The 63,521-nt window shown below is 39.9% G+C and overlaps 1 protein-coding gene across 4 annotated transcripts; it reads left to right on the top strand.

Annotated features, from left to right (window-relative positions):
• The first annotated feature begins 8,354 nt into the window (after positions 1-8,354).
• Rab11fip2 (RAB11 family interacting protein 2) lies at positions 8,355-48,111 on the top strand. Of its 4 annotated transcripts, none has more exons than XM_028776007.1 (6): positions 8,355-9,072; positions 14,435-14,877; positions 15,805-16,273; positions 38,028-38,073; positions 43,841-44,048; positions 44,749-48,111. In XM_028776007.1, exons 1-6 carry the CDS (start codon positions 8,720-8,722, stop codon positions 44,928-44,930), a joined length of 1,701 nt encoding a protein of 566 aa, XP_028631840.1. In that variant the 5' UTR covers positions 8,355-8,719; the 3' UTR covers positions 44,931-48,111. The 4 variants fall into 4 exon arrangements, with proteins under 4 accessions (XP_028631840.1, XP_028631821.1, XP_028631830.1 ...); XM_028775997.1 differs by lacking the exons at positions 43,841-44,048; positions 44,749-48,111 and adding exons at positions 26,286-26,379; positions 27,618-27,663 and having other exon boundaries at positions 8,549-9,072; positions 38,028-38,065; XM_028775988.1 differs by having other exon boundaries at positions 43,841-48,111.
• Positions 48,112-63,521: the final 15,410 nt, after the last annotated feature.

Below are 63,521 nucleotides of genomic sequence, written 5' to 3'. Positions count from 1 at the left end.
CTCTCTCTCTCTCTCTCTCTCTCTCTCTCTCTCTCTCTCTCTCTCTCGTGTGTGTGTGTGTGGCCTCTTTCTTAAATAAAATAAAATAAAATAAATAAATAAATAAATAAATAAATAAGCCTAAGTATTGGAGACAATTTGTATCACTGACATTAATCCAGCAGAGAAATAAACCCTTGAAGATGTGACAAAGAGAGAGGATAACTGTAGTTGCCAACAGCTGAAGGGAGGGAGGGACAAGACCCATGGCCCATGTGTGCATAAACTGTCCTTTGGAACACAGACAGTTGCCCATCAGAACAAGAGAGGAGGGGCAAGGAGAATGGTGGGGTTCCCTCAGGAAATGGATGGCTATCACTGGAACACAGAAGTTGAGTTAATTTTGTAACAGATAGGATGAGAGACCACTTTATGACAACACAGAAAGCCCCAGAACCCCCTGGGCTATGGCCATCACTCCACTTTGTGATATCTCTTATCCAGAGATATGAGCTCCATATGAGCTCAGGTCACATACTCAGGTGCTAGATAAGAAATATGTAGCTGTTGCCCTACTATGTGCCAACATAATTTCCATCTTGATCCCCTGTTTTTCTTCCTAACAAGACCCAGAAAATGTCATATTAAGATACCTCTAATCATTTAGGACTTAAACTATAATTACTAATACAAATGGAGTTTCAGTTTCCTCTTCCTTATCCTCTGTGGAACAAAAACTAAGGTTCAGGTCAGGGCTCACACTGAGGGTCCAGAGAAAAGCCAAAGCAATGTCATCCTCATTGTTATCCTGATAAATGAAGTTGCAGGTAAAAGGAATCCTATCATAATCAGTCTTTGCTCCTTGATTTGTACCCCATAAATCTTTCAGGTCCCAGCCTCAAGGGTTGCCAATCTGTGGGGGTTCTTGCAGGTGTTTATGGCTAGCAGGGAAATGATCCACAAAGAGGTAAGAAGGAAAACTCAGTTTAGCTGGACTTAGTGCTAGACCAAACTTTGGGGGTCTGATGCTAGGAGTTTACTGCCAGCATATTTAAACACAGTGCAATTTGGAAAACAGTTTCCTGGTGCAGTGCAGTCTCCAGTGCACAAAGAGGCATAATGACATTGAAACTCTGCTCAAAGTATGTGTTATTTCTTCCAGGAAGATGGGTTCTAAAAATAGGCTACCCATATTAATTAAAAAGCCTAGGGAAGGATCAGACACAGTCTGTATCATACAGATAACATAGAGGTCTTTTGTGCTATTAGCCACCCCTGGCCCTGGTTGTGGTAGCTTGGGGGGAGTCCCTCGATACATATATAACCTAAGGGTCATTTAGACTACTACTAGCCACCTCTAGTCCTGGATGTGGTAGCTTGATATGGCCATACAGATGTTGCAGATTACCAAGCTTTAACCACCTCCAATTTCCAATCTTCTGGTAGGAGGCTCAGCAAGATGCCTCAGACCTCTGTCAGAACCCCCCTTGCCTTTAACCTGATAGTCTGTCACTGCAGTGCTGCTTTAAGAGAACACGGGCTGGTGGAGTTCTCAGACTTGATTCACTTTCAGGGTCCCTTCTGAAAAGCAAGATATGAAGAGAGTCTGCATTTTGATGACTACATTTATCTGGAGTCTCTATCGGTTTGCCGATTCTGCCCGGTCATTTTATCTTGTTACCTTGATCTTATTTATCAGTCTATTCTTCACCTTACAGGAGGAATCTGTCTAACCTACCTGTTTTATCCATTGCATTCTCTGCCCCACCCTTTATAAAAAGACTGGATCTTACGTCGAAGTCCAGGCTGGCCTTGAACTCACACCCTGTTTCAGCACAAGCTGAACTCAGCGTGCTTGCAGTCCTTTTGCCTTGGCCTTCACATTATTGACTGTATATACTCTGGCCATCACCTCTTTCTTATTGTCTACTTTGAAATGGGAGAGTGGGGACTGACCCTTTTGTCCGTACCAGCTTTCCATATTCTTTTCTTTTCTGAGGCTCTAAGCATAGCTCACCTTGCACTTGCCTGAAACCAGAAGGTCACGAGAGGCTGCCAATTACTAGGAATGAGAAAGGCATAAATGGCATAAGCTGTTATCAAGTCATTATCAACCTTATAACCACATGAGCTTGTTAAGGCACGTGTTTCCAAGAAGCCACCGGGTTTGCCCTTCCAGAATAAATTTAAATTTAGCCTCATTTTATAGTGTTTTCTTTGGTTTTGCAACAGACAGTTTCAGCTCATCACAGGGATTTATCTCCAGATCCACTGAATTATTTTTTTTTTCTGTAAGTGCCTTTCCTTATAAAATCCAGTAGGCTTTGATATAGTTTGAGTGATGCCAGACTAGAATTTTCTTGCTTTTAAATCTGTTCAACTCGTATCATTTTAAGCAAACATTGACTGTTGAAGAAAACGTGTGAGTACTAATGCATACACACTTGATAGATACAAACCTAAACCATGATAAAATTTCATAGTTAATAAATTCTTTTTGTTTATAAAAGACTTTTTCCATCTGGCACTGTTCTCAGCTCTGTAACAAATGTTTAATGCTGATTGAGATGGTGGATCTGCTTTGATCTCCTGAATGAAAAACCCGACAGTTTTTTTTTTTTTTTTTTTTTTTTTTTACAAAAAATGATCGGTTAGGATTTCATCTTTTTGTCATGGAAGCAGAAATGGTTAGTGAAGGCCTGGATGGTTCTTTTTCCACGGATAATGTCCATTAATACCCTTCAGTCCCTCTGTCATTTATAGATGCCAAACACCATGGATTGCTGCTTTCTGAAGAATGCCTTGGGTTGCAAATCAGTTGCTTATCTTTGTTTCTGAGCTCACACTAAAGCAGAGTTAGGACCTGGAATCACATCAAGGATGCTCAGGTAATGTCTACAGCCAATTGAGGTACAAGAGTTGTTGAAAAGATATGGAGAGCCCACTTTCCAAATGTCCTGTTACATCTTGAAGTGAACAACACTGAAGACAGTCTCATGCTTAATCTCGGCTATCTAGGTGGCTGTGATCCTTCTGATAGCTACAAAATGACTGTAGTTAAAGTTCTCGATGGTCTTTTCCTGTATTATAGCTAGTAGGTGCTTCAAAGGTGATCCGACTCAGAATGTGTAAAAAGATAAGCTTATGCCCCTAAGCTAAAATACGTTTGTTTTCAAATATTCAGATCAACTAGGTCATTGTTCAGCTTAGCTGACAATTGCTTCAGAAGAGATGGTTTAAAATCTGGCCTTGGGACAAGAAAAGTTTGACCTGTCACTCAAAATAACATCTCCTCACCCCTGGCTTTGTATAAAAATCATAAATCATATAAGGAAATCAAAAATCATATAAGAAATAAGATGAAATGCAACAGATACATTTAAAGATTCAGTAAATAGAAATTCAGACACAACATGGAGGCTGAGAAACTAAGACATTGCATATTTCTGAGAGTTAAATGTTCTAAAGATTAACCCAGAGTCTAGAAATACTGTACATTCCATGCAGATCATTAGACTTCTTTAAAAATTCAGTTTTTTATAAAGCACAAGGACAAATGAACCAATCTTTTCAAATTGTATTGTGTGTGTGTGTGTGTGTGTGTGCGCGCACTTATGTGCTATACATGTGGAGGCCAGAGGACAACTTCAGGGAGTCAGCTCTCTCCTGTCACTTTTAGTAGGTCCCAGGGGTTGAACTCAGGTCATCCAGCTCGCACAGTAACGCAGTACTCACTGAGCCACCTTGCCAGCGAGGATAATGGCTTACAGTTACTCCGATAAATAATTGTTCAGTAATAACCAGGATTCCAATCATTGCTGACCTCTATCTAAACCACATGAGAGGTAACACTCGGAAAACTGAACACTATGAGGTGGGTCATGATGAGACAGCTGAGATCAGAAGAGAGAGGACTAAGAATTCACTGTTTTTCAGCAAGTAGGATTTGAGAATCTTGAGATTAGAAGGTGTTCTCGAGGCTTAGGTGGATGATGGTTTACTGGGTCTACAGCTTGTGGGTTTGTAGGACCAGGAGTATGACTCAGCTCTTCTGACATGTTGGCTTATGAGTTTTTCTGATTGTCACTCACAAAATTCATTTTTATTAGAGAAGAGGTATTGGGGCGAGTGTGGTGGGAAGGTGGTAAAGGTGTGTCTGTTCACGAGACAGACAATCTAATTCATTCCCTGGGACCCACATGGCACTGGAAGGAAAGAATCAGCTCCTGCGAGTTGTCCCCTGACCTCCACTAGTGTGCTGTGGTATTTTCCCCATCTGATAACTAAATAACTGAATGAATATATTTTCAAAAGAGAGGTATTATTAAAAAAAATACCCCACCACTCTCTGTGCATGCTCATAAGGAGACAATTTGTACATCTACAAACCATTGTTTATGATAGCTGAAAATTGGAAACAATTTAAATGTTCCTTGGAAGGACAAAAGATCAAATGGGGTTCATTCATCTTATCCAATACCATAGAGCAGTTGTCATAAATACATTCCTGTTATATGAATTCATATGCATCTATTTGGTGGAGGGAACAAAGGTTGTCTGACATAATATTATGAGACCATAAACAAGGAATGGAAAATTTTTTACATGAAACGTCCTTATGTGCAAATGTGTGCTCGGCTCCACAAATTCTTACCCTCCCCAGCATCTCTTCATAGTTCAAAGAAGCTGCTGATAACAGAAGTTACATTGATGGCTATGAGGGAACAGTTCAGGGTTTTTCAAGCCACTTGCCCTATGTGTAATTTCTGCCAAATCTTGAGCTGTTGGTGTCGACTTCCTCAAGCAGGGCCAATTAATTAGAATTACATTTGCTTCCTTTCTCTGATCATTAATTGCTTTCATTTGGGGAGGAGAACACAGAGGACATCTTGAAATATATATTACATACATACACACATATCTATTCCTTCCAAATTAGGGGATCCATCATTAATAAATTACATAAAAAGGAAATATGCTTTAGTATATTTTCTGTACCAGATTAGATGATTAAAATGCAACTTGCTTCTTTGTGCTACAGTTGGGCTAGTTGGAATTAGGACTGGGAAGAGATGCCCTGGTGTTTGTTAGGACAGACTCTGGTTTCACAGATGGCTCAGAGAAGAAAATTTCCTTCCTAAAGATACATAGCCAGCAATACAAAAACGTAGGACTCAGACCCAGGCTTCTGGCTCAGGCTTTGCACACTACGTTGCATATTGCTTCTTGTGTATCACAAACTGAGACCTTAGAACTCCACAAGAGCGTTTGTTTAATCAGCCTAGTGATGAAAATGAAACAAAACAACCTCCCAATTCCCCTACACTAGTCCTTGCTATTCAATCTGCCAAATAATTTCTTACTTAAGGTGTATAGTATGTGTGTGTGTAGTGTGTGTTTGTGCCTGCCTGTGTGCATGTGCGTTAGTGTGTGTGTGTGTGTGTGTGTGTGTAATAATACCCGGAAGAGGTTTATGCTTCTCCATCTCCATCTGGAAAACAATTAGCACACCACCCATTACATAATGCATGCTGAAGCATTAGCACTCTGGACCCAGTGGGCTATTTAAATACTGAGACTTCATAATTGTCCTACAGGAGATCCACAAGATGTGGGCTTAGAGATGCGTATGTTCAATGGGAAAGCCTTCCAATGGGCTAAGAATGAACTCCCTTGTGGGACTGTCTTGAAAGGTGCAGTACCTGCTGTTTTTCATCTGTGGAATCTGGTGAGCCATATGCATGGTGGATAATGGTGACCACTTTAACTTTCTGGTCAAAGTTTTCTCACTGCAGCAAGTGCTTACAGTATAAAATTAGAATTCTCAAACTTCTCCTCCTATAAAATATGTCCTTTACCAAATGCCTTGTTTTTAGAATTGCACTAAAGGTTTCTGGACATATCATTACTAATAATAAAAAAAAAGAAATTTAAAAATAAGTAGCTGTCTTCAGTTTTGGGGTTGTCTGTATTCACTCATATGATCTTTCTAACTTTAGAAATAACTATGCATACACTTTAAAAGTAGTAAACATAATTTTTAAAACTTACAAAGAACTGAACATTTTAGTAGAGTGCTTTGATCTCAGGACTTATATAAATATTATTTTTCATATGAGCCAACCATATTCTTGGCTTAGCTGACATGCTTTTATAGTCTAAATGTAGTGGTGCAGTAAAAAAGAGAATCATTCTAGGAAATTACTTCTTTTTTATAATGCAATTCTAGACTTTCTTTGGCTTTTACGGTTTGTGTGTTCATTTGCTTCCCGTGAGTAAAGAGATGCTATTTTCTTATTCTGACTTAAAACTATTATCATGATTTCCTATCTTGTTACACAGCAATATTAAACAATTTTGGCTCTAGCTAGGTTTTGAGAAAACTCAAATTTAGGTGTAATAAAAGAGAGGATAGCAATCTCAATTGTCAGCTCTTGCATTTAGAGCACTTTCTGGATTATGTTGGAGCCTGTTATTTCCTTGCCGTGGACTGCTGTAGCCAACTTCCACCCTAGATATGGCTGTATTTCAACAATGAGGGAAATGATACTTGTAAACAAGTTTATAACCATTAATAAAGCTTAGCAAACACCGTAAGCTCTTTAAAAACACAATCCATTATTGTAATTGCCTGTTGTTTAATTACAACCTCTAATAGAAATGTGAAACCTTCTTTTATAAATGCAGTTTATAAAACTAGGCTTAAATTGGATTTCAAAACACTTATTTTGTTTTTCTACAAGTTCAGGTGTCAAATTATTTCTCTCTAGAGATGCTGGTGAAATTCCAACACTGTCTGCTCCAATGTACTCTTTACAGATCCCTGAAAATATTTTTCTTTAAAGTTGACAACTGCCCACTCTGGGATCCAGATGCTATGCACGCAATGTGATGGTTTTGTTCTGCGTTACACACATGGCCTTTTCAAACACTGTCTCCCAGGGATGGAAACTAAGTTTGTATAACAGAAGTTTTAAAACTTGCCCGAAAATAAGAAACACAATACCTTATGGTTTATGGCCATTTTCAGTTGGATAAAGCACATTCCTATCTATCATATTTATTCTCAAAATTAGTCCCATAAAGGGAAAAAAGTATTTAGTCAGTCAACAGATTGGTTAGCATGTCTGATTAATGCTTAGTTCTCTGAAGTCCTTCAGGGATGTCTAATCTTTTGACATTGCTTCAAGAGCTGTCAACTGTCTACAAAGTTTTCCCTGAAGAAAAGCCCAATGCAGTTAAATACTCTCATAACATTTAAGGTTATGTTTGGCCTCATTCATAGCTATTGTTGGCCGCAGGTTGGACGTCTTGCCAGGTAGTCCAAAGAACCTTAAAATTTTCCTAGGAAGACATGGACAGAAATAAAGTCAACTGAGGTAGTATGCAACTCCTAGGACCGAAAAGTAGAGCAGGAAAGGGAGACATAGTGCTTGTGTCCTCTCTAGCCATAAAGTTGGAGATTGGTTTTCTGAGTGCTCAGGGAATGCTTTTGACTTGGACGCCACACACACAATTTAGGAAGGGAAAAATGACTAAATAGTTCAGTATAATTATGGCAGCAGGCATGGGGGCCAGAACCAGGTCTGACGCCATGCCAAAGCGTCTATAATCTTTATTAAGCAAGGGTAGCTTTGGAATCTATCTGCATCCTTCGCTTTTAAAGGTCTGTGCTCAGGAGGAGGTCCCTTTAGTCAGCTGAAGGTTTCCTCTTCAAGAAGATGGAGAACGGTTGGATGAAGTCTGAATTGTCACTCAAGAAGAGTTATGTGCTCCACCACCATTTAAGAACACCAGGGCCCAGGCAGAACTGAACACACAGTTGGGACAGATTTCTGCCTTCCAAGAAGGAAACTGGTTCTCTCCCAACTGTGGGCGGTGTACACGGCCCAGTGCTGCCTCCCAGAACCCTCTGTCGGCCTCTGTGGGCTCACACTTCCATAGAGCGGAGCAACCGGCAGGCACCTACGGTCCAGGACTCGCATCCCAACCTCCGCGTCCCGATCCGCGCGCCCCGTCGTCACGGCAACCAGGGAGGCGCTGACCCCCAACCCCGCCCGGCCCCGCCCCTCGCGCAGTCCCGCTCAACATGGAGACGGCCAACCCGGAAGTGGCGCGGCCGCGGCGCGCCGGGCGCTAGGAGCCGCGGGACGCTGGCCAGGCCTCGCCCGGTACCGCCGCCCGGCCTCAGTTTGCTGCCCGCGTCCCGCATCCCTCCGGCGCCGGTCCAAGACGGCCGCTTCCTCCCCGCTCGCCCAGGCTTGCTCCACTCTCAGGGGAGGAGCCAAGGCGAAGCGAGGCCGCGCGGGCGGAGGGAGCCAGGCCCCGCGGCCGCCGACGGTTCGTATCAGCCGGGTCGGAGGAGGAGCCGGGCCGCGCGGGGCGGAGGCCGGGCCGTAGGGGCGCAGGCCCCGGGACGGCGGCGACGCGAGGCGCGGGGCTGCGCGTGGAGGCCCGGACGGCGCGGAGGTGATGTGGGCCCCTGTGCTTCTACGGAAGAAAGGGACCCCCGCAGCGGCGGAGGCTTCCCCGCCGGTCCTCCTGACATCAGCCCTTAGGGACCTCGGGGCAGCCCTGACTCCCCAGCTCGCTGAAGTGCCCTTAAGGATGCAGTGATCAGGGTACGGGGCTCTCCCCGCGGGAGGGGCGCCGCCTGCGCTTCTGAACTCTGGCAGAGGAAAAACAAAACAAAAAAACAAAAACAAAACCGAAAAACAAAACAAAACAAAACAAAACCATAATGATGCTGTCTGAGCAAGCCCAAAAGTGGTTTCCAACCCACGTGCAGGTCACAGTGCTCCAAGCTAAAGATCTGAAGCCAAAAGGCAAAAGTGGCACCAATGACACATACACCATAATTCAGTTGGGCAAAGAGAAGTATTCTACATCTGTAGCTGAGAAAACCCTGGAACCGGTGTGGAAGGAGGAGGCCTCCTTTGAGCTGCCTGGGTTGCTCATGCAGGGTAATCCGGAGAAATATATTCTTTTTCTTATAGTGATGCACAGGTCCCTGGTGGGACTGGATAAGTTTTTAGGGCAGGTGGCAATCAATCTCAATGACATCTTTGAGGACAAACAAAGAAGGAAAACAGAGTAAGTTACATAATTTATTTTGAATTTTGGGTACTTAAAGATATATGGATTTACAGTTCTTGAACATAGTGTATTTGAGGCATTGGTCTTTGGAATTGAAATAGGATCCAGTTTTAAGCACTTCTCTTTGCATGACTTTGAAGTGAAAATAGCCTTTGCTCTGAATTGTTGTTGTTGTTTTTTTAATGGTGAGATTAGTGAACCATTTTTTTTTCTCATTTCTGTGTGAGGTATCGAGCTCTTAAACAGTGGAATATTTTGCACTGGATTTTAATACTTTTTATAAGAGGCTTAGAGCATGAACTGGAAAAGCAGAAAATTAAATATATGCACCTCATTAGGTCTATGTTTGTTGAGCACTGTTAAAAGATAAATTACTAATAAAGGCTGTCAAATGAAAAGTTACTAGTTTTAGAACTCTGTATTTCAGCATTGGAAACAGTTGGCCTTTATTTTTTATTTTTTTATTTTTTTTTTGCTTCACCAGTTTTCAGGGTCAGCACTTCTTGATAGGGCAGAAAGTTGTTAAAAGAAAAAAAAAAGTTTTGGAAGTCTGCACAGACATCTTCAGTCTTGAACCCACTGACATTTTTTTCCTTTGAATTTGCAGTATAGTGGAGCTATTGTTTACTGAAGGATCAGTTGAGTAATGCTGTTGTGTTTAGACCGAATTAGCTGGTGTAAGATTGGAGACAGTGATTACAGTCTTGTGATGCAGTGATTTAATTGACTTCTTCGATGAAAACATGGCTTTTGAAATAGAACTTTCAAGCCTAAGTTAGATATACTTAATTTAAGAAATCAAAATGCAAATCAACACTAGGACGTCATGTCCTAACTTGAAACAAGTAGCATATTTGGAAAGGTAGGTCTCCTGTCCTGTCCTTTAGCTTACATTTGTGTACATGTGTTACCTTTACCTTTCATGCACAGCTTATCATGGGCCTGAAGGCTCATTGAGATGGAGATGGCTGGGGTTTATGAAAAGAGGGTTGGGGGAAGTCATCAGAGGACTACACTTTTCCCAAGTAGCTTTAAAAAAAAAAAAAAAGAACCAAACCCAGTGCTGATGTGTGTTTATCTATCTACTCTTTAGAGCACTATTTTTGCAATGATAATTTTAAGTTCACATTAATTTCTTATATTAAGTATAAATGATCTTTTCTCTGTTTCTTTCCTTGTAAAACATGCCAGCAAACTTCATTTAGTAGAATTGTTTTTGTTTTGTTTTGAATAAAGTCTTTACCTAAGATTTAGTGTATGTAAAATAAAATATTAGAAATGCAAGAAGAAAAAAATAGGTAAATATTCAATGAGGAGGTGGGGAAGGAGAAAAAGTTTAAGTTGTATATTTAATAGTTTTTTAAAATTTCCTGATACTTAGCAAATAGCATGTTCTTTCTTCTGAGGGGTTCTTCATCAGATTTAAAATGAAAAAATGAATAATAACCAAATAATTTGCTCCAAATTGTCGCTTTGAAGTGATTTAGTGTATACTCTTTAAAGTATTTTAACTGTGAGCTTTTAAGCATCTACAGTTTCAAATTTCTTACCATGCTTTAAAAAGTACTTTTAATATTAATGGTAATATATTGCAGACCACTCGAACGTAAATTCCCAAATTTAAGTAGGCCCAAGTGTAGATCCAAAGATCCTGAGAACGAAGTAGCCCTTTAAAAATTTCTTGTTTTATTTCCATCTTTGGCAGCTTTGCAGTTACAATAAACTAGACCATGAACAATACTCTAACAGTGTAGTCTGTCTATAAAATCAAGGACAGCTTTTGGAGAGGAGATGCTTTGAAATGCTATCAACAGAGTTTGCAAAGTTACTGCACACAAAGAGATTTTCATATGTTATTAAACCCTCACTGTTTTGTGCGGGTGACTAAATGGGAACTGTGTATTTGATGAGCTATCTTTATTGGTAATATTTCTAGATTTTTAATATATTTAATAGCTTCCTTTTTCCAGCCCAGCTGCACATGTGGCACAGTAAGAGACAGACTTGAGCCACCAGTGTATTAACAGAAAGGTATTTAATATGCTATGCATTGCTAGCCCTTGTCAGCATATTCCCAAGTGCGTTTCGGAAAAGTGGAATGAGTGATGAAGGCTACCAGCTGATTGAGACGTCCCATGACTGGGTGTGATGCTTTGTACTTTCTGACAGTGAAAACGACAAGTGTTTACATCTTGTCTTCCAGTTGTGTCATGAGAGGCAAAAAGTATCGTGCTTAAAACTATTAACCTATTTTTCTACTTTAAATATATATATGCATATATATATATATACATATATACATATATATATATGTGTGTATGTGTGTGTGTGTGTATTATTTTATTATTTCTTTTTAAAGGGGAGGGGGTGAGGAGACCCCAAGCCAAATCCTTTGAGCAGAAAGAGAACTTTTGCATTTGCCTTTTTTAATAGATGTCTGGGTTGGTTCTGGCATGAGATTTAAGGAAAAAACATAGTGTTTAATAATAGAATGGGAAATCATTGATGCTATTATGTAATATCCATTGATTTTTTTTAACAACCCAAGTAGGTGATGTTCTTTTTCTTTCAGTGCTCTCAAAAATTAATAATAGAGAATACAGAGTTAGATGAGACTTGCACATATGTAGATGTGTGTGAGTGTGTGTGTCTGTGTGTGGGTGTGTGTACATGCGTGCACACACACATGCGTGCATTGCACCTGCCTCCTGGCCTCTGGCCTCCTTATTGCCAGGCTTGTCCCATTTCTGACCACACAGCACCAATTGCTTGGGAATCATTCCCACATGTGTGGTAGTTTGGACATGGACTTGTGCCCACTGAAAATTGAACAGAAGCCATATACCATTTCAACCCAGCACTCCAGAGGTGGAAAAGAATCGGCATTAATCCAACAACTCCCAAGTGCTGTGTCTTCATTTGTCCCTTTGAAGCCTGGGAAAACAAACACTATTTCAGGATTCTTCAAGTTCTCATTAAGATTGGTTTCAACACAGAACAGCTAAGGTTACTTGTCAGGCTGCCTGTAAATCAGAGTGTTTTATCAGACGTCTTTGCAGGATTTTGTTTTGGTTGTTGTTTTGTTTTTATGGGGGAGGGGAGGAAAATTCATATTTTTTTACACTTTGTTTCAAATGTATTGTTGCTTTATTCTTTAAAGCTTGCATAGTTGTTTAGAGTTTCCTACTAAAAAACTAAAATGTTACAAACCACTCGTGTTTGGAGCTGAATCTTGTTGATTTTATGAAGATGGTTTACAAATAAAAAAGTGAATTTTTAGTGTAAAGCAATCTGTCCTCAAGGAGCTTGTGCTTGCTCTCGTGCGCATGCCCTCGCCCTCTGCGCGCCCCTCTCTCTCTGTCTCTGTCTCTCTGTCTCTCTGTCTCTCTCTCTCTCTCTCTCTCTCTCACACACACACACACACACACACACACACACACGTGCTTTCTGGTTAAATACAGAGTTCTGTACTGTGTGGCAGCCATGTGGCTAACCTTATTAACACATGTGCTTCATAAGTAAGGACGAGTTTGTATTTCCCTGCAGATGTTTTTCATCAGCTTTAGATGTTTTCCTCATTGGATTCCATCTGACTTGGGGAAATGGCTTGTCCTTCTCCTTGCCTCAGTTTCTTCATCACCAAAGTAAGAGTGCTGACGTACATAATTGATGTGTCCTTATTTCAAATACTGAGTTTTGGCTATCTTCATGCACTTCCATTTAGGGGACCATTGATATATCTTTGTCAAATTGGCTTCTGTCAAGTTGCTGTAAACTCTTGATGCTCTTTTTTTTTTTTTTTTTTTTGCTTGTGGGGGTTGTGTGCATTCATACAAAGAACATTTGTTCGTTTTTCATATAGCATGAGATTTTTGAATATTTCTCAGATATCACTTATCAGAAGTGTCTCTCAGGCCATTGAAGATGGCTCTGTTTTCCAGATCCGTAGGTTTATTCTGGGGTGTGTAGCTTTGCTTCATTTGGAGGTGTTCTGAGAGCTCATGTTTGTATTGTTTGGTGTTCTCCATCTCATAGTTCATTGCTGTTATTCCTCGTAATCTTTGTTAGATGTTATCATTGTATAACTTTTTCTTAGTTTAGGGTCATAAAATATGCATTCTCTCATAAAATATTCTATTCTAAGAAAATGCTTGTTTGGGCATCAGTATGATATGTCTTAATTGATTGAATCATTTCAGTTTATCAAGGAAATATGGCACCATCATGGAGCTGATATAGATTGTGCGTCAGCTTTCTGTCCTTGTGTGCCCATCCGCCCTGATGTATAGTTATAGTAAATCCAGCCATCTTTTAGCTATCCTGTTGGCAAACAAGAAGTGATGTAAAATTTGGTCATACTTGCTCTGTAGTTGAGATAACTATTTGCCCCCTACTAGATCTGTATTTAAATAACAGCCTGTCTCCATAACAGGGCTCAGACCCCATTGCTAAAGGATGTAAAAGCATGTGGCTCTGTGCTCCAGGTTCAGGTTGTGTGCCCTGTAGAGTGGCCACCTGTGACTCCATCAACTGGCGAATTTCATGTGGATAAAAATACTGTAAGCAAAACCAAAACAAGCCCTGCTTCTTATATAGTTCACTTAAAAATTGGCAGCATGATGCAAGACGTGCCTGAAAGCTGGGGTCTGGTTGTGTTTGTAAAGTCCTTTTTATTTCACAGTCAATGGCTTTCTGGCAGGAATCATTTGAGCTTTTTGTTCTTTGAAAACTATTGTTTATTACTTCTTACATTTTACATATTTTATTCAGGAAACGGGTTAGATCCATTTTATATAAATATAAGTAATGGTACTTATTTAACAAACTATGTACTATCCCCATTAGTAAAATTAATAAAATAATAAAATTCTTTTACTACTTATATAAATTATATTTTGGGATAGGGACTAAGTATTTTATTGAAATGTCATCATTATTTGTCATTTTATGCCACTCAGAAATAATTGGAAGTGATGAATGATTTTCAAAGTTTCTGGCTCAGTGTCTGAATGTTAAGCATGTCCTTAGGCTTGCCTCATATGGAAACATAATTAGCTATTGTTGATAAGAATTTTTGATGATGAATTTTGAATTATGAGGGGAAAGTTTATCTAAAACGCTTCCCATACTCTCCAAAGACTCACTCCGGTGGTGTGTGTCACTCTGCAGAAACTAGACCATTTGTTTGCTTGACTTGTTTTCTTTTTAAACAGTGAGTAAAACTAGAAACCTGTAGCTGACTGGTTTTCATTCAGTTTGTAGACAGGTGTGTGGTCACTTTATTTAAATGCTGCCTGAATATAACAATGCTTCCTGCCATTATTATTTGTTACAACCACCTTTTTTTCTTCTCTTTAAGGTGGTTTAGATTAGAATCCAAACAAGGAAAAAGAATAAAAAACAGGGGTGAGATAAAGGTCAATATTCAGTTTATGAGAAACAACATGACAGCAAGCATGTTTGACTTGTCAATGAAGGACAAGACAAGATCACCTTTTGCAAAATTGAAAGATAAGATGAAAGGGAGGAAAAGCGACGGGGCATTTTCTGATACGTCTTCTGCCATCATTCCGAGCACTCACATGCCTGATGCCAATCCTCAGTTTTCAAGTGGTGAAATGCAGATGAAATCCAAACCAAAAAAGCCTTTTCTTTTGGGTCCTCAGCGGCTCTCTTCTGCCCATTCAATGTCTGATTTAACTGGGTCCCACTTATCTTCTGAGAAGCTCAAGTCCAGCACTGTGGGTCCAACACATCTTCTCAGTCGCCAGATAGATTCCTTTGGAGTTGTTCCAGAAAGTGGTAAGTGGTACCTCATTTCCTTTCTTCCTCCCTCCTAATTTTATGTAGTGTGACTTCTAAAGAAAGAAATAAAAAGTAGTGTTTCTAAAGCCCGCCATTGACTGTTTGAGTACCTTCTAACCCCTAATTGATACATTCACTGAAGTCAAGTTTGCTTGTATCTGTATTTTTGTTGTATGTGGTAGTGAAATGAATCCTAGTCTTCTTGCACAGCCTGGCCTCTTTTTTTCTGCTGTCAATTCTCCATTTCAAAAGCTTGCAGCAAGGATTCGTTGGCAAAATGCTTGCCTTGAAAGCATGAGGATCTGAGTTCCATAGGTGCCCCAACTGCACATTCAGAGAACGAGACAGGAGTGGAGGGGGTACAGACAGGTGGATTCCCGGGCTCCCTGGCCAGTCAGCCAAGACCACTTGGCAAATTCCACACCAGTAAGAGATTCTGTCTCAAAAAACAAGATGGGTAGGGTAGTTCCTGAGGAATGCCAATGTTGGTTGACCTCTGGCCTCCACAAGTATCCACGTACACATCAAAAAGGAAAAAAAAAAGCCTGCAGCATATATTCTATTCCATCCAAGTGTTCCTAGAAAAAGTTCTATATTCAGAGGAAACTAAGTTGAATTCTAATGATGGAAAAGTTTAAGACTTTTCAGCATGATTTTGAGAGCAGGTCCTTTGGATTGATTTTATACTTTTTTCATGTGATGGTTTCTGAGTCAAGGAAGGTAGTGATATAATTGTCTAAAAATACACTATTATTAGCACATCTACTTCATAATATCCCTTACCTAATTTTAGTATTGTTTTGATTATTTTGAGTGTTAATATCTTTAGTTAATTGCTCTCATTCTGAAGCAGCAGAATGTGTCAGATAGTGTAATAGCATATGTCACCCATCACCTACTAATGGGAAAAAAAAATGTTTGTAGGAAGTCTCAAGTCTCCACACAGACGAACACTAAGCTTTGATACTTCTAAATTGAACCAACCTGGCAGCATTGTGGATGAAGGTGAACACTCTTTTGGAAGACAGAGTGACCCATTTACAAATGTGACTGCTTCATTACCCCAAAAATTTGCAACACTGCCAAGGAAGAAGAATCCATTTGAAGAAAGCAGTGAGCCATGGGACAGCAACATGAATTTGTTTTCAAAACCAATTGAAGTCAGGAAAGAAAGTAAGAGAGAGAAAAGGGAGAAGGTGAGCCTCTTTGAACGAGTGACGGGGAAGAGAGATAGCAGGAGATCTGACAAGCTGAACAATGGGGGATCTGATAGCCCATGTGACTTGAAATCACCTAGTGCTTTTAGTGAAAACCGGCAGGACTATTTTGAATATGAGTCAACCAACCCGTTTACAGCAAAATTCAGGGCTTCAACTATAATGCCATCTTCAAGGTAAGCTCACCAGGAGGAAGTGGTAAGGTGCCACTTGGGGAACCTTATACTTGAAAGTAATAAGTATTCCTTTTAGATGCATGAAATATTTTATATTCTTTTTATTTGCTTATTTTTTTACCTTTAAAAATAATTTATCATAAATCTAAACGTTGTTGGCACGTGTTCTTGGAATTAAATGTTTTACCTTGGAAGGGCGAGGGCTTCTCACCCTCTACCCTAGTCTGCTCCTACCTATGGGAGCCAGAAACCCATCGTAGCTCTTGGGGAAAACAGAATGGTGTTTGATGAGACCCAGTGAGAGTGAATAGACCATAGGTATGAATTCAAACCAGAAATATGTTTCTAGGTGCTTCCCAGGGATTAAATCACAGGCTGTTGGGAGAGTGTCAGTGAGCCAGTAGCAGTGAGCAAGGTGCTCTTTAGCAAATGCTGAAGTACTAATGTTGTTGTAATAGATGTTAGCTGTCTTTATTAAACAGCTGATCAGAAATAGCTTTTATTTGTGAATGTTTTCTGGAATACAGTGACCCTTGGGAATACTGTCTGTACCCTCACCAGAGCCCTGGGTGACAGTTAGTCACAGGCACAATCAGGAATTTTGAAGCCTTGGGTCCTTGTGTGCATACTGCTGCTTACTTCACCGAATTAAAGTCAGAGGATCTACAGATATGACTGATAGAGGACCTGCTTAAGGAACCTCAAGCAAAGATGAAGATGACCTTGAAATTTTTAACTAATTGTGGAGGAACACAGTAGAGACTAAGTGATAGCCACAGAATGGAAGCCTTTCTTCCAGTTGTAATGTATAATATATAGACCTGAGTGGGAATCCTGGCTGTGGAGTACTGTGACCTCTCTAGACCTCAGTCAGCATCTACATCTTTGAGGGAAAGAAAATAATGCATAATTTGTAGGATGTAGTGAGGATAAGTAATACATGACGCACATAGTACAAAGCCGAACTCCACATAGGGAACCAATAGATGGCCACTGCTTCAGGCTGAGCATCCTTGATTTGAAACCTGATCCACTTTCATGTAGAAGTATAGTATCAGTATTAATGTTTTCATCATGGATAGAACACTGAATTTCAGATTTTGAACATTTCAGATTTGGACTTTTTATATGGAAAGTCAATGCAGATATTCTAAAATTCTAAAACCAAACTGAAGCACTTTGGGTCCCAGAAGTACTGGGTAAGGGACAGGTGACCTCTGTCTTGATTGATGTATTGTGTATCATTTTCTTTAAAATTGGGGCTTTTTGTTCTGTCCAAGTTCAAACAGAAGATGGAACATTAACAGCCACTTGGGTATGCCTTTCTCTTGGGCCTCTCCCTCATGTATGCAAGGCCCACCCTTGAATATATATCTTTGCTATGTTTAAAAAAAGTACACTTAAAATTTCCAGAGGGAAGTCTATTTTCTCATTTTCTGTCTATTTTCCTTATTATTAGAAGGAGATTTGCTGTGGTTTTAGAAAAAAAAATTCATTCAGTTTTGTTTATAGACTATACTTCAGAGAAATAAATTTTTATTTTGTAGCATCCATACTTCATTGAGGAGTTCATGTGTTGATGTGCTGTACTAACACACAGATACTTCTTCATGTAGTCTCTGTTTCATCAACTCTTAAATACAGGCGTAAATAAGAGTGTGCCCCTCCCTTTCTAAACATTTTTATTTTTTGCAGGAGATTGCTGAAAACAACTGTTCAAGGTAACTTAGAGATTGGCTAAACTAGATAATTTTAGAGTCAATGAAAAGCAAGAAAAAATGGAAACTAGTTGTAAAATAGTACAATACAAATAATATGAAAAAATAACTGTCCTCAAGCCATGGGCTGCCATGGGCTTTAACAGGGAGGCGGCCTTCACTAGATTCTAGATTTCAGCTTCATTTTGTTCTACTTTAATATCAACACTACTATCAACATCAGGGTTGTATTATAAATTCTATGATTACAAGAATATAAGATTTTTTTTTAAATTAAGACTTTTTCTTTGTGTTTATTATGAGGCTCCAGGTGTGGGGATAGAATATGTGTTCCTGGAAGTTTCTGTGTCACAAGTCATCTTTCTGGTAAATTAGAACATTTGTAGTTAATGGGTGGCTCCAGTTAAAGTGCAGACAGTGGGATGTAAATGGGCTGAATACAAAGGCTGCAGCTCCTAGTCTCCAGCCAGCAGTGTTAGCGTGGGTGGAATTTGAGAGGATGTGGCCAGGAGAGTGTCTAGAATTCCTCTCTTAGTGTTATCTTCAGCTGGATCAAGTAGCTTCCAGACCAGAGGTTTTGAAGCCACAAATCGTGTACTGTGAATTATTTTGCCAGTATGTTAAGTAAAACCTACTTAGAGAACTCCTGGGCTCTTGTAACCCATGGTTTTAAGACTACTGAGTCAACTTAAAGCACCGTCCATCGCTGAGAAGCTGGTGTGTGAACTGGCATGCCTGTAACTGCAGGAGCACAAAGATCATGTCTGTCCTCTAAGCAAGCATGTCACTATAGCTGGAGAGTTTTCTTTATGTTCCTGCATCTTCAGTCATTAAGAACATAATTTTTAGAAGTTAGTTTTTAGTGTGTGTATATGTAACATCTGGCCAAGGAAAAGCCACATTGAGAACCACAAAATTTACTTTATTTTGCATCTTGGCATCATCTCTATAGCCTTGTGGGAAACTGATGAGGAAATTAGTCAGGTTGCCGGCTTGAGCTGCATGCAAGGCTCCTCTCTGATACTCACTCTAACAGTGTTCTTCCTGGTGACCTGCTCTGCTTCCTTGAAGCCTTTCCCAAGCTCAATGTGCTTTCTGATACAGTCTAATTTTCTGAAGGAGCATGCATTGTGCCCCACCAGCTTAGTCACCTTTTCCTCCCACTGTCATAAGTAATTTCATTTATCTTTTTGAGCTTAATCTCCTGCATGCTTCTTGAGAGTCAGTCCACATTAGAGATTTTTGAACATAAACATGATAACAGTGTTCTTATTGTGCCTGTCTCCTGCTTTCAGCCCAGTGTTAACAGTGGAGATCTCCTTAATACACTGAAATAGATTCAAGAAGGTTGATATGTACATTTTTATTTCAAATCTAGGAGAGAGAGCACGTGAGTCAGTATACGTCTGTTAGCCAGCATTCAGGAGGTTGTGGCAGTCTGGGCAACTTTTGAGATCCTGATTCATAATTGAAAATGTTAAATAAATGAGCAGAGATGTACTTCTTGGTAAGAGTACTTGTCTAGTGTGTGCATGTTTCCAGTACTGATTTAAAAAGCTGAGTTTTACACTGATATTTAAGATTTTGATATAAGCAGTCATTTCTAGTATCTGTCTATATAGGTAATCAACTGCAGTAACTCCAGGTCTCAGTGCCTTTGCACAGAAACTTATTGAGAGGGGAATGGTGTAAGTAGGTGCTCAGCTTCACTCAGTTTTTCTGGAGCCAGACCTTTTCCTTCTTGTACTGGCACCATTGTTATTTCACACAGGGAGAGGTGAGGACCATCTGGCATAGTGTGTCGTCATGTGCCAGGGAGAGGTGAAGACCATCCGGCATAGTGTGCTGTCACGTGCCAGGGCTGGAATCATGAGTCTACATATGTCTCATTGGCCAGAGTTCAATCAGGTTTCATCCTTACTGCATACTGTTAAGAAATTGGGTTTAGCTGTGTTCCCAGAAGGAAACTTAGTTGGTTTAGTATACAGCATTGTGTAAGTCAAAGATACCAGTCGAGGGTCTCCTGGGATTCTGGATGCCATGTAGCTCTTGCTATCTGTCAGTGTCCCACTGCTCTTGAACATGAAACTATAATTGGAACTCATGTCATTTATAGGAATATTATATGGTATTATATTATATGGTATTGTTCATATAATATTATATGGTATTGTTCATACTTCAGAATTGTTCCCCTTGGCTTTTGTTGACAAGAGTCACAGGGAAGTATTGATACATTTTATTATTTATCAATAGGTTCAAATACTAATTTGTGTTATGTCTTAATTGTAAAGCAATGCTTTTCTGTACTGGCAGAATATCATTTTCTACAAACAGACATGCCTTCAGGGTTAGAATTTTTTAAAAAAAGGTTATTCAGAATAACTGCTTTAAAAAAACTATATTATAAATGATCTGAAGAATGGAAATGGGCAGGTGTACTCACCCAGTCAGTGTTGTCACAGAGTCTCACTTGGTATTACAGGATGGGCTGGATTTGAGCTCCTCTCTCTGAAGAGATTGAAGTGTTACAAGCATTGAGATTATACCTGACTACTTTCCTAGCCACCATTTTGTTGTACTTTCTGTAGCAGAGCTTGTAACCATTGTGGCTCCCTCCTTTGGATTTGTTCTGAGAAGTTGGAATTGCCATCAGATGCTTGTGTCTGGTTGGTCAGCATTGGTTCCTATTTTGTTGTGTTTTTAAGCTGTGGTTTGTTGGGGCTCCCTACAGATGAAGTATGAATCTTTTCATCAGCATACCTTGAAGAAAATCAGTGTTTTCAAAATTCCCCATTGATGTCTAGTTAGATTTAAAACTTACTGATCTAAATTGGATCCCTATAGCCAAACATAGTCAGTTTTTAACAGCTGAGAGTCAGGAGTTAAGCTGATAAACTCAGATTTGAACGGACCCCACCTAAGACAGACAACACATCAGGGAAAACGGCTTGCCTAAAACAGATTCACAGACAAATAGGAAATTCCGTCTGTTGGAGTATGTAGGAAGCATCCGAGCTGTAGTGGATGTTGAGGACTAGGCTGAGCTGTAACTGGTGTTTGTGCTATATGGGTGAATTGTTGGTCAGGAAACAAATGAAACCTGGGAACAGTTGTGATGAGTGACTCAAAAAGCATGCGTAGTCCATTGAAGCAATGGTGCATATACCCCATGATGTGCATTTTCCTAAGGAGGTCTGGAAAGTGTTATACCTACATCCAATTATGGGAATTCTTTAACCACATGAAGAAAGTTAATGCCTGTCTTGTTCAAAAACATCAGAAGAAGCCAACAAAAGACCTATCTCTTCTCACATCCTAGGCAGATGTTCTACCACAGAGCTCTGTCCTCAGCCCTCTTTTTTCTTTTCATTGTAAGACAGAAGAGCCTCACTAGGTTGCTCAGGGTGGCATTGAGCTCACTTCAGGTCAGGTGGACCTTGAGTTTATGGACCTATACCACCAGGATGGCACCTTGAGCTTTTAAAAACATTCATAATAAAAATCTCTTTCATGTGAAAAGCTAATGAAGTCAGAGTGCAAGAAATAACTCAAGGCATTTTGTGTTTGTCTTGGAAATAGTGACTGGCACAGAAAATATGTTTTCCTTCCTTTCTGCTTTATTGCAGCTCTGAGCACTAGGCAGCTCTTGCTCAGTTGCTGTGCAAAAACTTGGTAGTGAGCTTTATGTTTTATTCCTGGGATCTTTTATTTTATTACCAGATATTTCATATGTATTTGGTCATCAAAGATCCTTCCTAGCCTTTCTAGTCCTGTGTCTCCTAGCCTTCCTGTGATCTTCCTAGCCAATAAGCCCAGACCAGATATTTTTTGGGATAGTATAGAAATATTATCTAAGATGAAGACATAATTATTATTAATATTTTTCAGTTACTTTTCCCTTTTGAGATCAGGTAGCTCTCCATTCCTCCCTCCCTTCTTCTCTTCATCCTTGAACTACTTACTTCCTGTTTGTGATCAGGTCACATCATTCTTAGGAACTACCAAAATTTAGTTACCTAGAATATGTGTCTAATTCACACAGTCCAAGAATCACCATAATCTGTTGCATGTAACCATTATCAGAAAGCTATAATATGCCCATAAAAAGACTGTTAATGTAGGGTTATATTTTTTTATTTGAAAAAAGATAGACAGTGATCCTAAAGAAAAAAATCTTATTCCTAGTTGTTCTTAGTTGTTGGATCTTCCTTTACAACGTCTTCTGTGGATGTGTGTGTGTGTGTGTGTGTGTGTGTGTGTGTGAGAGAGAGAGAGAGAGAGAGAGAGAGAGAGAGAGAGAGAGAGTTTTAAAGCAGTCCTTAGCATTGTAACCCTACTGTACACAAGGTCTGTTTTGGTAGCAAAATTTAGCATTTATCATGCACGTCTGAAGATGGCTTGCTATTAGCCATTGAGCCCCCTTCTATCGTTTGTGTAGCTAAAACCATGCAGCCTCATTGATGAGACGAGAATATAAACTTTTGGAGTCCGTAATCCATTAGTGGCTGGGGATTTGTAGGGGTTCCCACGTGATAGTGATTGGGAGGGAGAGGTGTGGGTGTAGTTAGTTCCCACAGCACTGACTAGAACTTGTGTGTTACTCCCCAGAGATGACTTGAAACTTCTCTGTCCTTCGTCATCCTAGACTTGTTATTATGGTCTCATTAATTGGTGCATCTCTCATTGGGTTAATTTGCAGATACCATCCATGCCATTCTTTGCTAACTCTCTAATGCAAATTGATATTTATGGTCTTTAAAATTGAAAACAAAAAAAGCTCTGTAACAAAAAGACAAACTTTGCTAAGTTTTTCCTTTTTTGTTTTTATTTTTGTAAGATGAGAGATTAAGATACAAAAGGATTATGTATGAGAGAGAAGGAAGAAAACATACTACAAACCCACAAAAACTACTGTAGGCTAATAAACTGATGTGAAAATTTCTCAATTTACAGCACTTGACAGGTGCTAAAAGAAAAGCATCTTTAATTTTAATGTGTTGTTAGGACCTCTTTAGAGAGACTGTACAAGTTATTAACAAGGTCCTCGGAGACAGGAGACGGGTAATTAACAAGACCTATAGAGAGATAGTTTAGGTAATTAACGAGCTCTTAGGCACTGGACACAGGATAACACGCGGTGAGTCTGATAGTTAAAGAGAGCAGGTCGTTACGATATGACCAAATGCAAGATAGAGCCTGTAAGTCCTCTGGAGCTTTCCAACAGGAAAGTGTTATGATTATATTTCAATGATCTCAGCATGCTCACTTTTATAAGTCAATACATAAGCTTTTGGGTTTAAGGTACTATTTGAGAGAATTATTTATTTATAAACAGGAAGTAGGCGAGCTTGTGGATGTAGGTGGATGATGTTTGCTGATGTGGATTCTGAGCTGTGTAATTAGAGGGAAATTCTTCAGAAGGACAGACTATGTATGCCTCAGTTACTTTAACCACCACTGATAAAGCATGCTTTTCACTTGTGGCCTCTTGTCTAAAACCTCCTATTCTAGATCATCTTGCTCCTCTGTTGTCTTTAAAATGCCAGGTTTTTGGCCACAGAGGAGACTGCATTGGGGACATCCTAGCCAGGGTTCTTTATTCAGCTCTCTGGCACCTTCATGCTTGAGAGTTGACATTCCCAGTTGCAAACACTTGGTCTGGTTATTTCCTGTGGAACTTTGATGTTACTGTCTGTAGTTCTGATTCAGAAAACTCCCAGTCAAGCATTTTCTTACAAACTTTGCTACCAAAACAGACCTTGTGCACAGTAGGGTTACAATGCTAAGGAACTGCTTTAAAACACCCTCTCTCTCTCTCTCTCCCTCTCTCTCTCCCTCTCTCTCTCCCTCTCTCTCTCCCTCTCTCCTTCCCTCCCTGCCTCCCTCCCTCCCCTCTCTCTCTCTCTTCTTCCTCCCTCTCTCTCTCCTTCTCCCTCTCCCCCTCTCTCTCTCTCCCTCCCTCCCTGCCTCCCTCCCTCCCCCCACTCTCTCCTCTTCTCCCTCCTCTCTCTCTCTCTCTCACACACACACGCACACACACACACACACACATCCACGCATGCACGCACGCACGCACGCACACATCCACAGAAGACGTTGTAAAGGAAGATGGAACAACTAAGAACAACTAGGAATAAGATTTTTTTCTTTAAGATCACTGTTTTTTTTTTTAGTAAAAAATTTATTTTGTTCTATTTGTATTTTGTCCTATTTGTATTTTGTCCTTGTTGTATTCTGGTAGGTTTGTCCAACTAGTGGCCACAGGACACATAGGCTGAGGACAGCAGTGAGTGTGGCCCAACACAAAACCATAAAGCTAAAAGCTCTTGAGCTGTTTCCAACAAACTGTGTGGTTCTTTAGCGTGACCTTCATAGATGACTTTGTGTCCCAGTGTGAAAAGCTCGAATGTACCTGCAAAGGTTAAAATCTAATGAGTTTCTAACACTGCATGACCTGTCTCAGTATGGCTCCTGCAGGCCATCAAGCGGAGTATGTTTCTGAATTTCAACTCTGGAATCATTATTTTCTTTATTTCTTTTCAGTATTTTCTATATGAGGGAGTGCGGTGTTTTCAGTGAGAATATATCTCATCACCTAAGATTCTTGAGTACTTAGTTTTTGGTTGATGACATTATTTGGGGGAAGTTCAGGTGGTGAGGCCTTATTGGGGTAAGTGTGTAACTGGAGGCAGGATTTGAAAGCTTAAAGCCTCACCCTACTTTATTTTGCTTTCTCTGCTTTGTGTTAGAGGTTGAGATGTGAGTTCATAGCTTCCCACTGCTGCTGCCACTGCAGTGTGACTTGCTGTCTCGCTGCAAAGATGAATGTGCTTGGGCTTCCAGAGCATTTTAAGGTTTGTTGTGATATGATGTGTCTCTGATAGCTTATATTACAGTAGGATGTCCAAGATTTTTCTTTAATTTTGAAATGAATATGGTTAGGGATAGGAAAGATGGCTCACTAGTTAGGAGCACTGGCTCCTCTTAAAGAGGAAGAATTCTTTAAGGAAAATTGCTGTATGAGTAAGTACAGCCAGTCAGCTGGGGTATAGCTCCATGGTAGGACGTCTGACTAGTCTGTGGGAAGTGCTGGGATTCATTCCCTAGTATGATGCTAAAGCATCAGAAGGCTGAATATTTTGTCCTATGCCTGTAACCCCAGTACTGAGATAGGAGGCTAACCCACACTATAGTCTGAAGCTAATATGCAGTACCTGTGGGGGAAGATGGGGAGGGGGTGACTGAGGCTGGATGAGTAGTTAGTTACATCTAGGATAACTGGTTAGTCTGTGAACATGAGCTGCTTTGATGCTGTTTGGTGGTGAGGGTGGGGGAGAAGGGAGTGCCTTTAAGAAACACTTCTGTGTGTTCTCTAGCCTTTGAGTGAGACAGTGGCCAAAGACTGGAAAAGGAGAAAAGGAACAAATCTAATGATGTCCCCCAAATGTGTATGCATACTTGTAGAAGCCAAAGTCGTGATGTTTGTGTGTGTGTGCATGCATGTGCGCGCACAAGCGCTGAAGGTCAACACTGGATATCTTCCTCAATCTCTCTTCACTTTTATTTTTGAGACCTTTCACTGAACCTAGAACTCACCAATTTGGCTAGCCTGGCTTGCCATCAAGTCTTGGGGATCTGTCTCTGCTCCCTAGTGCTGGGCTCACAGGTACATGCTGAGACTCTTTCATCCTCTGTGAGTATGCTCCGGATTAGACCTCAGGCCTTCATGCTTGCATGGCAAGTACTTTACCACTTGAACTGTCTCCCTGGACCATGATGTATCTTAAATTTGACAAGATACAACATTTTTTTGAAACTGTTTTGTTTTGTAGAACAATGTTTAGATCTGTGGTTTCTGAATCAGATTTAGTGTGTTAGTCTTGATGGAGAGGTTTGATGTTTTAGTTTTAGGTTTTTGTTTTGTTTTGTTTTTTGTTTTTAAAAACCATGAGATAGTGTTTCCTTGTCTGTTTAAGGTTTTGTTTTCAAGAATAGGGACTATGTGTTTTTAGTCCAATCTAGCTAGCTAGTATGAACACAGTAACAGTTCTTACAAGTTGTTATTTTCCAACCCTTCAATACTCTGGCTTCTTTGAATATAGAATGCAAATTCCAGTAACTTTAAAGATTTTTGCATTTAAAGTGTTTTCATCTTATCATTATAATAACTGTACATATAGAAATGTTATTCTGGCTTTTCTAGATTTTGCCCTTATTAAGCTCCTGTAAGTCTGTCACTATGGGAATAACCTTGCTTCTTATTCCTAAAGCCCTCATTTGTTTTTGTGCAGACCTCCTTTCCAGGCCTCTGGTGTTTTGTGCCTAGGACATTACCAGCTGGGCTGTTTGACCTCCTCACTTGACACTGCTCTCACTTTACTGATGGTAAAGCTTTACCTTTTGAATTGCAGCAGTGTATTTATGTATTATGTATTTACAGTAGTAACTACTGTAGCCAGATTGTCTAAATACCCAATGGTGGCATATAAAATAAACCAAAAAAGAAAAACTGTTACTATATTCATTTAACCCATTTCTAGAAAAGTTATGGTCTGAACATTTCACATAAATGTCCTTGAGCCTACTGTTTAGTGATGAATTATATTGATGTTATTATATAATTATTATTGAATTGCTAAGTGTTTATTTTATGTTGAATAATATCTCAATGTGTTTTATATACTTGTTTTACATTTGGAAATCTTTCTGATGAAGGAACTAATACCATTTAAATAGCCATTGCTTGAACATGCTTGGTCTTCTTAAAAGTTTACATCAGATTTTCTGTATGGTTTCTCAAACATGTGTAAAGCTTCATTAAGGCTAGGAGTGGAGGTTTGAGGGTATAATTCACACAGTGCCAAGGTCCTAGTTCTCCAGCAATGGAATGGGACTTGAAATAAATGACCTGTTACCAAGTCAGGATAGTGTATGCTCTATAGAAGTACAGGAAATTTGCCATGCAAAGGTAGAGAAAGGAGAAATTTAGTATGCTAAAAACTGGGGAAAGGTTTCCTCAAGGCAAATGACTCTATCCTTGAACATAGACTTTACAAGTTTGGAAATGAGTTCCATAAAGCCTCCGTTTTAGTAAACAGTAATAAAGATCATTTAGGAAGTGGTTAGAGAGCCATGTGTGCTGATACACACCTGATATTCTAGCACTCAAGAAGCTGAGGCACAGAGATATGATGAGTTCAAAGTCAGCCTGCTATCAAATGAGACCTTGTCTCAAAAATAACAAAACAAGTAAAGCAAATGGAGGAAGGGTTAGTTGATAGGTTTCAAAAGAATAATTTCCAAATAGTGATTTTATACTATTAAATTATTAGTTATTTTTTAAAAACTGAGAGATCACACCATTTTTTTCTATCTAGAATTAGGCAGCTGTACTCCATTTCTGTCATTCTCTGCCTGGTAGGTTTCTGAGAAAGTATGTCTGCTACTGTAGGCTTTCAGTGACCCACTTAATAGGCGCCATGCAGCAGCTCAGCATTAGGCATAATGAGCACTTTGTCAGGGAGCTTGGTCTAAGAAGAGGATGTTTAGCCAGTCATGTATTGTGTTTATCAGAGACATACAAATGTGATTTTCTATATTGTTTCTTCTTTTTTAATCTACAGATTAAACGGAATATGGAAGAGGTACAAGTTCAGAATTAAGATTCAGGTTTGGGTTTACATCTTTAGTAAAAAGCTGTTGGGCCTTACACATTAGCCTTTCACTGTCAAATAGGTTAACCTGATTGCACAAAATTAACATGGTACACAAAGTGCTGAGGGCACTGCTGGACTTATAACCCAGAAATGGTCACTCTGCCTATGATCTCACCTCACAGATCTCAGAACACTTAACAGTGGTGCTAACCAGATCAGATAGAGGTACTCCTAGTAGACTATACTCCCTGCTGGAAAGAGATATTAGAGTTTATTAAAGAAGGCAGCGCCAGCTGTCATAATAATAAGGATAAAGGATGTGCATTGAGAATTTGCAACATTCCTGAGTCCCTTTGGAAAGAGCTCCTGCCTTAGAAAATCCATGGCAAGCACCAGTGTGCCCCATCACTCAGATCTGAAGTGTGAGGTACTGCTCACTGTTTCAGGACCCTCCATCTCCAAGTGTGACAGAAATTACACGTTTTATGTTCTGCCATTGTTGTGTTTTTAGAATTAATAAACATTTCTCATTCAACAGAAAAAATATCAAATGAGAAATTGAATGTGAAATATGCTTTTTTATGGGCATTTTACAGGAATCAGCAAAGTCTAAAATTTCATCCCCATGGGCCTGCTTCTTTTGACTACAAGACAGTACCATAGGGCAGAGTTCCAAAAGGAAGGTGATTTTTTTTCACACTTGATGGTGATTCTTGCTTGGTTCATCACTTGGTTATGATGGTTCTCTCTTCATTGCTACTAAGTGACAAAGGCTACATAAAAGGGAGAGTCTGTCTGTAAGGCAGGTAGATTCAAAATGTGGAGTTGTCCTAATAATTCATGGTACAGTTGGGAAGTGCTATTGGAAATAAAAACTCAGATTAGATGAGGCGTTGTGCTGTGCATGTGAAATCCCAGCATTTGAGAGACAGAAGCAGGAGGATCATGAGTTTGAGGCCAACTGGGGCTACATAGCAAGACCTTGTGTCAAATCAACAACAGAAAGTGCAGAATTTTAAATGAGCAGAGTTAGTCAGTTTAGGGATAGTGGAAAGGGGGATTTAACAGCCTCAAAGGATGAGTGTATAAAAAGGGGTAGGGAAAGGGCTTTGATGAGGAGAAAGCTCATTAAAGATTCTCTAATGTGTCTAAAGCCATCAGAGGTTAGAGGTGGGATGGGGATGGTTTGCTATGTCATAGTTTGATTTTACCACCTAATTCTCTAGAGAGTATTCCTCAGGACAGGAGTGAAGTCCTCAAATCCCATTTAGGAAACTCAGGAAATTGCCACTTGGGCCTGAGTAGGAAGAGACAGAGAAACTCAAAGATACCAGTGAAGCCACATTTCAAGTGAAATACTAGATTTTGGGAAAACAAAAAACCATTGTGTGATGTAGAGTAATTTTTCAATATAAAACTTACAGAAACCCAAAAGTATCAAAGTTATTGTCGCATAAGAAACTTAGATGTTAGCATTGGTTATAGTGGCTGTTTTTAGATTCATAGGAACCAGTGTTTTAACTGTTTTCTAAATGAAGAAACATTTAGGAAAAGCCAAGCAGGGGCTAGAGACTGGCTCAGTGATTAAGAGCACTAGCAGCTCTTCCAGGGGACTCAGGTTCAATTCCTAGCAACCATATGGCAGCTCACAACTGTCTATAATCTAGTTCTGTATGATTTTAACACCCTCACAGAGACATACATGTAGGCAAAATACCAATACACATAAAAGCAGAGGAAAAAGCTAAGCAGAATATAATACTGTAAGTTCTGTAGCGAGAGTGTTCATGACTGTAGGGGCAAAGAGTGTATTTTCCTATGAAACTATATTCTTTTTAGACAGACATGAAGTTCTGTAACCCTGCTGAGGCAAACTTGGTCACGGTGCATGCCTTAGGGTTGTTTTTTTTCAGCCTGAGAACTTAGCATGCAGAACTTTCATATTGATTCCACAGCTGTGCTTCTGCAGAGTTAGCAAAGGAGCCTCTGGTTTTTGTCACCAAGAAAGGGGCTCTGAGAATTCACTACTGTGAACAACTCTTTCTTGAAGGCTTTGAGGGATGACTGGAGCCCTAAGTGCTTGTGGGCCAGCACCCTCCTTGCAGGCTGTTCTTGAACACTTGAAGCCTTCCTAGAAACCAGGGGCTACCACAGTTTCTATCAGATGGGCCTTGTCTCAGCCATGGCCACAAATTGTGTCTTGGCAAAGAGTGGTGTGGAACCCACTGGCCTTTTTAACATGGTTCAGAGGGTGGTAGGATGCTTCTTTCTTCCCCTCAGGAGTTCAGGCTCTCTTCAGACCTATCCAGAGGGGTAGACAGGTTAGAGAGGCTGAGCTGCCCGTGATCTCATAGGCAGATGGAGATAGTGCTAGTATACCAGTTCAGTGAGGGGACTGGTGGTACCTTGCTTTCATGACTTCTTCCTAATTCCCTGTTTTACTTCTGAATCAAAAGGGACTACCTTCCCTCCCTCAGCCACTACTAACTGTGGATACATGGCACTAGCAGTCATAGGCCAAGGCCTCCTCAGAGTACAAAGATAAGCAATACAGTTTCCCCAGTGACAGAAGTCTTCTTACATCAATAGAGGCATGATAGAATTATGGAGTAAACTGCCTGAATTTTCAAGTTCATCTTGACATGTGAGGGAAGTTGTGTGCATGTTGCTGGATTTATTCTTCTCGTGTATTAAGGGTACTTAAGAGAAAACTGTTTGAGAGGCTTAGCTTTAAAGGAGTGGGATTTGGCATCCACAGGGCTTATATATGGAAATCAGTGAGTTGCTGGACTGTCTTTAAAATAATTTGTGTTACTTTTCTTGAGCAGGAAAAAGTAATTAGTTAATAAACTTGATTGAATATTAAGTCTCAGAGCATGCCTTTCTTGGTAGATATCCATCCATAAGTCCTTGTGTTCTAGTCCTTTCTCTGGCAGCGGCTAGTATTCATTATAGAAAAACTGCATGTCTAAATTTACTGTCCATGACCTTTGCTGTCACTGACCACGTTTTTTAATTGTCTTGCCTCTGAGATCTCCTAAAAGATACCCCATGAGAATATTAATGATCAAATTGCTGTTAATCCCCACAGACACTTCTGCATTAGTTGTGTTCTGTCACCGGGGTGTTTAGTGTGCCCAGTCCCAGGGGAGAGCATGCAGTACCTCTGGCTGCTCTGTCATTAATCTGACTTAGTCCTTTGTTAGTTGCTTTTTTCCTAAAAAGAAATAAAGAATAAAGGCAAGCACGCAAGCAAACAAGCAAGCTATTTCATCTTGCCTTCTCAACTTTATTTGCCTGTGTAACAAGCATAATTATAATTGAATTGTATTTACTAAAGAAATCTCTTTGGCTACGCCAATTAAATTTTTTTGTTGTGCTTTGGGAAGAGGATTATTAACAATTTTTAGAACTCTTTTAGTGTGTAACCTCTGGAACATGAAATAAGAAGCACAGGAGTAACTGTTTTTCGGATTTACCAGAGGGTTCTTTAATTAATTTGTATTATAGTCAGATAGCTAAAGTGATGGCAGGTTGTGTGCTCATAAGCCAACCTTGGGTTAATTTATTTAGAAGTCCATTAGTTTGAAACTTATTTCGATTCTTATGGGCAGTTTGTCTTAGTTTGCTTCTTTATTGCTGTGGTAGAGACTATAGCCAAAAAAAATTTCAGGAGGAAAGTGTGTATTTATTTTGGCTTACAGCTTATAGTCCCTCATGAAGGGAAGGCTGGGCAGGAACTCAAAGCAGGAACCTGGAGGCAGGAACTGATGCAGACGCCATGAAGGATACTGTTTACTGACTTACTCCCTGTGGTTTGCTCAGCCTGCTTTCTTGTATACTCCAGAACCATCTGCTCATAGCCAGTACTATCTACAGTGGGTCTGGAGTCCTCCCACCCTCCCAAAACAATCATTTATGAAGAAGATGCCCCATAGGCTTGCCTATAGACCACTCTGATAGAAGCTTTTTCTCATTTGAAGTTCCCTTTTCTCAGAAGACTCTAGCTTGTATCAAATTGACAAAAAAACAACCAGGACATAGCTGTATATGCTGGAATATCTCTTTCTATCTTAAAAGAAACTGAAAACATTCTACTAGATATGAATGTAAGTACCGTTTGCAATTTAGGAAAGGGTTTTCTCTGTTCCCTGGAGACTTGTTGTCTTGTTGGTAGGCATTCAGTCAACCATCTTGACTCTTAGAAATTTTATCAAGCACTAAGTAGTAAGTCATTCAGCATTGATGTTTAATGGTACTGCCATGCTGTAGACACTGTGACAGGTAAGGCTGGAAAGGTTAATGAGATAATATTTCTTCAAATGGCTTCCAGCAAAGAGGCATGGGAAGCTCTGGACTGAGACTAGATACAGAGAAAATAGCTGTTGAGCCACAGTTTGCTGTAAAAAAACATTATCATGCTCATTTCTTTTAATGTTCTTATAATGTTAATTCTTTGAAAGTTAAAAATGTGAAATGAACAGTTAAGTGACTTATACTTTGGCACTGAATGGTGGACCACCTGGATGGGAAAATAGCTGTGCAAAATGTGGTAGGATTGAAAAGTTATCTAAAGAATTTGTCATTATTCAAGCAGAATTTCCAGATAAATCATGATGTTAGACTTGCACCTGAGATACTGCCATGGCCAACAGAACCTTGGGTAGATTGAATAATGGAGTGAATGAATAGAGATGCGATTGTGGTCCTGTGATCAGAAAGGAGCACACATGGGAGCAGCAAGGAGATAAGAGGTCTGGGCTTAGTCCCAAGGAGGATGGATGTACTGGACATGCCTGCTAAAGACTGCTGCTTCACAGGGGTTCCCAGAAGATGGTTGGTGGAAAAGATAAAGGTGATGAGTTTGGGTGTGTTCACCTTGAAGTCCAGGTAGGATTCTTGATCTGACATCTCGTAAGCCCAGTATTCTTGAAGGTAAAGAAGTTGTGGTTGGAGAGAAATGATTTCAGTTATTTAGCCATGATGTGGTGACAGCTGAAGTATCAAGAGAAGTGAAGCCATCGAAGTGAAGTAGAGAAAGGTCTGGCCACTGTCTTAGGAAATAGCTGCATTCCTATACAAGGAAAAAAAAAGAGGAAGACAGCAATGAAAGGGGCACTGGGGATACAGGAATTAGGCTGGCATGCTGTACAGAAAACAGCCTCAAAAAGTAAGATTAACCCTTGGTGAAATGGAAGGAAAGGTTGGAAAAGTAAGGCAGTTGCCCTGGTAAAAGGAGTTTGTCATCAAAGAAATAGTGATGGGGTGTCAGGATTAGAGTGGAGATGGGTAAGTTCCTTCTGCATGAGGGCTAGTGTCTTTTATTTCACTCTGTAGGATATACCAGTCCAGGGCTGCAGAGGGAGAGTTTCTCTTTTACTCTGCTGTGTTACAGATTTAATGATGCATAACAGCCTCTTGTAGAGCCCCTCCCACCTGCCCTTGCCACGGAGGGAAGCTCGGGTCCCTAGAGCCTTCTCCATTCACTTAAAGGACAAGATCAATAGGATGCTGACCTTGGAAAGTAATTGCTGTCAGAAGTTCTATGATGGTTTAGAGTTACGCTTGCTTCCTTCACATAGTGAGTTATTGGCCAGTGTTTGAGGAAACTGCCCCCTCTCCCTGCCAGGTGGCACATCTCTGGACTTTGTCAATTATTTGGATTCATATATTAAAGGAAAACGCATCAAGCTGTAGGCCAAAGTGACTTTATCATTTGAGCAGTGATGGTGTTTGGAAAGAGAAGTAGGAGGTAAATACTTGACTTTGAATGGCTTAGAAATACCAGCCCTTGTGGTGGTAGCCTCCTGCTTGGAGAAGCCTGGAGGTTGAATAGTTTCTCTGGTTGTAATAGACCTTTGTTCTCAGGTGTGCTGTTGTCTTGACAAGTATTTTAAGCTTAACATTCTGAATAGGTCTTCCCCTATCTTAGAGCTTCCTGCTCCAAAGAATGTGCTTGCTTAAAAAAGGAAAACGTTTTGAGCACAGCTGGAAGCCCAAGTTATCACTGTAGCAACTGGGCTCATCACTTCATAGAGACAGGCTTGTTTTAGTACCTATAGGCAGACTAGTGTAACACAGGTTTCAGTTTCTACTCAATTATTTTATTTGATGCTCAAACTTTAAGATAAATTAATAAATGATATAGGGAAGTTTATGATTTCTAGAAAAATAATACTTAAAATGCACAATAGTTTATATTTCAAGTTTACTTACAAACATTTTTTCTGAATTTTTTAAATGAATTTGCAAATAAAAAATGCTAATGATTTTATCTGAAAACTTGACTATGATAAGATTAAGATATTTTATCTGTTTAAAATATGTTTAAGCACATAAATTAAGATACTTATCTGTTTAAAAATTACTTTATGATCCTGTGGCTCTATCAAACTTCCTCAGGTCTTTTTTAAAAATTAAACATAAATTCTTGAATTTAGTTGTAAAGACTTTGTCTTCACCATGAGCATATCCAGGTTTATTTTCTACCTGGTTGAAAACACCAGCCCCTCACTTGTCAGCAGCTCAGTTGAGCAGTCAAATTGTATTATTCAGTATCTTGTCTGACATGAGGACACCAGTCCAAAGAAAGAGATATCACAAATTGGTGCCACACTTCAGTAAATAGAGACATTTTATTTTGCACCACACTAATTGAATCCAGTTCAGTTAACTCTTTTTTTCCCCCGTGTAAGGACAGATGAAAAAAAGGCTGCATGAATGACTGAGTTGGTCATGTGTTTGACACGTCAGTGTATGTACACAAAGCAGACCATAAAGGAGGGTTCAGCCTTTGGCTCTCAGACAATACCAGTGTGGCAGCCTCACTTAGCACATGGTGCAGAGTAGGGACCTGAGCTCACAGGCAAGCTCACAGGAATGCGAATGCGCATGCTCAGGTACAGAGAGGGAAGGGGCTGGGCTGCTGCCTGAGTGCCCTACTCTGCCCAGCTGACAGTGTAAAGAATCTGAAGAATTGTTAACTCTTTCTCAGGTCCTTGAGTTTTATTTTATCTTCCCAAACAAAAATTACTCCACATTGCATAGTACTTTGTGATTTTGATAAAAAAAAAAAAAATCTTTGACCTAAATGTGCTCCCTAAAAATCTTTCTGATAATGTAACACCCATGCTTCAGTTATTTCTCAGTTCAGTAATTTCTCAGGCTGCTGAGTGGATGCAGTCATGATATTTTATTCCTGGGGATGAACAGAATAGATCAGAACCCCAAATGTGGAATGTTGATAGCTTGTTGAGAGGAGACCAACATGGTTTGGTTAACATGCTTGTTGCCCTGTGGATAAGGTCTGAGGTCCTTGAGTTTTGTCCATAGAAGCCTTCAGGGCATCTTAGCCTGCATGCTGTGCTCCAAAGTCCTGTACTGACACCACTGCCAGGCACTCATTACTCTCCCCAGTGTCCACAGAGCTCTCCTCTAGACAGCCAAGCCTCTCTGTCTTTCATAGAATCTCAAATCCTACTTTTCCCAGGAAAAAGGCCTCCTTCAGTGAATTCTGAGAGAGCATAACTTTCACACACTTGCTCTGAGAATTTTGGGATAACCCACCTCTCCATTCTGTGAACGAGGCTTTATCCCATAATGAAATGAGGTTGGCCAGTTAATCCAGAGTGCGTATGCTGGGGTTCCAGCATTACAGTCAACACTCACAAAGATTTGTCAAGAGGAAACAGGCACAGGGCTGGAGTCTCAGTTAGGACAGATCTCAGAGCCAAATTCCACCAGTCAGCAATGGAAGAATTTATAATTAATGTTATAATGTTACCGTACATTTAAATGAAGATACGGAGGATAGAATTTGGTACCACATGATCCTCTTAATTATCATGAAAATAAGTTATTTTTGAAAAAGAGTTTAAAAGAATGCAGATTACATACTTAAATGACCTGAGATTGTGCTTGGGGTAGGTTCTTCCCACTCTTTGTTTTCTGTGTTACTCCATCCATTCTCTCTCTCCACAGCAGTCCTGTTTGGGAAATGCTTTTGACATTATGGTTTTGCAGATGAAGGAACCAAGATGTAGTCAAAGTGACTTGTTAAAGGTCACCAAGCAGCAGGTACAGGGGTAGAGCACAGTGTAAATTCATCTCCCCCAGCTGCAGGGCCCCTGACTCCTTCTCTGCTCTTGAGCACTTTGGTGTTCTGACACCGCTGCATGTAAATCATGCTACACATGGGACTGTCTGCCAGTAGAAATGGGTGTAGTGGAGTATGTTGCTTATCAGAAAACATGCCATGAGGTCATGAAGCAAGGGGACACTACTGTCTCTCACTGGCCCCTTCATTACACTGGCTTGGATTGAGAGCTGGAGAAATAGAAACCATCAGCAATTGCTGCCACAGAACACTGACTGCAGGTACATGGTTACAGGTACAGGGTAGGTACAGGGCAGGTACAGGGCTGTGGGTACAGGGCTTGCAGGTACAGGGCTGCAGGTGCAGGGCTGCAAGTACAGGGCTGCAGGTACAGGGCAGGTGCAGGGCTGCGATACAGGGCTGCAAGTACAAGGCTGCAGGTACAGGGCTGCAGGTACAGGGCAGGTACAGGGCTGCGGGTACAGGGCTGCAGGAACAGGGCTGCAGGTATAGGGCTGCGAGTACAGGGCAGGTACAGGGCTGCAGGTGCAGGGCTGCAGGTACAGGGCTGCAGGTACAGGGCAGGTGCAGGGCTGCAGGTACAGGGCTGCAGGTACAAGGCTGCAGGTACAGGGCTGCGGGTACAGGGCTGCAGGTACAGGGCAGGTACGGGGCTGCGGGTACAGGGCTGCAGGTGCAGGGCTGCAGGTACAGGGCTGCAGGTACAGGGCAGGTGCAGGGCTGCAGGTACAGGGCTACGGGTTCAGGGCTGCAGATGTAGGGCTGCAGGTGCAGGGCTGCAGGTGCAGGGCTGCAGGTACAGGGCTGCGGGTACAAAGCAGGTACAGGGCTGCAGATGCAGGGCAGGTACAGGGCTGCTGCAAGTGCAGGGCAGGTGCAGGGCAGGTGCAGGGCTTCAGGTACAAGGCAACTCTAATGATGGCCTTTGGGACTTTGTTCTTACTATTTTGTCTCTTGTCAGAGTTTTGAATCATGGCTGGTTCTCTGACACTAGTATAGGACCTTGCAGAAAACCATGCAGATGACATACAGGGATCAGGAAATGTGGCAGCTACATAAGCCTATCAGTGCTGTACTGCAGGTCTCAGTGCATGTTTCATGTTTGTCTGCCTAGTAACCCAGCCCCACTATAGTATTAAAGTGCTTCCACAGGCTCTCCTCCTGGGAAAGGCTCACAGCCAGTGCTTGTAATCTGGCTGTGAAAACCTGAGTGTGCCCTGGCTACATAGCATATTCTCTCGATGTGTGGTCCTACATGTATCGTGCCTTTTAGGGTTTGCAATGTGGGATTTGATGTGTACCTGTAACCAGGGCTGTGTTTCAGAAAAGATTTCCAGTGTCCACAATTTCTATCACGTGGACAAGATTTTAAAAGTAAGTTCCTTAAGACTTAGGAGTCTATTTTTTTTATGTAGTATGCAGACAATGGAAAATATGTCTGATAGTTAAGTCTTATTCTTAATGTCTATATGTGGAATAAAAAGACTTCCAGGACATTAGTCTGCTTCATTCATATCTGTTCTGAGAATAAGTGCCTTAAATGCTGGGTGCGATTTGCAGTGGAACAGTGATGAAACATTTACTCATCAGATGGCTTTGAAGTTGAGCCTCTTTGGATGGCTGTAGTCTCCTTCCTAATGGGCATGTTTCAAAGGAGAAAGTGGCTGTGGCACTCTGCTGGGATGTCTCCAAATGGACAGAATTTCTTTTGTTTTGGTCTGTTCTGACTAAATTTTGAAAGCTAGCTACTTAGAAATCACATTAATGACAGAAATTATTTCTGCTACTCTGGACTCATTCTCATTGACAGGGTAAGGTTTGAAAGTTAATTTTTCCAATACACTTAAACAAAGGGTGCCTGATTTCTCTTACTCTATAACCTTTCCAAACATAAAAATTTTCTTAGCTTTCCAACTGTAATATATCAAAAGGGATGGGGTATGTAAATATATGATTATATTATAAGAACTACTTTAATGAGGTATCTCACTGGAAAGTCACAATGCTTAAAGATATTTAGAAACTGTGTGTTTAAGATTTATGGTTCCTTGATTCTGCGTACTGGAAGATTTTCTTTCAGGCCTTAAACCTGCAAATGAGTAAATACGGTTTTGCTTCTATTTCTTGAATTGAATTTCACTTACCTAAGTTAGGACTTTAGACAGAGATGTTGCAGTGTGGCTTAACATGTTTCTATTTTTCTGTTTCTTACCATATAGACTGTGCTACCTTTAACCTTTATTTTATGCTTTATTACTTAGTTTTCATATGAACCCAACAAGCAGTGAAGACCTCAGGAAAATCCCGGTAAGTTATCAAGGGGTTACAAGATCACCAGAGAGCAAGCCTGGCTTCTCGCTAGCATATTCCCCTTATGCCTCCATCTCCCTAAACACCTGAGTGGCAGAAACAACATTGGTCAGTGTGGTAGTTTGGGGAGAAACAAGAATTGAGACTTTACCTCTACTACACAATGAATGTGGCTTCTGTATGTGCTCAGAGACAGTCCAAGCCAATGTAGTTATGACTGAATGTCTATCTAGGATATACATGTTTGTTTATAACTTATGTCCTCAGTGTGAAAGCTGTATGATGGAGTCAACATTATAGTTGTGAAAGTAGCTAACATTTGTTGTTGGGACAGGGATTGAATAAAGAACAAGTCTGCTTGCTAATATTCAGTAGGAAAGCAGTGTGCTAAGAGACCTGAGTTTGTCAGGAAAGGCTTTGGGAAGACAAAAGCTTCAGGATACCTTCTTCCAAGTGAGACCAAAACCAGATCTTTCCCAGGATTGGCAGCAGTTAGCTAGCAAAATGGATGTGTGTAATTTGCAAGAATTTTTGAGATAGCTTAACTTTGTTTCATTGTTATCTGAAATTTCAGGATTGTATTGGAGTATTCAGTTACATCTGAGTCCTCTTAAATTTGTTGACCTGGAGAACAAATCATTTTATAAAAATACAGGCAGATGTTCTTGGGGGGAAAACTACATTCTCACTGAGTAACAGAAAGAGGCCAGCGGCTGCTGTTTCAACTGTCTGCCCTTAATATGTGTGATCTAGATGTATTTAAATCTTTTCTAGCAATTGCATATCACAATTTCTAGTATATGTCTGTCTAAAAGAAGTCAAGGTGGAGTTATAGTCTATCTTATAAACCATTTTAAGGGCAGTTGTCTGTCTAAAGAATTGTAGAAGACACTGTAGATCCACAGGACTTTAGATAATGCTTTTGCTGTTCTATGTAAATGATTTCTAAGTTTTGATGTTTTGTAAGTATTTGTCTTTATAATGTGGAAGTCTCAAAGCAATGTCAGACTATATGAAGTCAGCGTTTGATCAGATAGTGAAATGAATTCTACCAGCTGTTACTTAATCTCAAACAAAATGCAACATCAAAAATTGATTTAATATGTAGCTATTGTTTATTAGGTAACCTTAATTACAATTTCCATGTGCTTGTGGATGTACTTTTCCAAATCTTATAATTTATCAGTGTTAAAACATCCTTAGAAATCTTTAAAGAAATAAAATGTGAAAATTGTTTTAGTTCAAGGATTTAAAGGTGATAACAGAATCCTTGATGTGTGATTGTTTTTCTCTGGAATCTAACTATTCTAAATGACAGTTAAAAGATTACTAGGTGTTGCTAATGTACTGCAAGATACAATTAAGAGGAGAAAGAGTCCTTACAGACAAGTTTTCAGAAGAAGTTATTTGAACAATTTTTATGTTGAAGATTACAAGATGTTTGAAGTAATTTACATGAAGTTCTCCAGTAATAGACATCCAGCAAGTTTTTTCTCTCCTTCTGGAGGGAGTATTGTGTAATTAGGTTTGTATGTCGGCTATGCTGGTGCCAACACCTGTCTTTGGAGGCGCGGTGTTTAGGCAGGAGCAGTAGCCAGTTGAAAGGGCAGTGTGAGCTCTTTAAGGCCTAATTAAGAACTGAAAGGGAGATGAAGAGAGGAAGACAAAGGATGTGAAAGTAGCTGAGATGATGTTCCCAGAGCAGAGTCCTCATTACTCCATAATGAGATGATCTGAGAACGCCAGCCTTCATCTCCTCCCTCTCTCCTCCAGTTGCCTTGGATGTCAGTTAGGACCCCACCAATATTTGGTTACCAGGGCAACCTTTCTTTAAATCTAAAGTTATTTTGAGTCTTGATAATTTGCTTTTGTCTGAATTTAAATATTGTAATAAATATGTGTGTGTGTGTGTATGTATGTATGTATGTATATGTGTGTGTGTATGTGTGTGTGTATGTGTGTGTGTGTGTGTGTGTGTGTATTTCCTAGTTTAAAAAGCTAGATTGTGTATAAGGTAAAAATAGCTAATACATCTGAGAATCTTCCACATGAGTCTTATTATTTAAAATTCTGGTTTAAAACTTCCTAGAGGACTGGTCCCCTCTTACCCAGCTTTCCTCCATCTTTTTGTCTGTATTAGGGACTTTACTTTTAGCAGATGTGAAGAAGAAAAGAAGGATTAGTTGTGAAAGAAAAGAAACAGGAAAATTTTATATTACATTTCAAAACAGGAAAACATCTTTAAAATGTGTGCTGTCTATAAAGCATAGGGACAAAATATTGAATTGATGTCTGCCCCATTGTGGGCTGTATTTATTTGCTCTCTGTTCTGAGGTTGGCGTTTTCAGTTTTCTGTGAATATTAGTAAATATACCTTTTGAAAAACAATTTTTGTATTTTCTTGAGACTTTCTCTCTTTAAACAAACTAATTTTTTATAACCAGAAAACATTTTAACATCATTTATATTAGTTAGTATTAATTTTATTATTTCCTTTGATGTTATAAATGTGTGTATGAGTATAGCAATATGTTGGTTTGAGAATTATATACCTAAAATTAGAAAATCTGTTTGATTCTCAAAAATTAAGTAAAATCTGGAGCCAAATCTGAGCTGTATTAACTATTTTTATTTTTTTCCCAGTATATAGTTTATGGTATATGTGTCTTTAAGATGTTTTCCTATTCAGAAATCTAATGGTGAATTTTGGGTAAAATTTCCACCTATAAAGAAGACAGAACTTTAATAAGAATAGAAATGTATTTCTAGGAAGGAAGCTGGTGTGAGAATGGTAAATAATATGTCGTATATTGTTCATTGTGGATATAAAGCATTGAACAATATTCAAAAATACTAGGTAATCTTACAAGACTAAGATGATTCCTATCAGGGCATTTAGACTGCTTATGTCATAATGGAATTTTTTGGACCTGTTATTTATCTTCATTGTTTTAAGATAAATGTTAAAATATTAGCTACATTAACCAGTGTAACTGATACAGTATTAACCATGTAAGTGATTTTAAATGTGTGCCATCTTATAATTTGAAATTTGAAAAATCATTGCATTTGCATATAATTTAATTAAAATTAGAGAGTCTGAACAGATCCTATTGTGTTAAGTTCATAAAAAAAAAAACAAAAGCAGACAAGCTGTAAGTAACATAGCCCATTTAGTTAAATATCATGACCCCCATGATTCTTAGATTTTTCCAGTAAATATTTTGTTAGAAAAGTGAAATCACATTAGTTGGACTTTATTATTTTTAAAATTGCAGTTCAGAAAAAACAAATCACTCAATAGATAACAGGATTGAAAGGGTGGAAGGACTTGTTTCATCAGATGAGGGATGCGGCACTCAGCCTGATTCCTGCCTCATTTCATACAGTATTACTTGTGCTAAAGTACAAAGGTTAGCTTATTTCTGACAAATTAAAAACTCTATAGTTTATCTTGTCTTTACTATAGAAAAATGCATGAAACACTACATATTTTATGAAAATATAATTAATTTATAATATAACTCTAAGCAACCAGTGACCAATGCATTATTTTATAGGCTTAACTCACCCAAGAGGGAAAGTAGAAGCTAGCTAGCACTTAGCTCTAAAATTGTCTACATGGGGTTAAGAGCAACATTTGAAATGTTGGGGCATAAGTAATTTAATTCAGAAATTTTCAACTTTTCTTCTTTGCTAATTGAAAAACTGAGTTGTTTAAAGTATATCTCACAGAATTTAAATTTGCTTTCTTAAATATTGTGTTTATTCAGTTAAAATAAGCTTATAATAAACTTCAAAATCTAAAGTAAAGGATTTGATTTTCTTGTTTGAGGCCTTAGGAAGCATTTTTTTAATGGTGCCATTTTAAATTAACATTTATTAAATGTTTAAAAATTTGCATATTATTATTGAGGCTATTAAGGTTTTTAAAGCATCCAAACTGATATTTTCAATATTTCAGTAACCTCTGCTCTCCCAAATGATATTATCCCTAGTTGCCAGGTTAGTTTCCTAAAACAGTGCCTCAAAGATACTTCTGGTTACAGTTGATTGTAACAGAAAAGCTAAGAAGTGATTAGCTTCTGCTTAGAAACCTTCAGTGGTTTATTTTCCTTAGGACAAGGCTACAAATCCTCAAAGATGACCCTGCCTATGCTTGATGGTGCAGTAGGAGTCACGGAGCCTCCTCTCTCAGACTTGTTTTCTGGTCATGCTTCCCTGGCCTGTAACAGGCCACTGGACCATGAGCCCTGGTTTGCTAATTATCCACGCTTACCCCACTGCCAATTTCTTCCTGGAGATTGTAAAATCTTTTGGAAGCTGTTACTATCCAAACTCTGAAGCCTGGGGTATGGGAGAGTTTTTAGCCTAAAGTTTGTACATCTAGGAAGAAGGGACATTGGAGGGACTGTTTCCCTCTAGTTTCTGCCCTGGGATCTGGCAGTAGGAGCATATAGTGAAGGGCTAGACATAGAGCCCAGTGAAAGTAGCTGCTGCTGATGAGAGAGACATATAATTTCTATGGGATCAAGAATCTTTCTGCAGTCCTCTGGCTTCACAAATCCTCTGCTGGACAGATGAACCAGGTTCCTTAATATTTTAGTTAATTTTTCTTAAAGCAAAATGGAAATGGGAGTGATGCAAATCATCCTAAATTGTTGGATTTAGGAATGGAACTATGTTTTACAGACATAAAATGTGCTCTTTTGTATCTAGACATTTACACACTGGAAATCTAAATCCCAGGGCATTGAAATCTAGGGAAATATGAAAGGGCCCATCTTCATTGTCACAAAGTACTTTCTTTAGATTTTGCTGTCACAACACTGTTAGAATAAAACAGGTTGAAGCAAGACCCTCCTTTGGTTGCGTTTATGCTTTTGTTTGACTTTTTAAACTACCTGAATATCATTAGGTAGGTAAATAAGTCAGATGAGAGGACATGTAGCTGTCTTGACCATAAGTATTAATGTGGCTGCAGCTGAGCTCTGAGCCTCTTAATAACAGGGCAGAAAGGGAAACAACATCAAACAAATGGGTGTTATGTATGGGAAGTGAAAACAACATCCATTACTCAGGAAGACTCAGCTCACCATGCTGGTCAGCCAATGCAGAAACCATACCTGTGAATGGTGCTAGTTGGTTTAGTTCCAAAAAAGTTAGAGAATTAGCCTGGCATTTCTGTTTCTCACAGCCACCATCAATAAATGCCCAGATGGAAGTGTGAGTCCACATTTAGAGGAAACAGTTCTGTGAGGACTGTGTCCATATGTGCAGTTTTCTATAGCTTCTTGGCAGTCCTTTGACTAGATTCCTACATGTGTTTAGTTTTAATCTATTTTCATTATATTGACTAATTTGTGGTTTGAAACTATAGAGCATATTCTATCCAGCCCCTTCTAGTAAGCTGGGGATGGAACCCAGGGCCTTCTGCATGCTAAGCAAGTGCTCTGCCACTGAGCCATACCCTCAGTACTCATGCTGTGGTTAAGTTTTCACTGCTGCAGACAGTCTCTGGCTCTAGGAAGTTTTGCCAGTATAAGAAGGAGTTTCAGGTACAGAGTTTGAATCAGACATTTGATCTGTCTGCCCTCCTTCCTGTTGGGGATGGAGCAGCATCCAGGAACTGTCACCCTGACTCTAGCCACAGCTGGAGAGAAACTTTATCAGCTTCAGCAAAACCAGAAGATGAAAATCTGAGTAGCTCTTAATGTATGTGTCTGTGTCCTGCCGGCTAAAGCAAGTCTGCATCTCATTCCAGGACAACAATCCTTTCGATGCCACGGCTGGGTACCGGAGTCTGACCTACGAAGAGGTGCTGCAGGAGCTGGTGAAGCACAAAGAACTCCTTCGGAGGAAGGACACTCACATCCGGGAGCTAGAGGACTACATTGACAACCTCCTTGTCAGGGTGATGGAAGAGACACCCAGCATCCTGCGAGTGCCCTATGAGCCATCCAGGAAAGCTGGCAAGTTCACCAATAGCTAGTGGAGAGTCAAGAGGACTGCTTATAACTGAGAAGAGTAAGAGAGAGAGAGAGACAGAGAGAGACAGAGAGAGAGAGACACAGAGAGACACAGAGAGAGGGGCGGGGGGAAGAGGATGTGTTACTGGAAAAGACTGTCCAGTCAGGCTTCACCTCCTCCCCTCTGTCATAAGGAACAATTGTCAGCCCTGTTCATACTCACAGCTTATTATCAAGAGTAATTTTACCCACTTTGGAATGGATAAAATACTCTAAACTCTTAAACCGAAAATGAGCCATGCCTTGATAACTGAGCAGTTCTCTGGCATCACTTGGGTGCTGGTGCTGGACTCCTGTCTGCCATAGGCCTGGAACTATCTTCAGCAGCCCATGAGTTATTCCTCAGGAATAGATTCCATAAAGCAGAATTGATACTGTTGTTGGATTCTCAGAAGTCAGTCTGTAGACACAGTGTCAGGAACACTGCTCATTATAAAAGACACACTCAGTGTCAGGAACACTGCTCATTGTAAACACTACTGAAAAAAAGTTCCTCATACATAACTATGTATGTTCATGTGTTTCTGTATATAAAGAACATGCATATACCTCATATACACGTGTGTTTTTAAGACATTTAAAAACAAATGGTTGCCTCTAAAGTTAGGATATCAATCTCATAGTTTAAAATGTGCTTTTGTAGTATATACGCAGGACCACTTGTCACCAGGGCCACCCCACCTCTGTGGAGAAGCTATTTCAACCCACTCCTGTTCTCTGAACCCTGATTTTAAAGGGATTCACTACAACCAGCTCCAGCTTCTAACTTTATCTCTAACCACTATCCTAAAAAGTGATAATCTCAAGTCTCTTTTCAAGGAATGACAAAATTCAGAGAGTTCTTTATTCTTTTCACAGAAGCATGGGTTTCTTCAGCCAGTGTTCTCCTGGTGTTTGAGTTTATGGGAAGTGTAAGCAGGAGATAGGGTAGTTCTGCTGTGTATCATGAGCAAAGACAACAGTGCAAAGTTATATCTGAAAACGAGCTGGGGGATGGGAGTGATTGTCTGTTGCCTTGATAACCCAAGGCAACAGCAAGTTCTAGGAATGAAGGTTGGGCTTGGTTTCAATTTCATCATTAATAGAACAGATGGTTGCCTTTGAGCCCTGAACCAAAGACTCATCGCAACAGTAGGTGTTGAGAGCAGGTCTCTACCAACATACAGCATGAGGCAACCCACGTCCACCCTTGAGGATTGATGTCACATACTATAGGCTCTTTGTGTATAGCCTGCCTCCCTAGAATGGTAGTTTTCTGTGGATTAATTTTCCGTATTTGTATAAAATTATTCTAAAATTTAAAGTGAAAAGTGATGAGATAAGAATATTGTAAATCTTCTGCTGGTATTTCTGATCTAAACACTATGAAATAGATGGGTCTTTCTGAATTGAGGATTGAGGACTGGCTGCACAGAGGCTGGGGCTGGGTGCGTTCCGTAGCCCTGTAGTGAGGTGCACTTTCCTGGTTATTATCTCTAGTAAGACTTCACTGAAAGTCAGATGAAAGCAGAGATTATAGTTTTCCTGGTTTTCATAGTTATTAGTCACAAAATCCCTTGTTATCTATATTTTCTGAATTTTTGTGGTTTTCTAGAAAACATGGGTTTTGAAGTGAATTTTTCCCCAAATACAAACTTCAGTACTTTTCTAAAATTAAAATAGAGGAGGAAAAAATGAATTTTTACAATCAAATTTTCCTCCATTTAACTAATAATTGAAGTGATTCTATAATAAACTTCAAAGTCTAAGGTGATTTTCCCATGTGAGATCTTGGTAAATATTTTTTTAAATGGTGCCATTTAAAATAAACATTTATTAGATGTCATCAAATCCTTAGCATATTTTGATCATGGCATTGCTGGGACTCTGCAACTTTTTAAAGAACCCAAATCTATGTATTCAGTATTATGACAGCTGTCTGCAGGTACAATAACATGTGTTAGCCAAGTGTATCCTTTTTAGAGTCTCGGTCTAGTAGAGACCTGAGCTGTCTGTCACTTTTGTCCTCGGAGTAAGTTTCCCAAAAATCTCATCTAAAAGCATGGTTCCAATGCTGCTGTTCCTTTTTATAAGGCACAGTTTTGCCTCCATTAGAATCTGTGTACATGGATTCAACAGTCCTTACTGACTGGCCAGACTGAATAGGTATTTGCATCTCAGAATCTGAAGTGAAACATTGTCCAGAGACAGTCTGGTAGGAAGTGAGATTTATCTGAGGCACAATTGTTGTTGCTAAATAAAAACAAATGTCTGAGACAAATGAAAAATCTGCATTTACACTCTGGAAAATGTTGTGTTCTAGTGGTAGGAATTTTACTCGTGAACTTAATGTTATCATTAGTCAACTTAACAAACTTACAAGTAAAACAAGTTCCAAAGTGAACATAGCATGTGGCATTGTCTAAGCACAAGTGTGAGCTGGGCACTGTAGAAAGAAGACCGGAAAGACACTTGCTTTATCTTCCAAATGGAACACAAAGTATTGTGGTGATTTATTTTTGTATTAACTTAGAGGTGGAAATAAAAATGTGTATTTCAGTAAATAGTGCATGCACAATAGATTTTTAAGAACATTTTACTTCTGATTTTAGCCTAAAAATACATACGGAAAAACACTTCTACCAACAAGACTTTTAAAAATCACAGAATCAAGCCTGATTTAATTTGACACACTTTTGTTACATAATTAAACTATTTCTTAAAACAACAACAGTATTTTACAAGCAATCTCTTCTCAGTTCTAAACTCAGCTTGACAGTATTGCCACACCGCCCTACCACTGGGACTTCAAGTATCATTCCTTAAACACCAAGGTCATTGCTTAGAGTTGTATATAAGATACCATTTACACTTACCCATTCATGGTAAATGTTGGAAGCATTGCCTTTTGCTGCTCTGTTCTGCATTGACCCCAGTTTTGCCCTTCTTCAATGAATGTAGTGTTATTCATAGATTATACATAACTACATGTATTGCTTTTGGCAGTAAATCAAGTTCTAGTTGTAGTTTTCCAGCTGTGAAAATGTTACCTTGTATTTAAAAGGGTTTCACGAGTGGAAACCTAAGTAAATAAGCTCATTAGTGACAGACTTGCTTCTTCATGTCCCCCTTTCCCATCTCCTCACTCTTCCTGCATCCTGCTTCCCACCCCCATGTGAGTGCTTATTATTAACAAGGAGAACCTTTTAAAATGAGAAATAAAAAAGAAAGACCTGCTATCACTATCTATAGTAACTGTTACACTAAGCTTTTGTTTTCCCCTAAAATGTGAAAGCAGCTTACCCTGGATTAGAAAAGCAAGCTGAGACTCCTTGCTGTCTGTGCTATCCTGTAAGGTGTCACTGGTGTGCGTGGGTGAAGTGCGAGCATGCCCAGTCATGTGATCTCTTCTCAGAGGGAAGGACTGCACTGCAAGCTCGTGGTGCTATTGGAGAGGGTCTGCCAGCACATACCGAAAGCCCCCATTTTCACAGATTTATAACTTTAATAATCCAGATGCTGTCCTTGGAGGTATTTAATATGCAATAGGTAGCACCTTTACTAATTAATCTGCATATGAAGAGCTTCCTGATGTATTTAATAAGATGTGTAGAAGCTCTTCAAGCATTAAACTAAAGTTGACGTTTTATATCATTTACTCTTCTCCGTCAAAAAATATCAACCACTTACAATGGAATTGAAGTCTGTTACCTAATGGTATTTGGGCCTTTTAATTTCTGAAGCTTCTAGATTGTTTGTATTGTGAGGTACGAAAAAAATGCTGCAGATTTAGAAATGTATGTTCTTAGCAAGTGTTTGAATGATATAAGCATTATTTATAATTGAAAAGTACTACCCCTACGTTCTTAAGTAAATGCTTAGTAACTCATACACATTTTGCAGGTACAAAAGTATATAAACATTGTATAATGTGACAGTTGTATAATTTATGTAATCTGATGCATGAATCAGAATTTTTATATATGATAATTGATTTGTTATAGTTGATTAAAGTGTTTAAACTTAATCCAGTCATCCTAATTTCTTATTGTGGATAAAGCTGTTCCCATCATGCATTTCTACAGACATCTTTATTGTCTCTTGATAATGAGATAGATTGTGTTGGAGTACATGTTCAGTAAGGCCTGTAGACTGCCTTGTAGAGAATATGGTTCTGAAGAATCATGCAGGAGTGAAGTATTGTTTCTGTTAATTGTGTGTGTGTGTGTGTGTGTGTGTGTCATGTGTACATATGTGCATGTGTGTGTGTCTGCATGTGTATGGGTATGCAAGTGTATTGTGTGTTGTGTATGTGTAAGGGAGAAAGAGTGAGAGCACCTGCACATGTGCATAGGTGTGCATGTGCATAGGTCCTTCCCTTCTCTCCCGAGGGGCATGTTAGAATTACAGACCCTTACACTACTATATCCAGCTTTTACATGGAATCTGGGGATCAGACTCAGGCTATCAGACTTGTATAACAAACACTCTTTTATCCCTCTTTTATATAACAAACACTCTTTTATCCCTGAGCCCCAGAAACGTTTCTAAGAACTTAAGGGCAAGCTTTCTTCCAAACATGTGGAGATACATATGCTCTGCCATGAGACTTGCTCCCAGAGGACCAGGATCTAAAATGAGATAGAAACTGCCTTATGAGTGCTGGCACTCAGGCTGAGGACATGGCAAGAGCTTTCTTCTGTGTCACTTCACTCTTCACAACTCAGGCAAAGAGGACAGAAGGTTCTGGAGCAAATTGTAGTCAAGGAAGAGTAAGATGGGGTTGGCAAACACATGGAGTCTCTACTTATCCTTCACTTATGGCAGTGGCCACACATGTCCTCAGCCCTCATCATGGCCATCCAAACGCATACCTGTTCATCCGAGGTTCCATCTGAGAGAAACTGGCTCTCATACCTATGACTGCACATGTATGTCTGAACGTGCAGATGGCAGTACTTCTGTTGCTATAGAATCTAGAGTCTAGACTGAGATGCAGTCCATATGTATTTCTAGGTGTCAGTCGGCCCCTCCGGAGTAAGCTTTCTCTGCAGTGCCGCATATCCTCTTACCCTCTAATGGTTCTTGGTTTTGCAGGTTCTTTAACCTGCTCCTTCTTTTCTAGAGTGTGTTCTCTCTAGTCTGTCTTCCTGCTAGCTAGCTAACCCTAGCCTAGTCTTTCTCCCTGTCTACAGAGACAAAGGTATTTGAGGGCAGTTTGGGAGCCAAAAGCCAAGGGCCATGAAGGTAGTCATTTGTCAGGATAGTTCCTATCCCAGAAATGTATTTGTTCACATGGGCTTATGATCCAAATGCCTCGCATTTTATATTTTTCTCAAATAATCTTGCATAACAAATGTTCACACTTTTATCTTTCTGTGGGTATGCTGTTTCTGGAAATATTAAAAAAGAAACTGCAAGTTCCCATGCTTGACCCTGCTTCTCTCTGCCCCAGTGGGCTGGCCGGCTATTCACTGACAGGTAATTCATGGAGACTCTGACTCAGAGCTCTAAAATCTCTCTTCCCAGCTCGCTAAGTTCCCTCTGACGGGTCACTATCAATCCAGCCCCATGCTTCAAAACCCCCACAGTCTTTATGGTGCACATCTGGCAAACCGAAGCTTTACTGCAGTACCTTTTTCTCTGGAACCCAGTAGAGCTGCTGCGGGAAGGAAAATACCATGCAAACTTAGTTCAGAAACAATGGTAACTCAAATCTCTGGGCGCAACAATTAGAATCTTAATCTTGTATCTATATTAAATGTAAAGCCTCCGGTTGTGAATCCTAGTGGATCCACCATTGAAACCAACCAGGAGACACTAGCAGCTACATCTTTCCCTCACACTATACCAGTCCAAAAAAGAAAAAAGACCCTTTCTCTCTCCACCTCCTCTCTTCCCCTCTCCAACCCGGAAGTCCCTCCTACCTGCTCAGTGATTGGCTCCTTTATTCATTAGGGGATTGGTTTATAAGAAGTCGATTCACTCCTTGTCCGCAGCCCCTCCCAGGAGAGCAGAATTAACATCAAAATAATACAAATAGTACCAGGTCCATCCACAACAGTATGCTTTCTCATACTTCTTACACACTAAAATTTCATTCCTAAGTGTCCATTGGTTTTATCACTTGGTAGTCCCACCTCATGCCAGGATTCATGGCAGGAAACAAGATTGCCGATTTCTTAGGGGTTTTCAACTGATGCGTGGTGGTCAAATTCAAGATAATATCTGATTAACACTATCAATACCAAAATTGGTGATTCTTTTTTAAAAAGCATAATAAAGATTTAGTTGCTATCATTTTACTCTAATTCTTCCTTACTCTTGTTACAGTAGAAGAGCAGGAGACTGCAAGCTCACCCAACTTTCTCACAGGTGCCCTGAGCAGGAGTGCAGTGTCTCTCCCCACACACAGTAGGGCCATGCAACTATGATACATGACAACCGTAAGAGTACAAAAATCACTGACACCCCTTTTCAGAACCCAGCTCCAGAGCACGGGTGCATGCAGAGGCCAGAGGTGTTAGATCCCCTGGCTGGAGTTATAGGTGGTTGTGAGCCTCTCAACATAGGTGGTAAAACTCAGTACCTCCACTTAAGAGCCAAGCCTGAAAGGTATAGAAAGTTCTTATGACCCCTAGCAGACTGAGCTGAACCAAGAATGCAGGTCAGCTGGTTCAAGAGCTCTGGAATCCAGGAACTTGGTTGAACACAAGAAGTGGAACTAAGAATGCAGGTCAGCTGGTTCACGAGCTCTGGGTTCCAGGAACCTGGCTAACCACAAAGTAGATGATTGAACAAGATTAAATTCTTGAGAAAAACATGTACAGGATGATCCCCACATGACTGACTGAATTATGGGCTGGTACTTTCCACTGGTATTCCCCCTCACTCCCCCTGGTTTGTGGTTTTCTCCTTTAAAAACCCTACACTCCCTGAGCTGGGGGTTGAACTCCTCTGCCCCTGCGTGGGTTACGAGTCTCAGCCTCAGCATGCTGATTCCCGAAATACACCTCTTGCTGTTGCATCAAGATCGGTGTCTCATGAGTCATTGGGTGGCCGGAATCTCCCGAGACTTGCGTAAGGATCTCCCCTCTTGGGGGTCTTTCAAGCCATCTGTCCATTTAATATTTTTGAAACATGTTAGCTATTTAAAATTCTACCCTACTTTTGGATCTATTCTGATGAGCAAAGACGGTGGGATTACATCATTGGTGTTCACAAACTGTCCCTGGAGCAGCATCTGGAAAGTTAATAGTATGGATTCCCGTACCCTTCCCAAGTCTTAAAAAGGGTCCTAAGTGAAATCAAAGATACTACCATAGGAAAGAGCACAGGGTGCAGCCCACATGCAGTGTGGTAGAAACATGTGTTACACACACACACACACACACACACACACACACACACACATAAATCCAAAATGCACTAAGATAAATGATTAGCTAGCTGATACATTTAGGTGAGAATTTTGCTTAACAGCCACTTCCCAACTTTGTGATGGTTGTTATAGTTTGTCAAAAGCCTGTTTGTTCACTTAAAAAAAAAATAATCTGTTCTTTTTATACTTAAAACTGAGTTGAGAGCCAGAGAGATAGCTTAGCAGGTAAAAGCACTTGTCACCAGGCCTGATGACCTGATGACAAGTGCACAGGGTGCACAAGTGGAAGGAGAGACCTGGCTCTGGCTTTCACGTATGTGCTGTGGTGTGCATGCCCACACCCATATAAATTAGTAGATAAAATCAAAACCAAGTTTAAATCTCCTTCAGTAGAAATACAGAATGGAGTTTATAAGTCTTGTCAGAAGAAAAGGTGGCTATGCACTGTCTTAAATAAGGGTAATGTGAAGCCACATCTGACAGAGAGTGCCTTTATTCGTCACAGTAATGTTGATGACATTAACTGAAATATACTCAGAGACTTCCTGTGCTCACTTCAGGTAAAGCTAACCCTGGAATGACAATTGTGGTGTCCTCATCAGACTCATCCCTCATGGAAACCTATTATTAGAGGTCTATACTAGAGAATGCAGGTATTTTAGAAAGTCCCATTTGGACCTGTAGCTACAGCCTATTTCAGAAAGCCTTTGCTTAAGATAACATTAAGAGAACACAGTGGGCTTGCATCTAGTGTATTACCTTCCTAGTTATGAAGGAGGCCTTATGGAGAATACAGATAAAGTCCTGGGAGTTAAATGGAAAAAAAAAAAAAACTGGGCCCCACTCAAGGTAAAATTGATTGTCAGCTTTAGATTATTAGAGGTTATATTACAGGGAACCCTACCGAAAGGCACCTCTTTTAAAGAGATAATTCACTTCATGAGCAGTTAGCTAATCCTTTAGTATCATTTAGTGTTTTTATGCTTACATTTAGAGTTGTATTAATGTGCTGCTATTGAACATCTTTCATGATTTAAAAGCTGTAAAATATTTTAATCTGTGATGCATTTGTTTACAAAGTCAACCACTTAATTCTATATAATATGTAGCACTTGAAACCATCTGTTAGGAACATTTGAAGACTGTGATGCACATTTTGATGACGTATACAGCAAATGAGAAACAAAACAAGAAATATTCAGGCCATGTTTGTGATAGAGGGGGAAAAAATATGTGTATTTTAAGTTTGAAAACATTGCAGTCTGAAATTTGACAAAGAGTCTTTCCAGAATTAAGCACTTTTCTAATTTCAGGCAAGTGTCAAAATGACATTTTAGGAGCTGGGGAGATGACTCCGTGGATAAATGTTCTTGATGCACAATGTGAAGACCTGAGTTCAAATCTCCAGTGATGACGTAAGTGTGGCCATGCACAGGCCTATGCTGTGAAAGGTGGAGACAAAAGGACCCAGTGTCCTTCTCTGGCCTTTTGCACACACATGGGAGAGTTTAACTGCATGTGAATGTACAAATGTCATTTATTTTAACTGATTTGAAATAAAAATACTGGCATCAGTATGAACTAGATTATGCTTTTAAGAGTTTGTGCTTCAGTGAGAGAGTGAGTGAATAGTCAGCAGTCCCGTGAGGTTCACTTGAAAAGTTGCTGCAGTGAAGTCAAGAGGGAGGCTACAGTGAGGGGTGTCATCCTGGGGCGCAAAGCTCCATGTGTTCTTTGTCGTCTTGCAAATGCTGATCTGGGCAAAACACTCATATACATAAAACAAAATGATCTAAAACATGAAAGGAGGAATCCAGAAAGGCAATGCTAAAAGTGATTCAGTGACAGAATCTGCAGTCCTTCAGGAGCTCTCCTGGTTTACTGGAGACCAAACTGGACCCATGCATATACCATCCTGGTAGAACTTTTATGTATATGAGTCTTTTGCCTAGATTCAGTATGCACACCACATGCATGCAATACCACAGAGGCCAACAGAAGGCATGGGACCTGGAACTAGGGTTATGCATGACTGTAAGCCACCATATAGGCACTGCAAACAGAATTCAGGTCCTCTGTAAGAGCAACAAGCACTCTTAACCCCTGAGTCATCTCTGAAGTGCTTTTAATCCTGTGTTCTAGTGCCCAAACCAGATCACCTTATAATTAAAATCAGTTGATTTTTTTTAACAGTGTTTACTACTAGTCTCACAGTAGCACTGTGACCACTCATGGGTGCTACACAAAGCACATTTCCTTGTCAAAAACTATACCAAGACCACAGTAGTTTCCAATATGTTAACCTGCTGCTGCCTGTTCCAGATCTATCATTGTGCTAGGATACAATTCAAATTACTTTACCCTTCCCTCCAATCTTTTTATCAGTATTATCAAAGACCTTATAAGTGCTTATTACCTCCTACCCAAGATAATTTGCAGTTCTCCCTCCTCTTCACTCCCCTAGATTGATCACTTTGTCATTGAATCAATCTCACCCTAAGGCCTTTCACCTTGTTGAGGTGCATGATATGTTGAATCAAAGTCACTCAAGTCGTCACTCTGGTTTTAGGTTTACATTTCCTGGTGACTGAATGAGCTTCCTTATCTGCATGTCTGAATGGCAAGCTCTTCTATTTTGTTGTTTTACCAACTTGTATTTCCACACACATGTCTCCATTCATTTATGTCATCATTTTGTACTGTATACAGTTTCAAGTCTTTGGGTCCGTGGAACTAACATTTAGAGCCCCACATTTTTCATCTCTAGCAAAGTCAAATCCTATATGCTTATTTGGGTTTAGTAAGATTCTTTTTGAAACTCATGAAGAATTCCTGGCGAGTAGGGGAGTTGAGTTCAATCTTTGGATTTCTAACATGAACTCCTAGCATGGGGTCCATATTTAAACACTTGCTGGATGAATGACAACCATTAAGATTCCTATGGTTGCTATGAGTCTGTTTTAAAATAGTTTTGTTATGATGGAACACCCTCTGAAATGAGTCAAAATAAGATGCGGTGGGGATTCACATAAGAAGACAAATGATTGGTGTGAAAACATTGCCAGGGTGAACTGCGAACAGGCAGAAATACTCAATCCAGACTCCTGTCCCAGGGTGCCAGGCTTTGATGGCCATATAGCTCAGCTTCTTAGGATTCCCTTGTTTTGGTGACTGGCCCACAGCAGAGGCTTACGTGTCTGCATCCTGCTCCCTGACATACTTTGCCACCATACTCAAAGGCCACGTGTTACATCCCTGGTACTAGGTAAATGCATGTTTGAGAAGAGGGGAGGGAAAAGTGAAGCGGGTTGTTTTTGGACACCGGGTAAGGAAGGTCTTGGATTATGGGTTTTTGTTGTTGTTTGATTTGGTTGTTGTGGTGGTTGTTGTTCTGTATATGATTTGGATGGTTTTGTGCTAGGGTTTTAATTGTCTGCATTTTAAAATACTATAGCCATGGTTATTATAAAGCATTCTCACTAGTCCTTGATGAAGGGAGGAGCCCCCATACTAGTTGGATTCATATTTGTAACCAGGGAGAAAGAAAGAAGTCTTGAGGGGTCCCAGATTGAAACAGGAAGAACATGGATACACTCTTTTCAAGAGCCTTCACAGAAATGTTAAATAGAAAAATTTGGAATTACATCATGATACAAAGTAAACTTGTCATTTTGATGAGAACTCCAGGCAACCTGGACTTTCTGATTGAAATATTTTATTTAATATACATGTCTTTCCTTGACAAGGTAGGAAGAATGTGCTCAGATAAAACTCAGCTCGATATGGTAAATATATTGTGCTTTTAGTGTGAGTGATCAGTCGGCAGTTACTACTGCTGTGTCTTGAAAGGTGATGCACATTCATTTATCTCTTCTCTCCATGTCTCAGTCTCTTCCAGTGTCTGTCTGTCCTTCCTTTATCCATCTTTCCCTCCACTCAGCAGTATATGTTGAGAAGTTGCTTTGTGCAAGGCACTTTTTATAATACTTAACAATGCAGAATGGAAGGATAGAAAGAAGAAATCGTACAAGGGGCATCTCTCCTCTCCCTGAGTGTATGTTCACATGCATGTGTATGAAAGCCCATGTGGAGCTCACAAGACTCAGTCACAAGTGTCAGTCTTTGCCTTCCACCTTATATGAGAGGAAGTATCTTTGTTTTATACAACTATCTGCACCAGAGTAGCTGTCCTGCCAGTTTCTGGAGATTCTCCTTTGTCTCCCTTCCCATTCCAAAGTGCTGAGATTACTGTTGCATCAAACTTCACATGGGTTCTGGGAATCTAAACTCATGTCCTAATTATTTCATGGCAAACACTTTACCCATTGAACCATCTTGCCAGGAGCAGTTTTTAATTTTGTAAGGACAACTCCATTTAAAATAACCAGGTAGTATGTACTTACAGCAGCACCAGTCTGCGGAAATTGAGTGTTCCATCATTAGAAGTCAACAATCACTCTATGCTGTCTCTAGACTGAGTTCGTGATAGGACATTCATAGCATGATGAGCTCATTTTCGGTTTTTCCATGGCTCTTAATTAGCCACCTCTTTAATTTTGTAGGAGGTCAGGTTGAACCCTAGATGCTGTTTCTAGGCAAGACTTAAAAGGCACCAAATCACGTAGTTTCAGTGATCTTCACTGGCTTGTGATTTTTCTGTAAGACAGAGAACTCACTGTGTTCAGAATTGCTCCGTATCTTTCATGGAAAAAATGAATGAACTGATAGTTTGTGTAAGAAAACATGAACATTTGAGACCCAGGAGTTCTTTGGTTTGGACAAAACAAGCTAGCAAGCAAACAACAAAACCAAGTGATTGAGTAGATTCAGTGGTGTAATAGAAAGAAAAATTCTCTAAATGTTGTTTCCAAAGTCAGGAACCAATGGAAAAGTTTCATACACAGGAACTAACCAAGGCTTTAGTCTACTTATTTATTGAGAATAAACTATTTATTGATATTCCTCAAGCCCATTTACCTTTGGGAAATGAAAATCTGACAGCAAATCAGTGAGAAAAGATTCATTCATCAAGAATCTTGAGGTCACCGAATGCTATTTGGAAAGCATATAAATTCAAATTCCAACCTCAGTCCTTATACCAAAGTAGTTCTATATAGATTCAAATTTTAAACAAAATATATAGAACACCAAACAAAAAGTGGGATCTTCTGTTTTGTATCTTAATAGACTCAGAACAGATAAGACCTGTCAACTCAAGAAATGTAATTTTAATAGGGAGAATGTACAGCTATTCAACAACATAAGTTTTAAATGCTTTAAACCTTAAAAATAGTAATATCAGTGTCAGTAGGCAAGTGGCAGGATTATGGAGGATTGGTAAACAAAGCTGGATTGTTTTTTTTTACATAAAAGTGTTTATGCGTATATTGAGACAAACCATGATGGAAATACTCATAATACAATCCCAAGAAGAAAAATTACAAATCACCTTAGGGACATTTGCTAATTAGGACAAGCAAAGAGTTCACCAGTTAGCTACAAGAATGCACATCCTTGTCATAATAAAGGAAGATAAACTTTTATTTGAAGAATAAATTGAAGTCAACTTTTCAGAGGACAATTTCACAATGTCTGTTAATATCTTTGTTTTCCTTGTTTAGACATGGTAACTTTATTGTAGTAATTTCTCATTTAAAAATTTCCTGGAATATTTATTCAAAATGAACTTTAAAATAACTATAACAATAAATAATACAATGATGATATAAAAGTGAAATAACAGAAGAAAACAACCAGTCAAGTGCTGTCTGATTGAATATTATGAAACAAATAGAAACCATAAGATTACTCAAATCATTAGGATACCTTGTTAAGGGAAAAGGCAGTGAGTCTATGATGTGTATTGCTGTGCAAGGATACACTGGCTATCACATTCCTACAAGTATAGAAGACACTGGTGGAACTTATTTCTGAAGAAAATGGCTACCTCTTTACATGGGAGACATTGACTTTCCCAACACCCATTTGATTTGTTTCAAGGTATTTTATATGCAGATACTAATTTACTTTCATTATTATTGTATTTAATTGTTTTATATATATAATAAAATATTTTATTATATAAGATATTTTTGTATTTTAATTATTAAAATAATCATTGTATTATTTAATTATACTTAATTTGTTAAATGAAAGTTTAAATAATGTAGATCTTTTGACCAATTTCAAAGTAGTCTTACAAGATTCACACATGGCCAAGGGGGTCTTGAGTACAGCAGGGTGTAATAGCACTGGGTTGCCTACCTATTACCTTGGAGATAAAGGATCTCAACTTTGAGGTCAGTCTAGGATACATAAGACCCACATCTCAGAATAAACAAACAGGAAAAAGGGCAACAGAAGGAAGGGATGGGCTTCTCTGCAGCCCTGTGGCTCCAGAGCTTGGATCCTCTGGCCAAGGTATGGAATGTTCTGTTCCAGATTCTTTGTCAAGATTCATGCTGATGCCCTCTCTCCATGGGAAGACCACAGACAGAGTACTGTTCCTCTGAGTTCTCAGACAAACACTCCATGGAGTCCAGGCCAGGAAATTTTCTGCAGTCTTGTTTAATACTTGGGCAGCAACATTCTAGAATTTAGTTTCCTTACTAAATTGTTTTCCTTGCCATGAACCTTAGCATCCAATTCAGTGGCCAGTATGTGCCCAGGTGACTATAGACTATTTTAACTATCAGCTTATAACCAAAATAATTTGTAAATTTAAACAAAGACATCAGTGTAAATTGTAAAAACCAAACAAAAAGATTTATGCACTCATAAGAAAGCCATGGAGCCCTGGGGTGCAGCTTCACTCTGAAAAGACAGTATCTCTTAGGTAATTTTCTTTTTTAATCAATGACATTTAATTGTAATCTAATCAAGAGAAATATTTCAAAATACAACAAAACCAAAGTAGGTGGATTCCATCTTTAAGAACATCTGTGAAGGTAGGCAAACAATAAACATTCAATAAAATGTTCTGCATTAAAATAGGCCACAGAGACATAAATAAATGCACTGCACAGACATCTCTAGACTATGGATTCTACAGGATAATAGAGAACTTTGGTGGACACCTGAAAATTGAATATGAGCTACTTAGTGAATGAAAATTCCCCTAGGTGTGTTGATGTTTACAGAATGCAATGACCTCATTCTTAGAAACAGGATGTATTGGAGTGCCCATCATTGAAAACTGTTGTGATATATGCAATTGATATTCAAAAGGATCAAGAGTGTGAAGCTAAAACACAAAAGCAAAATAGCCTCCATTTGGAATCACGGTGTAAAGAATTAATGAGTTTAGAGGGGGTTTCTGTTGTCCTTCTTCTGTAAATTTAACATTTTCAAAATAAAGAAATAAGAAAAGAGAAAATCTGATTTGATCATCACAGAGTCACAGGGTTATCCGGTGGATGCTTGTGTCAAACAAAACAGTCTGAAACAGTGGCTCTCAAATGCCTCTTTCACAGGGGCCACTTATCAGATATTTACATTATGATTCATAACAGTAGCAAAGTTACAGTTATGAAGAAGTAATGAAAAGAACTTTATGGTTGGGGAACACCACAATATGAGGAACTGTGTTAAAGGGTCTTAAAGGGTCTTGCAACATTAGGAAGGTTGAGAGCCACTGATCTAAAAGAAGAGGCTCATTAAGCTGCAGGCCAGCCCTTTCTACTACCCCACCTGGCTTGGTGTTTTCCTCCATATTCTATCAAGTCAACAGGCTCATCCCTTCAGTGTTTCCTAGGCCTTGAGACCTCTGTCAGCACCTGCAGCTCCCTCCCTCCTTCCACCCAGTTTCCCTTTCTTCCCTTCATTTGCCAGAAACCTCACCCTGCCTCCCCTTTTGCTTCTTCACAAGTTCCTCTAGGGATTGCTTCCATCAGGGGTCCTAGGTGACTTGTTTTGCTCAACCTTTGCCCCTGCCCTATAGCTTTGACTCCCCAGGTGTCTCTGCTCTCAGTTTCAAACCTCCCTCCCCCATCTAATTAAATCCAAGTGGTGCCACCTGGCCTTTTCCGTCCTTCTTGGGCTTCTCTCTTTTCCTAGGATTCTTGTCAGTATTTCTGTCCTTGCCTGCCCTCCCTTTTCTGAGGGTGCCTGTGGGTCTCCAGGTGTCCAGTCTTCAGCCGTCACTGGAGTGGATGATGGCCTTTGAAGCAAACAAGAAGGCCTGCTCCTCCAGGCGCTGGTCTCTTCACAGATGCTCTGACAGGTATGTGAGTCTTCCTTGCCCCTCTCTATGGAGGCTACTGTCTTCCACAGCTTAAATACCAAGGAAGGGTACTCTTACCACCACACCCATTCCCACCCTTTCTTTGACTCTTCATAGTCTCACTTGAGAGTTAATGCCAAAACATATCCCTGTCATTCCTCCTTAACCCAGGCCCTGACAAACAATGCACAGACTAACTATGGAGGGTGTGATTTTTGTTCTCAGTTCAACCAAGTAGGAAAGAAAAACAAACAAACCAACACCCCAAAAAATCCAAACCAACTAAACACAAACAAACAACAACAAAACCTGCAGGGATTGACTCTTGCCTAGCTTTCCCAGATAGAAATCATGACTTGCCCACTGACGTTGAACAGGAATCTAGTGACTCCTCTAGTCCCAAATATATTAAGAAGAAATCTATCAGGCACAGGAAAATTGTCCCACCCATCTAATTTTGCTCTGTAACATGCTATAGTTGTCCCTTGATGTCTCTAGGAAATCAATGCCAAGATTTCCCCTGTGTCCCAAAACATGCAGATGCTTATGTCCCTGATATCCAACACTGTAGCAATTTGTAAACACAGTCAACAGACATTGCCCATTCAAATCACCTCAGATCCTTTGCCATGTTGGCTGCAACTGTTGTGTATATGGTTGCTGTCCTACATTATGTAGGGAAAAATGAGAAAAAAAAATCTAGACATTCAGGACAAAGAAAAACTTCAATCCAATGTTGGTTGAATTCACAATGTAGAAGTGGCATGGGGGGAACTGTGTCTTCTGCTAAATACAGAACATGGTCTCTCCTCCAGTCAGCCAGTGTGCAAAGGGCAGGCCACTAAGTGATATTCCCCACTAACGTCCTTGTCTTAGTCATGGTTTGTACCTGCACAAAACATCATAACCAAGAAGCAAGTTGGAGGAAAGGCTTTATTCGGCTTACACTTCCATTTTGCTGTTCATCACCAAAAGAAGTCAGGCCTGGAACTCACACAGGGCAGGAACTTGTAGACAGGAGCTGATGCAGAGGCCATGGAGGGGTGCTGCTTGCTGGATTGCTTCCCTTGGCTTGCTCAATTTGCTTTCTTATAAAACCCAGGACTACCAGCCCAGGGATGGCACCACCTACAATAGGCTAGGCCCTCTTCCCTTGATCACAAATTGAGAAAGTGCCTTACAGCTGGATCTCATGGAGGCATTTCCTCAATGGAGGCTTGTTTCTCTGTGATAATTCCAGATTGTATCAAGTTGACACACAAAACCACCCAGTACACTCCTCTTTTAACCTTGCATGTTCTCTATACTTTTCCAGAATTTGAGAGCCAGAGAGGACTACATAAGTTTAATCTAACCATTAAACTATTTTTTTGCATCTGTTTCCTCATTTGATAGAAAGGAGAAGTCAGTTGACTCTCCCATCGCCCTGAAAAGGCATTACAAAACATAGAGCTCTAGGGTTTTATAGTGTTCATTTGCATTTTTTAAAAGTACTTTTCAGGGTCTGAGAATGTAGCTCACTTAACAGTGTTTGCCTAGGATGCAAGAAACTCTGGGTTCAATGCCCAGCATTGCATACATCCAATGTGGTGGTGATGCCAGCACATGAGAGCAGAAACAAGAGTACCAGAAGTCAAAGGTCATTCTCAACTACTTAACAGGATAGAAGCCATCCCAGGATCTTGATACCCTGCCTCAAGGTAAACCAAAAACATCAATCATAAAAACAGGGTTTTCCATGTTTCCCAATTCTGGTAGTTTTGATTTAGTGCTGTGAAAACTGATCTGAACCCAAGACTCCACTGGTATCAAAAGAATTGGGTGGGAATCAAAGGGCAGCTGGCAGGGCAGGACACCTGCCATGCAGCAGCACCCAGAATTTTCCCCTTTACCTCTCTAAGGAGCCTTGAGCAGCTGTGCTAGGATACCCTGCCTGCTGTCCATCTTGTGCACTACAGAGGCACATTGGGTTTCTTCGCCTCTGGTAAGTGTTTGATGATGGTACCTTTGATGTGAATGCAGATCACCAAATCAAAGTGATGGTTTGTTTAATGTTTGTCACACATCCGGGTGATTCTGAAGCCAACACAGAAGAGGTGGCACATTACTATAGGATTTCTCTCTCTAGCCAATTAAAGTCATTCAAGAAGTTTCCCAATTTAAATAGTTGCCCAGGTAGAGAATGAGTCTCCCTAGCAACCATTTACTAAGAAGGCACATCAGATCATTGTGAAAAGACAAAAAAAATGCATACATATAAAGTATGAGCCAGCAATTACTTGGACGATGACAGTTTGCATAGAAGGCACACTTGAGACCTGGCGCTAAGCTGTGTGATGAATACCAATGTTAGTTAGGTATTTGCCCTCAGTTTTTCCTCTGATTACCACACCAAGAGTAAATTTTTGTATTCTAACTCCAGTGAGGCACAAATACAATAGGAAGACATGATTTTGAAATCACATCCCTCTCCTCTGACACTTTAATTCTGTGGTTGTGTATTTCCATAGAAGGCCATCAGTTTCCTTTCTGTTTTCCAGAAGAGAAAGCTCTGGGGACAGTCCAGCTCTGCCCAGCCTCAGTGGGCACAGCTCACTGGATTGGCAGGCTGGAACCTTAACTCTGAAGCACTTGGTCCTCCTTGAGGGAGGTGTTTCTGCATTCTACATTCTGAGACGCCTTAGCAACACCAGTGAGTGCAAAGGCTTGCATGAGGGCTTTGCTAGTTGGCTAGAGCTGTAGTTCAGTTCCATCTAACTTAGGGTGAAGGATGGAGAAGCCCACTTCCAGAGCATGAGGCGTCAATGCCCACTAATTTGGTTCTACCTTTAATAAAGTAGATAGTTTTGCTTCCAATTAGTTGATCCTTCCAGAATGGGAAGAATGGGATGTTATTCAATGTGGCTGCAAAATTTTCATAATAATAAGCAATCAATATTGGCCCCCAGGAAGCCCTATTTATTTCATTTAGTAGAAAAGAGACCATCTGTGGAGAAGGTACCACCACTAGGTCTCTGTCCTGGGAACCATGGAATGTAGGCATCTGCAATTAATGTTATTAATTTTAATTGTGCACAGGATTCTTTGATGTCTGTGGTGCTATTATTCTGTCTTACAAATAAATAGCACTACCTCTCCGGTATAAGTTTAGGGAAAGTTATTTCAGTCCACTTTCTATTATTGTCAGGCAGTGGGCTTTACCAGCTCACATAGAACAAATTTGATTGTGTTTATATTTAAGCTTTCTTAACAAGGGAAAACAGGAGGATTAGCTTCAATAAAAACAGGAGCGGCATTCTGAATGTGTTTAAACAAGTTTTCCCCACCAGAAAAAAAAAATAGAGCTATAGCATATCATTTTCAACTACACTGGCAGGATAAAAAAAAAAAGCCAAAGGTTCCCCTAAAGAATTTGGGCCATGCTCAAGGCAAGTTACAGCTGGATCCTATTATAGAAATCAATCTTTTCTCACCAATGACTATTTACATCCATGAAGCCTTTCAGTAAATTCATTCAATCAAAAGCAGTTTTCGATGCTTGGCAAATATTAGATTACACATAATATACTTGTAATGTTAGCGGGGCAAAGAGGATGACACCCACCCAGACCACTCTTCAGAGCAGCTGCTGTATCCCCCCAGCCCGAGGCATGTCTCTGTGTAGATTGATGGGACTTACTTTAGCACACTAATGCTGACACATTTACTTATCATTCATGATAATCACTTCTGCTGCTTCAGGGAGAAATTTTTCTAAGCACCTAAGTATTGGAGGATTAATGATGGTGTGCTGAAAAGGAAGAAAGAACTTTTGGGGTGATATAGCAATGTTTGT

This window comes from Grammomys surdaster, unplaced genomic scaffold, assembly GCF_004785775.1.
Source record: "Grammomys surdaster isolate TR1022 unplaced genomic scaffold, NIH_TR_1.0 66, whole genome shotgun sequence".
In the NCBI taxonomy this organism is placed as follows: Eukaryota; Metazoa; Chordata; class Mammalia; order Rodentia; family Muridae; genus Grammomys; species Grammomys surdaster.
The sequence above is the reverse complement of the archived record's forward strand: the minus strand, read 5'-3'. Positions and strand labels throughout refer to the sequence as shown.

Excerpts from the sequence above, each read along its gene's own strand:
- Rab11fip2 (XM_028776007.1), top strand. The coding sequence starts at position 8,720 with ATGATGCTGTCTGAGCAAGCCCAAAAGTGGTTTCCAACCCACGTGCAG. Across the intron at positions 14,878-15,804 it reads TGGAGTTGTTCCAGAAAGTG|GAAGTCTCAAGTCTCCACAC; the intron begins GTAAGTGGTACC and ends AAATGTTTGTAG. Across the intron at positions 16,274-38,027 it reads ACTATAATGCCATCTTCAAG|TTTTCATATGAACCCAACAA; the intron begins GTAAGCTCACCA and ends TTTATTACTTAG.